The sequence below is a fragment of the Octopus sinensis genome, linkage group LG28 (assembly GCF_006345805.1).
Source record: "Octopus sinensis linkage group LG28, ASM634580v1, whole genome shotgun sequence".
Taxonomy (NCBI): Eukaryota; Metazoa; Mollusca; class Cephalopoda; order Octopoda; family Octopodidae; genus Octopus; species Octopus sinensis.
The window spans coordinates 15,260,550-15,325,549 of NC_043024.1; the positions used below are offsets into that span (position 1 = coordinate 15,260,550).

The window sequence follows — 65,000 nt, forward strand, 5'->3', positions numbered from 1 at the left end:
GTTTCTGTCTACCAAATCCACTCACAAGGCTTTGGTCAGTCTGAGATTATAGTAGAAGACACTTGCCCAAGGTGCTACTCAGTGGGTCTGAACCCAGAACCATGTGGGTTGGTAAACAAACAATTTACCACACAGCCACTCCTGTGCCTATATATATATGTGATTGATAATGTCTATTAAAGGTAGCACTGCTTTTACGAGGCGGTATCAAAAGGGTCCGGGACTAATTATGTTTAATATAAAATAACTTATTTACATAATTATTAACATCATCTCCTTTGAACTAGTCACCTTGCACAGCAATATATGGGTCCCAGCATTCCTGGAAGTCGTTTTCTATGAGCAGGTTGAGGACCTTCTGCGATTCACTCTGGATCCTTCACAATGGTGTTAAAACAGCAACCTTTGAGCCGCATTTTCATCTTGGGGAAAAGATGGAAGTCTTTTATTGGGCAGGTGCAAAAGCAATACCATGTTGTTTTTGGCAAAGAACTCACAAGTGAGGAGAGCTGAGGGAAGAATCCAATTCTTCGCGCTTCATCAATCCAGTTGCCTTCACCAAATGTCCTCCTTCAAATGCTTCAAAATGTCACAGAACATAGGGCATAGGAGTGGCTGTGTGGTAAGTAGCTATAGGCACAGGAGTGGCTGTGTGGTAATGATGTTAATAATTATGTAAAGGTGCAGGAGTGGCAGTGTGGTAAGTAGCTTGCTTACCAACCACATGGTTCTGGGTTCAGTCCCAGTGCGTGGCAATTTGGGCAAGTGTCTTCTACTATAGCCTTGGGTCGACCAAAGCCTTGTGAGTGGATTAGTTAAATGGAAACTGAAAGAAGCCTGTCGTATATATGTATATATATGTGTATGTGTGTGTGTATATGTTTGTGTGTCTGTTTGTCTCCCCAACATCGCTTGACAACAGATGCTGGTGTGTTTACATCCCCGTAACTTAGCGGTTCGGCAAAAGAGACTAGTAGAATAAGTACTAGGCTTACAAAGAATAAGTCCTGGGGTCGATTTGCTCGACTAAAGGTGGTGCTCCAGCATGGCCACAGTCAAATGACTGAAACAAGTAAAAGAGTAAAAGAGAGAGTAAAAGACTAGAACTCTCGATTGAGTCTGGCCCCGGGAGAAGAATTCTGGATGCACAATACCACATTTCCATGGGTGACCCTCACGGCAGGTCTTCCAGGTGGCTCACCATTTTTCAGAGACTTTTTTCCACTTTTGAATGACTTGTGCCACTTGAAACATTGCACACAGCTTATTGCTTCAGCACCATAAACCCACTGGGGGTGGGGGTGGGCATTTCTTTATTGCCCATAGGGGATAAACAAAGACAAGCAAATGGATAAAGTCAATTACATCGACCCCAGTGCACAACTGGTACTTATTCAATCAACCCCGACAAGATGAAAGGCAAAGTCGACCTCGGCGGAATTTGAACTCGGAATGTAACGACAGACAATATACCACTAAGCATTTCAGCCAGCGTGCTTACAATTCTGCCAGCTTGCCACCCTACCTACTACTAATATCACTGCAATCACCAGCACCAATGCTACTGCCCTACGAGTATTATCGCTACTACTACTACTACTACTACTGCTGCTTCTGCTGTTGCTGCTGCTGCTGCTGCTGCTACTACTACTGCTACTACTACTGCTACTACTACTACTACTGCGTCACTCCATTCTGGTAGAAATGTTGTTATATGTTTTCATTGTCTTTCATAAAGAGGACTTTCTGAAAAAGTATTTAAATTGATAATGGGAATTTTATGCAAATGAAATTTTATTCTTAGACATGAAGAAATTTAATTATTACTTTTAAACCGTTCTTCTGTTAAATTCTTCACTATATTATGTGTATATGTATATATATATATATATATGTATATATAATATATATATATATATATGTATATATATATATATATATGTATACACACACACACATATATATGTATGTATATATACATACTTATATATGTATGTGTATGTATGTTTATGTGGGTGTGTATATATATATGCACACACATACATGTATATACATATACATATATACACATATATATATATATATATATATACACAGGCATAGGTGTGTGTATATATACATATATAGGTGCAGGAGTGGCTGCATGGTAAGAAGCTTGCCACATGGTTCTGGGTTCAGTCCCGCTTCATGGCACCTTGGGTAAGTGTCTACAACTATAGCCACGGGCTGACCAAAGCCTTGTGAGTGGATTTGGTAGATGGAAACTGAAAGAAGCCCGTCATATATATGTATATATATATCTGTATGCATGTTTGTAATTTGTATTTGTGTTTGTCCTTCTACCATCGTCTGACAACTGATGTTGGTGTGTTTACATCCCTGTAACATAGCTGTTTGGCAAAAGAGACCAATAGAATAAGTACTATGCTTACAAAGAATAAGTCTTGGGGCCGATTTGTTTGACTAAAGGCAGTGCTCCAGCATGGCCACAGTCAAATGACTGAAACAAATAAAAGAAAAATGACACAGTGCTTCACCCGGCTCAGGAATCGAAACCTCAATCTTATAATCATGAGTCCAGCACCCTAACCACTGAGCCACATACCTCCACTATAGTCTCATAGGACCAGTTTCCCAGTTTCATGGTGTATATATTTTGCACCTGGATGGAAAACCAGTTCGTTGCAGGATTACTCATTTTTGCCAGCTGAGTGAACAGGAGCAACATGAAATGAAGTGTCTTGCTCAAGAACACACTGTATCACCCGGTCCAGGAATTGAACCAGAATCTTACTATCAGGAGTCCAACACCCTAACCACTATGCTATACACCTCCACTCAGTTTTGCACTGGAGGAGTGGGTGGTCCATGTAACCAACTAACAGACTTGTAGCTGTAGCAGAAAGGATTATAAAAGCAGGAACACTCTCAGGTGGGTTGGTATTAAAAGGGTTAACTCAATGTCAATAATTCTTAGATTTGTTTAAAGGTCGTTCTCCTTCCCAGAGCTCCATAAGTCAGAGAAAAGCAAGACCATTATGATTGAAAGATAGGCGTAGGAGTGGCTGTGTGGTAAGTAGCTTGCTTACGAACCACATGGTTCCGGGTTCAGTCCCACTGCGTGGCACCTTGGGCAAGTGTCTTTTACGATAGCCTCGGGCCGACCAAAACCTTGTGAGTGGATTTGGTAGGCGGAAACCGAAAGAAGCCCGTCGTATATATGTATATATGTGTGTTTGTGTGTTGTGTTTATCCCCCCCCAATATCGCTTGACAACCGATGCTGGTGTGTTTATGTCCCCGTAACATAGCGGTTTGGCAAAAGAGACCAATAGAATAAGAACTAGGCTTACAAAGAATAAGTTCTGGGTCGATTTGTTCGACTAAAGGCGGTGCTCCAGCATGGCCACAGTCAAATGACTGAAACAAGTAAAAGAGTAAAAGAGAGTAAATGAGTAACCAGATGCTGGGCTGACCAAGAGAGTCAGCAATGTTAAGCTTGAAAATTCTAATGGTTCCTTGATGGGTTTAGAGATTTGATGGTTGACTGTTGGCCCCTTGTTGGGTTCATCCACCCTCATTTACAAGGTATTGTATTTAGTACTGTCAGGGTGTCTATCCTCTGCCCCACTCCATGCACCAAGATTAGATCCTACTCTGGTGTCCCTGGTTTACATATTCACCAGTAGGGGTCTCGCTTATTCTTCCTGATCACACATTCTTTATTTTACCTTTTACTTGTTTCAGTCATTAAACTGTGACCATGCTGGGGCACTGCCTCATAGAATTTCTTGTTGGATGAATCGACCCCATTACTTACTTTCTTTATTCTGTCAATTTCTTTTGCTGAACCACTAAGTTATGGGGGATGTAAAAACAATAGAACCTGTTGTCAAACAATGATAGTGGGGGACAAACACAAACACATACACACACAAGTATATATAAATACAAGATGGGCTTCTTTCAATTTCCATCCACCAGATCCATTCACAAGGCTTTGGTCGGCCCGAGGCTATAGTAAAAGACAAGGTGCCACGCAGTTGAACCGAACCTGGAACTTAGTGGTTGGGAAGCAAGCTTCTTACCACACAGCCACACCTGTGCCTATTTACTCTTTAAAATAACTTCTCTTTCATTTTTTTCTCTCACTCTTTCTCTACTCCTTTCTTTATAGCCACCCCATTTAATATCATTATTTATTCTAAGAAATCCTTCCTTTCTTCGCATTTAGCCATTCCTTCTGAAGAGGACATACTTTGCTTGTTGCATGTAGGTATCTATGTGTCATGGTTCATGTATATTGATATTATATTTGTCTATTAAATACATTAAATACTAATGTCCTTATGAAGTTTACTCTAATTGCCTCATATGTATAACAATATCCACAATTCACAGGATACATCGAAACAGCTGTAAAGACATGATTATATCATGTACAAGTATGTAATGACTCATGTAAATATATTCCATACATGTATTCCAACTAGATGGTTTGTTAATCACTCTCTCTCTCTCCCTCTCTCTCTAATATATATATATTCTTTTACTTGTTCCAGTGATTTTGACTGTTGCCATGTTGAAGTACCACCTTCAGTCAAACAAAACAATCCCAGGACTTATTCTTTGTAAGCCTAGTACTTATTCTACCCTTTGGCTGAACTGCTTAGTTACAGGGATGTAAATACATCAACATCAGTTGTCAAACAATGGTGGGGGTAAAAACACGGACACACAAATACATATATATATATATATATATATCATGATCATCATCACCGTTTAACATCTGTTTTCCATGCTGGCATGGGTTAGATGCTTTGACTGAGGTCTGGAGAGCCAGCGACTGCACCAGGCTCCTATCTGATATGGCAATGTTTCTACAGCTGGATGCCCTTCTTAATGCAAACCACTCCGAGGGTGTAGTGAGTGTTTTTTATGTGCCACCAGTACAGGAGCCAGTCAGGTGGGCCTAGCATTGATTACGTTTGGATAGTGCTTTTTATGAGTCATTGGCACGGGGGCCAGTCAGAGGGTACTGGCATTGGCCATGTTTGGATGGTGCTTTTTATGTGCCACTGGCACAAGAGCCAATCAGTGGGTACTGGCATCATCTACGTTTCAATGGTGCTTTTTATGTGCCACTGGCACAGGAGCCAGTCGGGCAGGCCTGGTATCAACCACGTTCAGATGGTGCATTTTATGTGCCACTGGCATGGGAGCCAGTCAGGTAGTACTGGCCACAGCTACAAAATTGGTTTTACTTGACTCAACAGGTCTTTTCAAGCATATCATATTGCCCCACACATCAGCGGTACTCTTAACTGGGATAGACATGCATGGCTGCAATCTCACTTTAATTGCCAGGTCTTCTCAATCACAGCATATCTCTAAATGTCTTGGTCTCCTGGGCTTCTTTCAGTTTCCATCAACCAAGTCCACTCATAAGACTGGACAACCCGAGGCTATAGCAGAAGACACTTGCCCAAGGTGCCATGCAGTGGGACTGAACCCAGAACCATGTAGTTGGGAAGCAAGCTTCTTACCACACAGCCACTCCTGCACCTATATATATATATGTATACACACACACACATGCATACAGATGTGTATGTACAGACACACATACACTCAAAAAGAAACTTTAATTGAACAAACTGACCTGCTGAAGCACTAAGTTATGAGGATGTAAAGACACCAACACCGGTTCTCACGCAAGACACACAGACAGACACACACACACACGCATACATACACATATAGTAAGCATCTTCCAGTTTCTATTTGCCAATCCACTCACAAAGTCTTGATTGGCTTGAAGCTGGAGTAGAAAACACTTGCCAAAGGTTCCATGGAGTGGGACTGAACACAGAACCATGTGGTTGGAAAGCAAACGTCTTACGAAACAGCTATGCTTGTGCTTATATATATATATATATTTATAAATAAGGATAATATCGATATTTAAATATCGATATTATCAAGTGGCTAGCATGGGAATAAATACCATACAAAGGTAATCATTTTTTTACAACTATAAATAAGGGTGTCTGAGAGACACCACCGTGCTGAAATAGCAGTCAAATCCCTGACTCTAGAAACCACCTTAAATGTTCATATCGCACCATGAGATAAGACAGAGAGACAAAATAGACTAGCAAAAAAGATTTTACTGGATAATTCAAGATCCTGGATTTCTGGCTTTGCTTCAAATAAGCTCTGCCTTCGTCAGTTGAATATGCCAGATGGGTACATAAATACAAATATATATACAGAACATACGTTATACTTACATATATGAACGTCCATACATACATATATATGCACGTATGTACAAGGCTGTGGTTTCTAGAGTCAGGGATTTGACTGCTATTTCAGCATAGTGGTGTCTCTGAGACACCCTTATTTATAGTTATATATATATATATATATATATATATATATATGTATATACATACATTTATTTTATTTTATTCACTCTCAAACTCTCAAACAGATATAGCCTCTTTTGAAGTTGTCACCCTGTGGAATGTATGCAACACACACACACACACACACACATACACATACACATTACAACACACATACATACATGCTTACACACATATAATTATATATATATATATATTATATATATATATATATGTATATACATACATTTATTTTATTTTATTCACTCTCAAACTCTCAAACAGATATAGCCTCTTTTGAAGTTGTCACCCTGTGGAATGTATGCAACACACACACACACACACACACATACACATACACATTACAACACACATACATACATGCTTACACACATATAATTATATATATATATATATATATATGTAGTCAAATATATGTGTGTATGTGTGTGTATGTATGTATAGTCATATAGAAATCTATATATATGTTTGTGTTTGTGTATGTAGGTCTGTGTATATATGTGTGTATATATATCGGTGTGAAGTTAATCAACTATCTCATTTTGCAATCCAATCAAATCGTTTGAAGTTCAGAATCGGTAATGTCGACCTTAGCTACTTTGTCTCTTGAAAAAAAATGAAAGAAGGAAGCATAAAATACCAAAATACCATTCTAAAAGAACTGTAATCCTGGACTCCATTCACTAGTTTTAATTTAACACCTACTTCCCCACCTCTTCTATCACTTTAAATGTCTATAACAGCATCAATAACAACAACAACAACATAACTTCTTTGTTACCAACAAACACCTCCTGGGGTTACATCTGGGTCTATTCTAAAAACATCTATTTTTAAAATGTTCATATTGGAATGAATTTTTTTTTAATCATAATTTTAATTAAAACAAAATTCATTTTCAATCAGAAGTTTTTGGTGATTTATATATATTCTTCCTTTTAATTGTTGAAGGTGGCGTAGATGTGGCTGTGTGGTAAGTAGCTTGCTTACGAACCACTTGGTTCCGGGTTCAGTCTCACTGCGTGGCAAGTGTCTTCTACTATAGCCTGGGGCCAACCAAAGCCTTGTGAGTGAATTTGGTAGACAGAAACTGAAAGAAGCCCTTCGTGTATATATGTCTATACATATATATGAATGTGTGTGTATATGTTTGTGTATCTGTGTTTGTCCTCCCAACATCGCTTGACAACCGATGTAGGTGTGTTTATGTCCCCCGTATAAGTACTAGAATAAGTATTAGGCTTACAAAGAATAAGTCCTGGGGTCAATTTGCTTGACTAAAGGTGGTGCTCCGGTATGGCCACAGTCACATGACTGAAACAAGTATAGGAGTATATACTTTTTTCAATGCAAAATTTTTGTGCATTTTCCTTCTATATTTTTCTACAATTCACCATGTTGAATTTTTTCTCGAACCTTTTCACCATATATGATACTGGTGTCATGCAAATGGCACCCATGCTGATGGCATGTAAAAACACCCATTCTACTCTCAGAGGGATTGGTGTGAGGAAGGGCACCAGTTGTAGAAATCATACCAAATCAGTCTGGATTCTGGTGCAGCCTTCCAGCTTGCAGCCCTGGTCAAACCATCCAACCATGTCAGCGTGGACAACAGACATTAAATGATGATGATGATGATGATATATACATATACATATATATATATATATATATATATAATATATATATATATATATATACACATATATATATGATATTTAAATTTAAAATAAGGGTGAAAAATTGAATATTAATGTGATTAATATCAATTTAAAACCAGTGATCTAGCATATTGAAAAATCTAAAGTTTCAGAAAAAATTATATTACACACATATAAGAGGGATGATCTGTAAGTGAACAGCCATTATGCTAGAAAAAGATCCGCTATGGTCTTACCATAGCGGATCTTCTTCTAGCATAATGGATGTCCACTTAGAGGTCATCCCTCTTATATGTATATATATATATATATATATGATAAGTTAAAAAACAAAAAATGCACAAACAAATGGAAAACAGACACAGAAGCTCACCAAATCCTCATCAGTTATTGGCCAGAAGATCAAACACAATTTTGCACCTTCAACAATAATATTCCTCCCCTCTGATGGCACCAACAACAAGAAGCTGCCAGGAAATGGTGACTCAATGAACAAAGGACCAAACATGACAGAAAGGGAACATACAAACATGAAATAAATGTCATTCAAGAAGAGACAATATTTATTTATAATCCTCATCATCATTATCATTTAACATCCAATATCCATGGTGGCATGGGTCAGATGGTTTTTAATGAGATAGTAAGCCAGAGGACTAGTCAAGCTCAACTATCTGCTTTGGCTAGATAACCTTTCTGTGGTCAACCACTCTACAAAGTATACAAAACAATTAATCTGGAAAAATATAACCAACCACATGGTTCCGGGTTCAGTCCCACTGCGTGGCATCTTGGGCAAGTGTCTTCTGCTATAGCCCCGGGCCGACCAATGCCTTGTGAGTGGATTTGGTAGACGGAAACTGAAAGAAACTTGTCGTATATGTGTATGTATATGTATATATGTGTGTGTGTGTGTGTTTGTCCCCCTAGCATTGCTTGACAACCGATGCTGGTGTGTTTACGTCCCCGTCACTTAGCGGTTCAGCAAAAAGAGACCGATAGAATAAGTACTGGACTTACAAAGAGTAAGTCCCGGGGTCGATTTGCTCGACTAAAGGCGGTGCTCCAGCATAGCCACAGTCAAATGACTGAAACAAGTAAAAGAGTAAAGAGTAAATGAAAAACAACAAAATGCGTTTTCTTTTACTTGATCTATTTCTCAAACTGTGGCCATGCTGGAGCACCACCTTTAAGAATTTTTAATTGAATGAATCTATCCCAGTACTAATTCTTTTTTAAGTCTGTTACTTATTCTATCAGTCTCTTATTGCCAAACTGCTAAGTTATGGGGGAATGTAAACACACAAACACTAGTTGCTAAGTGTTGGTTTGGAACATATATACACACAACACACACACACATACTCACACATATACACTCACACACACACTCACACACACACACACACACACTCACACACACACTCACACACAAACACTCACACACACTTAACACATATACGAGGGCTTCTTTCAGTTTCCTTATTTCTTTATTGCCCACAAGGGGCTAAACATAGAGGGGACAAACAAGGACAAATAAAGGGATTAAGTCAATTACATTGACCCCAGTGTGTAACTGATAATTAATTTATTGACCCCGAATTGATGAAAGGCAAAGTTGACCTCGGCAGCATTAGAACTCAAAATGTAACTGCAGACGAAATACCGCTAAGCATTTCGCTCGGCCTGCTAATGTTTCTGCCAGCTCGGCGCCTTACAGATTCTTTCAGTTTCCATCTACTAAATCCACTCAAAAAGCTTCTGTTAACCTAAGGTTGTAGTAAAAGACACTTGTCCAAGGTGCCACACAGTGGAACTGAACCCAGAAACATGTGGTTGGGAAGCAAGCTTCTTACCACACAGCCATATCTGCACCTAGAAAATAGAAAAAATGCAAGATGAAAATTAGATTTTGTTTTAGGTTGTATTTTTGTTGGTTCTTGGTGGAATTTTTTGTTCATTTTTATTTCTTATAAAAGTCAACTTGAAACATTTTCAGAACTGCTGGAATTCTCTGAATTTTGAGTGAATGTGTATTCTTGGAACAAATGAAGATTGTCAGCAGCTTTTTGAAGACAATTTATTAAAATATAGTGGATTTTTCTGATTATAGTGTATGTATCTATGTATGTATGTATGTATGTATGTATGTATGTATGTATGTATGTATGTATGTATGTATGTGTATGTGTGTATGTATGTATGTATGTATGTGTATGTGTGTGTATGTATGTATGTATGTATGTATGTATGTATGTATGTATGAATGTATGTATGTATGTGTATGTGTGTGTATGTGTATGTGTGTGTATGTATGTATATATGTATGTATGTATGTATGTATGTATGTATGAATGTATGTATGTATGTATGTATGAATGTATGTATGTATGTATGTATGTATGTATGTATGAATGTATGTATGTATGTGTATGTGTGTATGTATGTGTATGTGTGTGTATGTATGTATATATGTATGTATGTATGTATGTATGTATGTATGTATGTGTATGTAAGTATGTATGTGTATATGTGTGTGTATAGAAGTATGTATGTATGCATGTATGTATGTATGTACGTATGTATTTAAGTATGTATGTATGCATGTATGTATGTGTATATGTATATGTATACATACATACATACATATGTACATATGTACATGTATGTATGTATATATATATATTTTTTACATATCACTAAACCCAGACAAGGTCATGTATGGCTGCTAGAGAAAATATAAACAACAAACAAAAGACAGATGTCCAATAAGTTATAAGTTATCACAATAGTTTAGATATTCCAGTAATAAGTTACATTTATAATATTCTCAGTTGGAGGTTTCAAGAATTAACAAGAACAGATTGAAAAATATGGAAAATAATGGCTGCATTAAGAATATCCACCAAGTAAATGCTGACGTTTTCATCTTGGAGGCAACCGAGGCTGGAGGTTAATCTGTGATTGGAAATCTATTTTAAAACAGTTATTATCTGGTGTGGCTGTGTGGTTAAGACGTTTGCTTCCCAATCACATGGATTCAGGTTCAGTTTCACGGTGTGGCACATTTTCTGCGATAGCCTTATACTGACCAATACCTTATCAGTGGATTTGGTTAATGGAAACTGAAAGAAGCCCATCATATATTATCGTCATCATTATGACCATCATTTAACATCTGCTTTCCATTCTGCCATGGGTCAGACGGCTTGACTGAAACTGGTAAGCCGGAGAACTGCCCCACTTCCACATCCACACAAAGAGACACAAACACATCACTACATGTACACACACAACATTACACGCAAAACACCATTAAGCATTTCATCCAGCGTGTTAACAACTCTGCCAGCTCACTACCTTAATAATAATAATAATAATAATAATAATAATAATAATAATAATAATAATAATAATAATAATAATATTCTGCTCAATACCACAGATTTGCTTGTCAGTTGTTTGACCTTAACCAGTTGAGCATGTCCCTTAGTGGCTGACGATATGTGCATCTCTGATCACGAGCAGAAGTAGTGGGGGAGCATCATAGCCATGTGTGAGAGGGATTCTTTGGGGTTTGAATAGTTCACCTCTGGAAATATGGGTGGTTCTTTCAACATCCTTAAACAACCCTTATTCAGGGACCGTTTGAGCGGGATGGGCTACTCAACCTGAAGAAAATTCTAACTGGGCCCCACCTGCAAGGTCATGTGCTGTTTATCTTGATATGAGATCACCATGTCGCGCACATATGGTTGTGATGCATGTGCCTGGTGTACCTTTATCAGACGGGTAGTCATGATGGGTATATTGGGCTTCGTATATTTTACCCCAGTGTCACTTTGATGGCATGAACTGCTCTCTCACTCAATAATAATAATAATAATAATAATAATAATAATAATAATAGTAATAAGCTTAAATCAATTCTTCTGTAATAATAATAATAATAATCATCGTTTAACATCTTTTTTTCCATGCTGGCATGGGTTGGACGGTTTGACTGAAAACTGGTATGCTTGGGGGCTGCACCAGGCTCCAGTCTGATTTGGCAAGGTTTCTATGGCTGGATGCCCTTCCTAACGCCAACCACTCCAAAAGTGTAGTGGGTGCTTTTTATGTGCCACTGGCATTGGTGCCACTGATCCGCCACTGGCATTGGTCATAATTATGGTTTCACTTGACTTGACAGGTCAACACATGCACAGTATATTGCCAAGGGTCTTGATCACTGTTACTGCCTCCACGAGGCCCTAGGCATGAATGGTGCTTTTTACATGCCACCAGCACAGATGCCAGTCAGACGGCACTGGCATTGGCCATAACTATGATTTCACTCGGTTCTACAGGTCTTCACATGCACAGTATATTGCCCAACAATTGAAGGGTGCTTTTAACGGGCCAGTTACACAACACTGGCATCCACCACGACTGCAATCTCACTTAGCTTGACGTCAGTGCCTCCCTGAGACCCAACGTATGAACGGTGCTTTTCATGTACCACAGGCACATGTGCCAGTCAGAAGGCACTGGCATTGGTCACAAGTACAATGAAGTAATATATATTATTTGCATAAATACACCTCTAGATATTTCTGTACATACACTGTTCTAGAATTAAGAATTTCAAGGCACATAAAGAACTTAGGATTAGAATGTAAATTTTGGCTAAAAAATCCCTTTGGATAGAAAAAGTTCAAGTCTGCCCTTCCACTTCTTTCATAAAGGGTCTTGAACCCTATACTTACACATTTTTGTTTATAGCTCAGTCTGTTTCGAAATTCATGTCTTCAAAAATAAAAAAAAATAAAAACAGAATTATTTCATCTTCTCTTGAAACTTATAAAAATATCTTGGCATCAAAAATATAACATCATCATCATCATCATCATCATCATCATCATCATCATCATCATCATCATCATCATCATCATCACCATCATCATCATCATCACCATCATCATCATCACCACCACCACCATCACCACAACCATCATCATCATCACCACCACTACCAGCATCATTATTACCATCATCATCATTACCACCAACACCATCATCATTATCACCATCATCACATCATCACCACCACCAACACCATCACCATCATCATCATCATCACTTAGCATCTGTTTGTCATGATGGCATGAATAAGATGGTCTGATTGGAGTTAGTAAGCTAGAGAGCTGCACCAGTCTCCAGTCTGTTTTAGCTTGCTCTCTATGGCTGGATGCCCTTCCTATTGCCAACCACTCCACCGAGTGTACTGGGTGTCATAACACATATCACCAGCCAGGGTGCCTTTTACATGGCACGAGTGTCTTTCATGTGTCACTGGCACAGGTGCCTTTCACATGTCACCAGCACAGGTGCCTTTCACATATCACAAGCACAGGTGCCTTTTACATGTCACCAGCACAGGTGCCTTTCACATATCACAAGCACAGGTGCCTTTTACATGTCACCAGCACAGGTGCCTCTCTCATGTCACCAGCACAGGTGCCTTTCACATGTCACCAGCACAGGTGCCTTTCACATATCACAAGCACAGGTGTCTTTTACATGTCACCAGCACAGGTGCCTCTCTCATGTCACCAGCACAGGTGCCTTTCATATGTCATCAGCACAGATGCCACTCACATGTCACCAACACAGGTGCCTTTCATATGTCACCAGCACAAGTGCCACTCATGTGTCACAAGCACAAGTGCCTTTCACATGTCGCTAGCATTTAATTATATATATACATATATAATTAAATAAATATGTTGAACAAGTAGAAAGATATATTTTTCAACTTGTAAATACTGAGAGAACAGCATATGTAGGATAAAATCCTTACAGTCCAGAAAAATTTGTCAGCAGCCAGCCATGAGGATTGAACTCACACCCCTCTAATTTCCAGTCAGAGTGCTCTACCTTTAAAAGCTAAACTTCTGACTGCCATATGTACATGTATGAAAACCTTCTTTCTGTCCATCTACCAGTTCCACTCAGAAAGCTTTTTGCCATTAGAGGCTATAGTAAAAGACCAACTCATGCCAGCATTAAATGATGATGCTGATGATGATGAAGGAACTCCACTAAAGCTTTGTTCAGCCCAGTGGTTCCCAAAGTGGGCGGTATTGCCTCTCTGGGGGGCGGTGGAAAGTTCCAAGGGGGCGTTGAAGAAAAGTGGGGCAATAAAGGGGTTGCGATACATGTAAAAACAAAAAAATAATGAGTTCATTAGGTTAAGTTTTATTTGTGAAATGCAGTTGCTCTGAATTTGCTTCAGAAAGGGCTCCATGTTTGTGATGGTTAGGGATGGAGGCGCTTGGAATGTGGCCTGGGTGTCAAGGGGGTAGCAGCCCGTAAAAGTTTGGGGGCCACAGGTTTAGGCTGAGGCTGTAATAGAAAACATTTTCCAAGTTGAACCGAGATACACATGATTGTAAAGCAAGGTTTTTTTAACCCCACAACCATGTCTACACCCTTTAGACGAATGACCATGACACCTTTCGTTATAGCCTTGTACAAAAATATTTCTCTAATGCCAATATTATGATGCCATAAAATATATCTAAATGGTTGTAGAGTCTTGGAACAGAAATATCAAAACTGAAATCTCTGGTAATCAAACTGAAACATTTAAATGATTTTAATTAATTTTCTCATCAATTTTACTTTCATTGAACTTGGTGTGTGCCTAGTTAATATCACATAAACAGGGTTATTAGCACCAATATTCAATATATGAGGATCATTACAGCAATGATCAATATATTCTGAGAAGTCTTTACATCATAAGCCCTTTGACCTCAACTTCATTTTGTACAAAAATAGAGAGAGTTGAAAATGCTGGCTGTGTTTTTACAGGTAACTGATATTCCATTGTCACTGACAAAGAGACTCAATGGTTCAATGGATCTAAATAAGATGAATAAGAGAAAGTTGTATAACATAGTAAACAAGGAAGTTTACATGCAGTCATGTGACTTGTTGGAATGCAAAGATGTTACAGTGATTAAAACTTGTTTTTAAAAATCAAAGTTTGTGTTTGAGAAAATGTAGGAAGAGCCAGGCCAGATTGAGTTTGACTGCAGTTACAGGAATAAAGAATATTTACAAAGATGAAAACTCCTATATTTGGCTAAGGGACACCTGTTTTACCACTTATGAATGATGACAAGAGACAGGGGAAAATTAACAACTGCATCCCTCCCATGGTACCCAGCTTACAAGTGGTTTTGTTTGACACTCAGATTAGCAAGGTGGTGGTTTAACTCTGCTCTCATATTTTCTGTCATAGTTTAACCCTTTTGATACCAACCCGGCTGAAACCGCCTCCGGCTCTGTAGTACAAATGTCTTGTTTTCATAAGTTTTGAATTAAAATTTTCCACCAAACCTTAGTTACAATTTATGTTCCTAACACTAGCTGAATGATAACTAAGTAATTTTACTAAATTCTTTGTTATATTTAAAATTAATTGAAAGAAACACAGAGCGTCTCAACAGAAATATGGTAACAAAAGGGTTAAAATATATAATAGAGAAACAATTCTTAACCATTTTGATACCAACCCGGCTGAAACTGGCTCTGGTTCTGAAGTACAAATGTCTTGTTTTCATAAGTTTTGAATTAAAATTTCCACCAAACCTTAGTCACAATTTATGTTCCTAACACTAGCTGAATGATAACTAAGTAATTTTACTAAATTCTTTGTTATATTTAAAATTAATTGAAAGAAACACAGAGCGTCTCAACAGAAATATGGTAACAAAAGGGTTAAAATATATAATAGAGAAACAATTCTTAACCATTTTGATACCAACCCGGCTGAAACTGGCTCTGGTTCTGAAGTACAAATGTCTTGTTTACATAAGTTTTGAATTAAAATTTTCCACCAAACCTTAGTCACAATGTTCCTAACATTAGCTGAATGATAACTAAGCTATTTTACTAAATTCTTTGTTATATTTAAAGTAATTAAAAGAAACACAGAGCATCTCAACAGAAATATGGTAACGAAAGGGTTAATTGTTGTGAGATTTAATACATTTTGCTCTTCCGCAGTCCCTCCCTCTGAGCTTTGCCTTCCCTCCAGAATTATGCTTGCCAGCACAGGTTTTACCATAGTTTGGGAATACCAACTTGATATTAAAGACTGTAATTCCAACAAAGCATTAAATAGACTCAACTTCAGCCATTTTCACTCCAACAATTTCTCGTCTTCAGAAATCAGTCACGTCACATATTTTAACTTCAACATTCAAATTATTCTGTCAAATGTAATCCTTATTAATTCACCACATTTTGAATTAATCATGCATTATCTTGAAGCTTCAAGATTATGGTGATGTGATTGTATATTTTTAGAATGACATTGTATGGTAGGTGTGAGAGGCCAGATATGGCCACAAAGCAATTTTAATATTTGGGCCAGATACAGCTGGTTTAAATACTAAGGATGTGTGTCCATGTGTTTGTAGTATATATCTGTGGTAATGGTGGTGTCCTTTTTAATTATCATTATATCTAGGAGTGGTAATTTGGGACTACTCATCTCCTTTGTGAATTGGAGAGACGGGTGTAGGTTGTTCAGGGGGATATTGAACTCTTCCAGAGTATTTAGAGATTCAGTTCAGATTATGAAGCAATCACCAAGGTGTCTCTTCCATGCCTTTTCAATATACTTTCTAAATTCAGTGCTATAGTTTTTTTCTACTTCTTGGTAGAGTTGTTGTTCTAAAAATGCCATTACAGAGTTTGCGTAAATGAGAACAAACCTTGTTCCCATCGCTGTGCCTTAAATTTGGTTGTAATTCTTTCCATTGAAGAAGAATGAGTTGTTTTCCAGAATAAGTCTGACTGTGTCTAATATAAATGAATCTGTTGGGGACCACTTCTGTTTTTCTACCCAGTATTTAATCGCCTTTATTCCTAAATCATGTGGAATATTGGTGTAAAGGCTTACCACATCAAAACTAAGTAGAAGTGATCTCGTTTTAGTTGGTTTGAGAAGATGGGACAGGAAGTCAATGTCATCCCAGATGAAACTGGGTATATAGGTGCATAGTGGTTTAAAACAATGTCAGTAAAATTGCTTAGACGGTGGGTAGGGCATGTTGGACCAGCTTTAATAGGTCTAAGTTTTAAGTGTTTTGGATATAGTAATTTTATTTACTCAATTTCTGGCTGAATATCTTTTGAATATCTTTTGATTTATGTATTTTCAGTAAGCCATAGAAGTTCCTGGGTTTTGGCTCGAAATTAGCGATGTAGTCTCTTTCATTATCGGTAAGTGAGTTGTGGTGTTTTGAAACTAGGTTGTTGATCTTCTTCATGATGTGGTGGTTTATATTTGAAGGTATTTCATAATAGAAGGTTGTGTCCTTCAGTTGGTCCTCAACCAAATCCTTTTAGTAATCTGCATCCATAATAACAATTGCACCCCCTTTATCTGCTTGCTTAATTATTATTGCTTAATTATTATTGCTTGATCATTTTGTATCCATTTAAGTGCAGACATTTCAGATTTGTTAATGTTTGACCTAACATTAGTATTGCGTCTAAGGGGAAATTTTGACATGATGTCAATGTATTGGTCAAGATAGTTATTTCTTCCTTTTGGTGCGGTGAAATTTGATTTATTCTTTACTAGGGATTCATCACTCTCATTACTTTTATTAGTGAAAAATTCTACAAGTCGTAACTTACGACAGAATTTTTGGATATCCTCCTTTAATTCTTGGTGGTTGGCTGTTGGTGTAGGTGTGAATTTCTGTCCTTTTGACAGAAGTTGGATTTCATCATCGTCAAGATCACTTTTGGATAAAATAATTATTTTTGGATCTATACATTCAGTTGTTTTGAGTATGTTTCCTCTTGGATTTTTTTTCTTTCTCCGGTATTTGTTGTCCTGACAGTAAAAAGTAGAATTTTCTCTGTTTATGACTTATGTTCCTGTTGATGTCTGCTTGGTGGACTTTGTGCTTTGGTTGTGGTATTTTAATTGGTTTTGTTATGTTTTCTGTCCTATTTTTAGTATTATGTATATTATTTTTCAATTTTTTGTTAGTATTGTTTTTAACAACCCGGGGTAATGATCTAGGTTTACTTCAAGATCTAGATCGGTTTTTGCCCAGTTTCTTATAGGTAATCTCTGTTGAGGTTTTGAAAAATGATCTCCTGTTATTTCTACTCCTAATGGTCTGATCAAAGGAATATCTATCATGTTTGTGCTTTTTGTTCATATTGTGTGCATTAAGTTATTTTCATCAAAAAGGGAAGAGACCAGCAAGGTCCTGAAGGGTAGCAGCATCACAAATGACAGAGAAATATTTTGATGAATTTTTATTTAACAATAAAAAAAATACTAAAATCATGACAAATTGTTTTGTAATTCAAAAACATGCAAAAAATTTATATCATCATATTTAATAAATGATAACTTACTTACATGTCTGCCTTAACCCTTTCAGTACTGTATTTATTTTGAGATGCTCTGGGTTTCTTTTAATTAATTTAAAATAAAACAAAGAATTTAGTAAAATAACTTAGTTATCATTTAGCTAGTGTTAGGAAAATAAATTGTGACTAAGGTTTGGTGGAAGATTTTAATTCAAAACTTATGAAAACAAAACATTTAGTACTCAGAGCCAGAGCTGGTTTCAGCCGGGTTGATAACGAAAGGGTTAATGCAAAATGCAAAAAAAAATCTTTCAAAAATGACTTTATACACCCATCCTTTTCTCTTGTGTATTACTATATATTCTATATAGTTTGTACAATGATATGTTAAGGAGCTTATTTTATGAGTACTACCAGATAGCTTGAATCTATATATTGTGACTTAAATATAAGTTTATATATATATATATAAACTAATGATATATATTATGTGCATTACAAACATTTGCTATGGACAATAAATAGGCCAGACTCATCGTATTCTTCTTTGGTAATCCACAGATCTGTGAACTGAGGACTATAGGTCAGTTTAGAACCCCCGATCCATGAGGAGTATTTACGTTCTGGTAGAGCAATGACATTAACCTCTGTGTCAGGTGGTGCCAGGGCACTGATTTCCTTTTTCATACGTTCAGCAAAACCTGGGAACATTGTTGAACCACCAGACAACACAATGTTGGCAAACAGATCTCTCCTAATTTCTTCATCACAGTTCATGATTGAGTTATAAGTTATTTCATGAACACCAGCTTCCATACCAAGGCAACCTGGTTGGAACATAGCTTCTGGGACTCGGAATTGTTCATTTCCAATGGTAATGAATTGTCCATCAGGTAGTTCATAACTCATTTCCAAAGATGAAGAAGAGGCTGTTGTCTCCATTTCCTGTTCAAAGTCTAGCGCAACATAGCAGAACTTTTCTTTGATGTCACGGACAATTTCCCTCTGAGAAGCTGTGTCGAAGGAATAGCCGCATTCCATCAAGATCCTTGCAAGGTAATCTGTCAAGTCGAGACCCGCAAGGTCCTGATGGATAGCAGCATATGGCATTGTTGAAGCTTCATAGACAGGAACAGCTTGGGAAAAACCAAGACCCACATTCACAGAAATACCAGTATCACAACCAGAATCAAAAATGCTCAATGCAGATTGATTAGCAACCATTACTGCACGAGAGTTAAACTTTTCAAACATAATTTCAGCCATCTTTTCTCTGTTGACCTTAGAATTACCAACAGGCTCAGTCAGTAAGACAGAGTATTCTTTAGGTTCAACATCCAACTCATTAAACGTATAATGCCAGATCTTCTCCATATCATCCCAGTTGGAAATAATACCACGTCGAATGGGGTACTTCAAATTAAGATCACTTCTCAGGCATTCAGCATTAACTCCAATATAGTAGACTTCGAGTTCATTTTCAACCATTCCACCCTGAAACACAATATGTAACAGTAAGAATTCTTGCAATACTGGGTTTGTAACATTTTTGACATGCTAGGTATTACAGCAAAAAAAATTACATGATTTATGGAATTTTTATTAAAAATCCTATAATTTTTTCTTTATTTTATCATTTTTTTCTTATACTTGTTTTAGTCATTAGACTGTGGCCATGCTGGGGCATTCTCTTGAAGAGATTTTGTTAAACAAATCAACCCCAATACTAATGTTTTTTCTTTAAGGCAGGTACTAATTCTATTGGTCTCTTATTGCCAAACCACTAAGTTATGGGGATATAAACAAAGCAGCACTGGTTGGCAGTGTTGGATGACAAATACAGTGATACACACACACACACACACGCACACACACACACACACACACACACACACACACACACTCACACGCAAATGCACTCACACACACAGATAGATATACAAAAGGCAACATTCAGTTTCCACATACCAAATCCACTCCCAAAGATTTGGTTGGCCTGGGCCTATAATAGACGACATTTTCCCAAGCTGCCATGCAGTGGAACTGAACCTGGAGCCATGTGGTTGGGAAGCAAGCTTCTTACCACACAGCCATGCATGTTAAACATTTGAAATTAGAGTGAAATGTGTTTTCCCTGTTTCTTGAGTAATTGAAACCGTATTGAAAACACGGCCTTATTGAACAGTATCAGTCAAAATGATATTTAATAATGAACCTATATGTTCTGAGTTCAAATTCCATCAAAGAGCTCCAGTCTTAGGAATGAAGAGGAAGTCCAGTGTTCAGAATGAAGAAAGGGGCCAGACCTAAGCATGAAGAGAAGGGCCAGTCTTTGTAATGAAGGCAAGGGACAGTCTTAAGAGTAAAGTGGAAGCCACATCTTAAGAATGAAGAAGTGGGTCAGTCTTTAGGATGGAGATGTGAGGCATTCTTAGGGGAAAAAAAAGAGGGTCTGTCTTAGAAAGGAAGAAGAGGGCCAGTGTTCAGAAATGAAGAAATGAGCCAGTCTTAAGAATGATGTGAACAGTCAACCTCAGGTGTGAAGAGGGAAGGACAGTCTCTGGAATGGAGCAGAAGGACACTCTTATGAAGGGGAGGTAACTGCTAGGAATGAAGGGGAAGTGCATTCTAAGGGATCAATAGAAGGATCCATCTGAGGAATGAATAAATGGGGTAGTCTTAAGAACGAAGGTGAGGGCCAGTGTTAGAGATGAAGAGGTGTGCCAGTCTTAAGACTGAAGAAGTGGATTCATCTTAGGAATGAAAATGTGGTTAGTCTTGAGGTTGAAGAGGTGTATATATATACAGAGGGAGGATTCTGCAAAGAGAGAGAGGCTTGGAGGCACTACTATGAAAGGTTGCTAAATGAAAAGAAGGAATAGGAGAAAGAGAGTCTGCCAAATGTCAACCCAACAGAAGGACCAGCTGTTTGAATTGATAGTACCTTGGTAGATAAGCAATTAGGAGTATGAAAACAGGGAAAGCCCCTGGCCTGTCAAGAATCACTGCAGAGATGCTTAAAAGATCTGGCAGTGTAGGCTATAGTCTGACCACCCATATAATCAACCAGGTGATATATGAAGGAGTCATACCCAATGACTGGTGTAGCAGTACCATAGTCAACTGCTACAAAAGTAAAGGTGATGCATTGGCTAGGAGTAATTATAGGGGCATCAAATTGTTGGATCAGGTGATGAAAGTCATGGAGAGGGTCATAGCCCAAATAATTAGGGAGAGAGTTAGTTTAGATGAGATGCAGTTTGGGCTTGTGCCAGGGAGAAGCACCACTGATGCTATATTTCTGGTAAGAGAGCTGCTTGAGAAATTCCTATCCAAAAGTAAACCACTGTACCTGGTTTTTATTGACATGGAGAAAGACTTTGACAGGGTCCCCTGATCCCTTATCTGGTGGTCAATGCAAAAACTTGGAATAGATGAGTGGTTAGTGAGAGCTGTACAAACCATATACAGGGATGCTGTCAGTAAGGTGAGGGTTGGCAATTAGTAGAGTGAAGAGTTTCGGGTTGAAGTAGGAGTTCACCAAGGATCAGTGCTCAGCACCTTCCTATTCATCATAGACCTCCAGGCAATAACAGAGGAATTCAAGACAGGCTGCCCTGGGAAATTCCTCTACGCTGATGACCTTGCTCTAATAGCTGAGTCACTACCAGAGTTAGAGGAGAAGCTTCAGATGTGGAAGCGAAGTCTTGAATGAAAGGGCCTTAGAATCAATCTATTAAAAACCAAAGAAGTAGGAAGGCGGACAAATCACAAATCCCTTCAGGTAGATGGCCCTGCTTGATCTGTAGAAAAAGTGTAGGTAGAAACTCCATAAGATGTACCACATATGGATGCATAAGCAGTGCAGCAATATCAAAGGAAAGTTAACTAGGAAGATAGTTTTTGTGTGTGAAAGATGCACAGGTACAATTAACACTGATAATGTGCAAAAAACTGACTTTGTGATATACCAGGAGGAAAAACTAGAAATAGTTGATAGCTTTCGTTACCAAGGTGACCAAGTCAGTTGTAGGGGTGGGTGCTCTGAGAGCATAGCTGCTGGAATAAGAATAGGCTGGGCAAAGTTCAGAGAGCTCCTACCTCTACTGGTTACAAAAGGCCTCCTGATCATAGTGAAAGGTAAACTGTATTATGCATATGTGTGAACAGCCATGCTACATGGTAGTGAAACATGAGCTGTGACTGCTGAGGACATGCGTAAGCTTGAAAGAAACACAGCCAGTATGCTACACTGGATGTGTAATGTCAGTGTGTATACATGATAGAGTGCAAGCGCCCTGAGAGAAAAGTTGGACATAAGAAGCATTAGATGCAGTGTACAAGAGAGATCTGCACTGGTATGGCCATGTGTTGCATATAGATGTGGACAGCTGTGTAAAGAAGTGTCACACCCTAACAGTGGAGGGAACCTGTTGAAGAGGTAGACCAAAGAAGACCTGGGATGAGGTGGTGAAGCATGACCTTCAAACATTGGGACTCACAGAGGCAATGACAAGTGACCGAGACCTTTGGAGATATGCTGTGCTTGAGAAGACCATAGGGAGGCCAATGGGGTTAGGGTCTGAAGAAATGTTGTAAAGCTAAGTGCTTTATGGATATGAAACCCATGGTAACCCTATAGGCCAGCTGTGGAAATATGCTGTGATTGAGAAGACCTGGCAAACCAAGTGAGACCATAACTTGTGGCCTGTGCCAGGGGTGTAACCAGCCCACTTATGCGTGCCTTTCCTTCATTGGACACTAAACTCTGCTTGCAAAGACCTGTTGAGGCAAGTGGAGTTGAAATCAAATTCAATGACAGCACCACATGACTGGTATCCATGCCAGTGGAGTGCTAAGAGCACTACCTGAGCATGATCATTGCAAGGGCCACTGACTGGGTCCTGTGCCGGTGGCACGTAAAAAGCATCATTCGAGCATGATCGTTAACAGCGTCGCCTTACTGGCACTTGTGCCAGTGACACATGGAAAACAACATTCAAGCAAGGTCATTGCCAGCTTGAGCGAGATTGTTGCCAGTGCCACTGGACTGGCACCTGTGCAGGTGGCATGTAAAAAACACCATTTAAGCATGGCCATTGCCAGTACCACCTGGCTGGCCCTCATGCTGGTGGCACCTAAAAGCACCCACTACACTCTCAGAGTGGTTGATGTTAGGAAGGGCATCCAGCTGTAGAAACTCTGCCAGATCAGATCGGAACTTGGTGCAGCCATCTGGCTCGCCAGTCCCCAGTCAAACTGTCCAACCCATGCTAGCATGGAAAGCAGACGTTAAACGAAGATGATGATGATGATGATGATGATATATATATATATATATATATAATTAATCAATATAGGGTGGCAAAAAAAATTTTGTAGAATTTTTTTGCCACCAGCGGCCTAGTGGGAAAAAATTAAATAGTCATAGACCATTTTTAAGTTCAACATCAACAATCAAGGAACGGCCATAATAGGCCATTCACCCACTAGAAATAACAGCCAAAGCTTCAACCGCAAATAAAAGTCAATTCCGTAAACAGGAGAAAATTTAAAAAACATTTACCCTGTAATTTCTTATACGATGCACCGTTTCGTCTGTTGTTTAATGGTAAACTAACCTGATTAAATTAAATCAAGCCAATCTTCCATAGGCCACCCTATATTGATTAATTATGAATTTTCTGGTTAATTCCGTAATGGAATCGACGGCTTATATTTATTTGCTGCCGATAAATTTGGCGCGAGTGCGATGATTTGAAAATTTTAGGTCAGATATTACCTTGGCAGGGTCGGAGATGCCTCGTGAAAATATCTGTTCCGACTTGTGGCTATTTCTTACTGAAGAATCTGAGGGCCTATGGAAGATTGGCTTGATTTAATTTAATCAGGTTAGTTTACCATTAAACAACAGACGAAACGGTGCATCGTATAAGAAATTACAGGGTAAATGTTTTTTAAATTTTCTCCTGTTTACGGAATTGACTTTTATTTGCGGTTGAAGATTTGGCTGTTATTTCTAGTGGGTGAATGGCCTATTATGGCCGTTCCTTGATTGTTGATGTTGAACTTAAAAATGGTCTATGACTATTTAATTTTTTCCCACTAGGCCGCTGGTGGCAAAAAAATTCTACAAAATTTTTTTTGCCACCCTATATTGATTAATTATGAATTTTCTGGTTAATTCCGTAATGGAATCGACGGCTTATATTTATTTGCTGCCGATAAATTTGGCGCGAGTGCGATGATTTGAAAATTTTAGGTCAGATATTACCTTGGCAGGGTCGGAGATGCCTCGTGAAAATATCTGTTCCGACTTGTGGCTATTTCTTACTGAAGAATCTGAGGGCCTATGGAAGATTGGCTTGATTTAATTTAATCAGGTTAGTTTACCATTAAACAACAGACGAAACGGTGCATCGTATAAGAAATTACAGGGTAAATGTTTTTTAAATTTTCTCCTGTTTACGGAATTGACTTTTATTTGCGGTTGAAGCTTTGGCTGTTATTTCTAGTGGGTGAATGGCCTATTATGGCCGTTCCTTGATTGTTGATGTTGAACTTAAAAATGGTCTATGACTATTTAATTTTTTCCCACTAGGCCGCTGGTGGCAAAAAAATTCTACAAAATTTTTTTTTTTGCCACCCTATATTGATTAATTATGAATTTTCTGGTTAATTCCGTAATGGAATCGACGGCTTATATTTATTTGCTGCCGATAAATTTGGCGCGAGTGCGATGATTTGAAAATTTTAGGTCAGATATTACCTTGGCAGGGTCGGAGATGCCTCGTGAAAATATCTGTTCCGACTTGTGGCTATTTCTTACTGAAGAATCTGAGGGCCTATGGAAGATTGGCTTGATTTAATTTAATCAGGTTAGTTTACCATTAAACAACAGACGAAACGGTGCATCGTATAAGAAATTACAGGGTAAATGTTTTTTAAATTTTCTCCTGTTTACGGAATTGACTTTTATTTGCGGTTGAAGCTTTGGCTGTTATTTCTAGTGGGTGAATGGCCTATTATGGCCGTTCCTTGATTGTTGATATATATATATATATATATATATATATATATATGCACACACATACATATCTACCCATAGGAAAGTAGTATCTTTCTTGAAACAAAAAGAACTGGTAGAAAAAGTATTTGATTGTAGAATATTTGTAGAATATTCAGCATGAAGAATTCCTTTTGGCCCTTGAGAACATGGAAATGTGAATATTGAAAGAATGATCATTGGGATTATGATGTGTGTGTCTGTGTGTGTATGTTTACAGTTACATATATAGAATAGACATACCTGGTATCTGGGATAACCAACAACCGAAGGAAAGACAACTTTTGGTGCATCTTCACCTCCCAAACCAGCTTTACATGTATAGGATCCATTATCAATGACAACAGAGGCAACTTCATCATCCATGTTTGTGATTTTAAGTCGGATAATATACTCCTGGCTAGAATATAGCCATGTAAATGTTAATATTGTTGTTTATGAAATGTGTGCTTGTCCTGGATTTAGCTCCTGCTGTTTCATAAAATTTTAATTTTCTTGGTAAACAGGCGTGGTTGACATTAGTCTTAAATTTCTATTTATATGACCAATAAATATATTTTTATGAAACAAGGAAGCTTTTTATAAAGAAACTGGGCATATCCAGGTGCAGACGTGGCTGTGTGGTTAAGAAGCATCTTGGGTTCAGTTCTGCAGCTCAGCAGTTTAGACAAGTATCTTCTACTGTGACTCTGGGCTAATCAAAGCCTTGTAAGTGGATTTCATTAATGGAAACTGAAAGAAGCCCATTGTGCATGTGTTTATCTCTTATATAAAATCCGTTCTGTCTGTCTGTGTGTGTGTCTTCTCGGATCTCGGGCATCCTCCATCTGATTGCGTTCAAATTTGATATGTAGATACCGACGGTATCAGGACGTGTATAAGTCTTGAAAAAATTACAAAAATCAATTCCAGGTGAGAATGCGATCGATAAAGCCATTTTTGTCCTGCTTTTCTTCCGTCAACCTGTACATAACTGCACCTTCCAGTTTTTGTTGTTTTTGTACTGCTTAAAGGCACATTTCTTTCCTGCCAAGCTTACTGTTTAAGCCATGTTTGTGTTCTCCCAGTCAACAGCCTTATCATTACTGGTACTTTAAACTCTTCGGTTGCATATTTGTGTGAATAAAATCGTTTTTCTTTGGAATAGAAAAAAGTCTGTCTATATTTCTTCTTTTGCTGGTGTCTCAAATTTAGGTTAAATCAGTGTTTCTCAAAGGGGAGGCCTATGGGACAGTCAGACAAGTTGTTTTGAGAAAATTTGGTTTAAATATTTGACAACTCAGCACCGTCCATTGGATAGAGGGCTTTTATATATATATACAATACAGTGTACATTTAAACACATTAGGAGGTTTCCATCATAGGAATCCTTTATGCTAGAAAGAACAGCTAAAGTCCAAACCACTAATTAGGGATAAATTGGTTTGGATAAAGTCCAAACCAATTTATCCCTAATTTCTAACAGAAAGGATTCCTATGATGAAAACCTCTTAATGTATTTAAATGTACACCTTATTTTATATGAATAATATATAGTCTATTGACTAATTTTTCTATATGCTAGGCCACTGGTAGTAAAAATTTCTAAAATCTTTATTACCCTGATAGTATTAATTATATATATATATATATATATATATATATATCATTTGTAGAAAGCATAAATCCAGAGAAGAAGCACATTCTATGATGTAGAGCAGTGTACATGTTTAATAGAGAAGGCCAGTTTATGGGGTTACCTTGGGTTTCCCATCCATAAAGGGTTTAACTTTATGGTGTATCATCAGACCCCAATACCTGTTGGTCTAAGACTCTGCTTGCAAAGACCTGTTGAGGCAAGTGAAATCAAAATCAAATTCAATGACAGCACCACATGACTGGTATCCATGCCAGTGGAGTGCTAAGAGCACTACCTGAGCATGATCATTGCAAGGGCCACTGACTGGGTCCTGTGCCGGTGGCACGTAAAAAGCATCATTTGAGCGTGATCATTAACATTGTCGCCTTACTGGCACTTGTGCTGGTGACACATGGAAAACAACATTCGAGCGAGATCGTTGCCAGTTCGAGCGAGATTGTTGCCAATGCCACTGGACTGACACCTGTGCAGGTGGCACGTAAAAAACACCATTTAAGCATGGCCATTGCCAGTACCGCCTGACTGGCCTTCATGCCGGTGGCACCTAAAAGCACCCACTACACTCTCAGAGTGGTTGATGTTAGGAAGGGCATCCAGCTGTAGAAACTCTGCCAGATCAAATTGGAGCTTGGTGCAGCCATCTGGCTCGCCAGTCCCCAGTCAAACCGTCAAACCCATGCTAGCATAGAAAGCAGACGTAAATGAAGATGATGATGATGATGATGATGATATATATATATATATATATACACACACATACATATCTACCCATAGGAAAGTAGTATCTTTCTTGAAACAAAGAGAACTGGTAGAAAAAGTATTTGATTGTAGAATATTTGTAGAATATTCAGCATGAAGAATTCCTTTTGGCCCATGAGAACATGGAAATGTGAATATTAAGAGAAGGATCATTGGGATAATGATGTGTGTGTCTGTGTGTGTATGTTTACAGTTACATATATAGAATAGACATACCTGGTATCTGGGATAACCAACAACCGAAGGAAAGACAACTTTTGGTGCATCTTCACCTCCCAAACCAGCTTTACATGTATAGGATCCATTATCAATGACAACAGAGGCAACTTCATCATCCATGTTTGTGATTTTAAGTCGGATAATATACTCCTGGCTAGAATATAGCCATGTAAATGTTAATATTGTTGTTTATGAAATGTGTGCTTGTCCTGGATTTAGCTCCTGCTGTTTCATAAAATTTTAATTTTCTTGGTAAACAGGCGTAGTTGACATTAGTCTTAAATTTCTATTTATATGACCAATAAATATATTTTTATGAAACAAGGAAGCTTTTTATAAAGAAACTGGGCATATCCAGGTGCAGACGTGGCTGTGTGGTTAAGAAGCATCTTGGGTTCAGTTCTGCAGCTCAGCAGTTTAGACAAGTATCTTCTACTGTGACTCTGGGCTAATCAAAGCCTTGTAAGTGGATTTCATTAATGGAAACTGAAAGAAGCCCATTGTGCATGTGTTTATCTCTTATATAAAATCCGTTCTGTCTGTCTGTGTGTGTGTCTTCTTGGATCTCGGGCATCCTCCATCCGATTGCGTTCAAATTTGATATGTAGATACCGACGGTATCAGGACGTGTATAAGTCTTGAAAAAATTACAAAAATCAATTCCAGGTGAGAATGCGATCGATAAAGCCATTTTTGTCCTGCTTTTCTTCCGTCAACCTGTACATAACTGCACCTTCCATTTTTTGTTGTTTTTGTACTGCTTAAAGGCACGTTTCTTTCCTGCCAAGCTTACTGTTTAAGCCATGTTTGTGTTCTCCCAGTCAATAGCCTTATCATTACTGGTACTTTAAACTCTTCGGTTGCATATTTGTGCGAATAAAATCGTTTTTCTTTGGAATAGAAAAAAAGTCTATCTTTATTTCTTCTTTTGCTGGTGTCTCAAATTTAGGTTAAATCAGTGTTTCTCAAAGGGGAGGCCTATGGGACAGTCAGACAAGTTGTTTTGAGAAAATTTGGTTTAAATATTTGACAACTCAGCACCGTCCATAGGATAGAGGGCTTTTATATATATATACAATACAGTGTACATTTAAACACATTAAGAGGTTTCCATCATAGGAATCCTTTATGCTAGAAAGAACAGCTAAAGTCCAAGCCACTAATTAGGGATAAATTGATTTGGACTTTAGCTGTTCTTTCTAACATAAAAGATTCCTATGATGGAAAACTCTTAATGTGTTTAAATGTACACCTTATTTTATATGAATAATATATAATCTATTGACTAATTTTTCTATATGCTAGGCCACTGGTAGTAAAAATTTCTAAAATCTTTATTACCCTTATATTATTAATTATATATATATGTGTGTGTGTGTGTGTGTGTGTATCATTTGTAGAAAGCATAAATCCAGAGAAGAAGCACATTCTATGATGTAGAGCAGTGTACATGTTTAATGGAGAAGGCCAGTTTATGGGGTTACCTTGGGTTTCCCATCCATAAAGGGTTTAACTTTATCGTGTATCATCAGACCCCAGTACCTGTTGGTCTAAGACCTCTTCAAAATATCTTGAAGATATTTTGAAGATGTCTTAGACCAACAGGTACTGGGGTCTGATGATGCACCATAAGGTTACACCCCTTATGGATTGGAAACCCCGGGTAGTCCCATAAACCAGCCTTCCCCATTAAACACATATATACATATATATGTATGTATACGCGTTGTGTCCTTGAGCAAGATACTTTATTTCACGTTGCTCCAGTTCACTCAGCTGGTAAAAATTAGTAGTACCTGTATTTTGAAGTGCCAGCCTTGCCACACTCTTGGGTCTCATATCTGTTGTTCAAATTTCTTTGAAATTGGGAATATATGTATATTCACTGGGTTTATAAAAGAGATCAAAGCTACAGGAAACCAAAAGACGAATGATCACAATAAGTAGTCAGCTACCCTACCCTAGTCGTTACCATTCCCAATGTAGGATTACTTACCATACAGGTGATGGACACAGCCGTAAGATGCAGTACAGATCCATAGCAATTGGAAGGGCATGACCCAACTCAAATAAACATGAACAGCTGTGTCACATGAGGGCTAAGGGGTAATGAAAGTGTCACCTCTGGAGTTTGCAAATGACCACTATACCGATAGGTAACTGGACAAAATAAATTTACAATCTATAATGTCTTTGAATAACCAGTCCCTCATCTGGGAAGGCCTTGAAATCAATGTTACCATCTGGGGACTATCTCAGACCCAGTGATAATAAAAAGACATAAAAGGAGGTTTGCAACCAAATAACTTGACTCAACACTTTGCAACTGAATCAGTGGAGACAAAGATGCCTCTCCTTTACTTGCAGAAATCACAATCTAAGTATATCTCAAAACAAAAGTCTTACACTGTTGTACCATTGAATTACAAATAATGCTCATCTTTTATGCTCGGGTGACCCTACCACTTCCAAGAGTACAAATTGTATTCATCTTGGCTTAGGAAAAATGACTAAATTGTGGGTGTTAAGCCCCCATTAAGGGGTCTTATTACCTTCTAAGAAGTTAAAACTTTAGAAATATTACTTTATTTGTGTCTAATATCTATGATAAAAATTTCATCAACAGCAAAAATATATGAATTTTCATGGGGGTTATGGCCTCATTTATGCCCCCTCACTTTCAAACATATACCGCATTTCATCTGTCCCTATGCTTAGAATAATATTTTCAAATTTCATAAAGATCCATTCAGTACTTTTGAGTTAGTTTTGGATCATAAAAAATAGCAAAAATTTGGGAGTTAAGGCTCCCATTATGGGGTTTTAGAATCCTCATGAGAAGTGGAAAGTTTAGGAATAATTCTTGTTGTGTGTCAGTTACCTATAGTTGAAATTTAAAAAAACATAAGAAATTTATAAAGTTTCATGGGGGGTTCTGCCCCCTTTAAGTCACCTCAAAATCAAACCAAACATACTGCATTATACCCACTCGTTTAATGTCCGTTGCCCATGCTGGCATCAGTTAGATGGTTTGACTGGGGCTGGCAAGCTGGAAGGCTGCACCAGACCCCAGTCTGATTTGGTGGCATGGTTTTCTATGGCTGGATGTGCTTCCTAATGCCAACTACTTTACAGAGTGTACCGGGTGCTTTTTTTACGGAGTGGTTGGTGTTAGGAAGGGCATCCAGTTGCAGAAACACTGCCAAATCTGATTGGAAACCCATGCAGCTCCTTGGTTTACCAGTTTTCAGTGAAATCGTCCCACCCATGCCAGCACAGAAAACAGACACTAAATGATGATGAGGAGGAGGATAAAACCAAAAGCCAAAGATTTATAAAGAAGTTAAACTCTTTAACAATTGCATAGCAAGTGACTTGCTCTAAGATTGTGTGCTGAAACAAAAACAATTGCAGCATGGAAAATGTTTGTAAGCCATTTAAGAACATGCAAAATCCGTTAGATTCACTTCAACATTTAAATTTAATTTGTGTCAAAATATTCTCATCACTTTGAAATCGCAACCTGTTCTCCGACAAACTTTGAGATGCAGCACAAAGGTTTTATTAAAGTTTTACTAAACTTTCCGCATTGTTAGAAGCTGTCTATTTTCTCTCTTTTCATATTCCTCAATCAATCTATCTATCTATCTGTCTGTCTGTCTGTCTATTTGTCTGCCTGTCTATCTATCTATAAATACACACAAACACACACACACAAATATATATATATATATATATATATATATATATATATATATATATATATATATAAACGGCAGTTTGTCTGTGCGTGTTTCTGTGTGTCTGTTTGCTTGTACCCTCACCCTGACCACGGCTTTCAACCGATTCTGATGAAACTTGACACACACATAGCCCAATGTCATAATTCAAAACTAACGCAGCAAAAATTTTGAAAAGTTCCCCCAGTTCTGAAAAAAATCGATAAATTCGACATGGGGTCGAGAATCAGAAACACGAACCACAAACTGTCTAGGGGACGCAACTCAACCTTTTTTAAATCTCCAAAAAAAAATTACCATCATTTTTTTCCAATTTTTTGCTATTTTTTGGCTATAACTCTCTACAAATGCTTTATAGTTATTTCCCTTACAAACCTGAGCAACGCCGGGCGATACTGCTAGTATATATATATATATATATGAGCGGGTAACCGGCTTCCATGCTGGTGGCATGTAAAAAGCACCATTCGAGCGTGATTGTTACCAGTGTCACCTTACTGGCACTTGTACCAGTGGCATGTGAAAAAAAATTTGAGCGAGGTTGTTGCTGGTGCCGCTGGACTGGCCCACGTGCCGGTGGCACATAAGAAAAGCCATTTGAGCATGGAAAGCGGATGTTAAATGATGATGATGATGATGATGATATATATATATACATATATATATATATATATATATACACGCACATACATATTCTTTGCTAATATGCTGAAAATAAGCAATAAATTGTCTAACCACATTAAATATTTTCACGATTATTATTAATAATAATAGTGAAAATATTTAATGTGGTTAGACTATTTAGCGTTTATTTTCAGCATATTGGCAAAGAAAATTTTTTTCTTTTGCCTGTATTTATAAGTGTGTTTATAATTTCACGATGAAAGGTACTTTTTATACGCTGGCCACTGGTAAAATTTAAAAAATTAATTAATTTTCTCATCAATTCTACTTTCATTGAACTTGGTTATTACATAAACAGGGTTATTAGCACCAATATTCAATATATGAGGATCATTACAGCAATGATCAATATACTCTGAGACGTCTTTATGTTATAAACCCTTTGACCTCTACTTAATTTCCTACTAAAAATAGAGAGAGTTGAAAATGCTGGCTGTGTTTTTACAGGTAACTGATATTCTATTGTCACTGACAAAGCGACTCAATGGCTCAATGGATCTAAGTAACATGAATAAGAGAAAGTTATATAACACTCACAGTCAACAAGGACATAAAGCCAACAAGGAAGCTTAAATGCAGTCACATGACCTGCTGGAATACAGAGTCAATGTTACCGAGATTTAAACTTACCCCATTTTTAAATACCAAACTTTATAAAACTGTAAGTAGACCATGTCAAAAACAAAACGCTGCATGGTCATGGCTGGATTGAGTTTGAATGTAGTTACAGGTGGAAAGAATATTTACAAAGAAAAATATCCTATATTTAGCTAAAGGAGAAATTTATGAGAAAAATGTCACATGTTTCTCAATAACATACTTGTTCAGAGATTTATTAATGCTTCCATAAATATTACAGTTCTATATTTAAGAGATGAGGAATTATGTACAGTATTTACATTTAACGGATACTTCCTTACCTGTATCTTACATATATATATATAAAGATATATATATATATATATATGTATATATAAAGATACAAAAGATATGCGACCCATATGACATCAGGACAGTATTCAAGAGTAACACAACACTTCACTAATATCTCCTTCAAGTAAAACCACCAATAGAAAAGAATATGACCAAAGACTGTGTGTACTCCATCCCATGCAGCTGCAGTAGGTTATACAAAGGTGAAACATGCCGCCTCCTCAAAATAAGGGTAGATGAACATCGCAAAGCTGTGACACAAGGAGATATTGATAAATTGGTTATAGCTGATCATGGATGGAAAAATGGAGACCACCTCCCCCTGTGGGATGAAGTTAAAGCAATAGACAGAGAACACTATTGGAAAATGTGAAAACTAAAAGAAGCAGCACATATGCTAGGACACAAAAACCTCCTAAGCAGACTGAGTGCAGACATGAGCAGCATATGGGAACCGGTATTAAGGAAGGATAGAAAAATATTAGATTTATAAGCCCTAAAATTCACTCCATAATTGCCCATGGCATATGGCATAGTGGTTAAGAGCGCAGGCTACTAACCCCAAGATTCTGAGTTTGATTCCAAGCAGTGACCTGAACACTAACAATAATAATAATATCGACAAATACCTTAGGAGTGAGAACCCAGGTTCGAAATTTCCCCAAGACACCTGACGAAGGCTGGATGGTATATCAGCCAAAACGTTGTGTTAACAACAAACAAGATGAAGACAAATATCTGTCGAATGTAAATAATGTAAATAATGAACATAAAAATTATTAAAGTTTAGCTTATATATGAAGAGGTGGATTGGGATCAGTTCACAGATGTCCACAGATATAATTAGGAGCAGGAGTTTTATGGTTGCATTCTAAAGAAGGACATTTAGGGTGCTAAGCAAACACCCATTGTCCATGATGGGTGTTTAAGGAGCTAGACAACCACCCAATATAGACGATGTATTTAGGGAGCTACACAAACACCTAATATAGACAATTGTATTTAGGGAGCTACACAAACGCCCATTATAGACAAAAGTTTTTAGGGAGCTAGACAATCATCCAATATAGACAATGTATTTAGGGAGCTTGACAAACACCCATTATAGACAATAGCTGCTTCACTGCTACTTAGCCCTTGTGCACATGATTGCAGTTGGCTGTGGCAAACAGACAGACCAAATCACATGACCTGCAGTTGAGAGAGAACAGTGATCGTTTTATTTTGTTCGATCAAGCGAAAGAAACGAACGTTGGCTGTTGCATGATGGGTATTTACTGCTACGCTAGCCACACACCTTACTTGGCACCTGGTGTGTGCTGTTGATCATGTGTGTTCCCACGAGGAAATCATTCTTTAAGTAATGAATGACTTATTATTAACCGGTGATAGCATGCACCCTTAAAACGTGAACACTGGCTGTTGTATAATAGTTATTCTTTAATGAATGACTGTTAAACACCACTAAGCGAATTGAAATACTTACCGTTAGGAGATGTTGAGTTGTGAAAATACGCAAAAAAGGTACATGAATTCCAACTAACAAAACTGAACACTGGCTGCTTTACGATAATGGCCATTCTTATATGAATGGCTGTTAAACACTGCACTGTTAAGTGAATTGAAGGACTTAGATTTTGAGTCGTAACAATACACTAAACAGGTACACGAACTCCAATGGACTGATAAGGTCCCCAAAAGTATTTTTGATTATAACTCATCAATTTTAGGTCTGTTATTCCGATTTGAATTTTTGCACCTCCTCTACCAAATTGTGCATTTCAGTTCCTTATACAGTTTTAGATGGTTGGTTGGATGTGTTGGAACTGAGGTTGGCACTGGATGGGTGCCCCACAATTCCTTACATAGTCGTGGAAAATAAAATAGCGAGAACAAGAATCTCCGAACAAATAACAATAATAATTTATTTTGCCGAAATAAGCATTTCATGTCTGGACATTGGTAGCCTGGACGCCAGGGTGGGTGGAAACAGCAGAGTCGGTTTAATCACAATTGTAAAGGCATTTTTCACAGATTCACCGAAGTCGTGGAGTGCCTTCAGTTGTGTCTGGCTCGGTTGGCAGCAGTGGGTGAAGAGAGAGAATAGCAGTCAAGCCTAGCTGCTGCTGATGACTGCGCATAAGGGGCTACTGGCAGGCCTTCCAGAAGAGTCTAATCCCTGCGCATGCATCATCATCATCATCATTGTTTAACGTCCACTTTCCATGCTAGCATGGGTTGGACGATTTGACTGAGGTCTGGCGAACCAGATGTCTGCACCAGACTCCAATCTGATCTGGCAGAGTTTCTACAGCTGGATGCCCTTCCTAACGTCAACCACTCCGAGAGTGTAGTGGGTGCTTTTACGTGCCACCAGCATGAGGGCCAGCCAGGTGGTAGTGGCAGTAGCCACGCTCAAATGGTGCTTTTTAAGTGCCACCTGCACAGGAGCCAGTCCAGCAGCACTGGCAACGACCTCACTCCTTTTTTTTTCCATGTGCCACGTGCCAGTAGGGTGATGCAGGATGAAAATCCCAAAATGGCATCTGGAACCAGGCGTCACTACAGATGAATAGATGAATGAATTTCCTATTATAATATAGATGGTATTTTAGGAGCTAGACAAACACTCATTTTAGATAATAGTATTTATGGTGCTAGACAAGCATCCAATTTAGATAATGGTGTTTAGGGAGTTAGACAAACACCTCTTCTAGAGTCAGATGCTTTAGGGAACTAGATCTATAATTGTCAAAGACATTGGTGTTTAGGTAGATAGACAAATCATTTATAGACAATTATGTTTAGGGAGCTTGGCTAACACCTAATATAGACAATGGTGATTAGGGAACTTGGAAAAATACTTATTTTAGATAGTGGCATTTAGGGAGATAGTCAGAGAATTATTATAGAAAATGGTGCTCCAGAAGCTAGTAAGACACATATTATTATATATAATGGTTAAAAGGTGGTGAGCTGGCAGGATTGTTAGAATGGGGGATGAAATGTTTAGTGGTATTTCACCTGTTGCTACGTTCTGAGTTCAAGTTCTGCCAAGGATGACTTTGCCTTTCATCTTTTCAGGGACACTAAAATAAATACCAGTTGAACACTGGGGTCCATGTAATTGAATCATCCCCACCTCACCCAAGCTACTCTTGTCACAAAATTTGAAATAGGTGCAGGAGTGGCTGTGTGGTAAGTAGCTTGCTTACCAACCACATGATGCTGGGTTCAGTCCCACTGCGTAGCACTTTGGGTAAGTGTCTTCTACTATAGCCTTGGGCCAACCAAAGCTTTGTGAGTGGATTTGGTAGATGGAAACTGAAAGAAGCCTGTCATATATATGTATATATATGTGTATGTGTGTGTATATGTTTGTGTGTCTGTGTTTGTCCCCCCAACATTGCTTGACAACCGATGCTGGTGTGTTTACGTCCCCGTAACTTAGCAGTTTGGTAAAAGAGACCAATAGAATAAGTACTAGGCTTACAAAGAATGAGTCCTGCAGTTGATTTGCTTGACTAAAGGCTGTGCTCCAGCATGGTCACAGTCAAATAACTGAAATATTTATATGCATGTGTATATTTATATACATGTATATATATATATATATATATATATATATATATATATATATTATATATATATATATATATATATATATATATATATACATATACATATACATATATATATGTATACATATATATATATATATGTATACATATGTATGTATATATATATATGTATAATGTGATACATACATATGTAAGTATGTACATATATGTATGTATATATGCATATATATATATATATATATTATTTATATATTATATGATTGAATGCCACACATCCATTTCATGTAAGTTTATCATAATTTTGATGTGACTTTGGCCCTGTACTGCTCTCTCTCTCCCCACCCTTTCATTTTCTCTCCCTTCCTTTCTCTAAATTTTTTTTCTCCTCTTCACTGTTTTCTCTCTGTTCTTCTCTCTCTCCCTCTTCCTTCTTTACTCTCTCACTGCTCACACTTGACCATCATCCATCTTTCTTTTCCTCACATGATCATCTTTCTTTTCTTTTGGTCTGATGCACAGACCAGCCACATTCTTGTCTGTCTCCTCTCCTATCTTTTCTCCTGTCACAGAATGTCCCTCCAGCATTCGCCACCTTACCTCATATGGCTTAGCAGCCCTCATTGTTTGTTTTCACTGTCCTGTTTTCCACAAATCCCAAATTTTATTTGGGTTCATGGGAGCAACTGTTTTCTTGAAGGCACATATTATCGTGACTTGCTCGAAATGTGGAGTAGATAAACAGCCAAGAACTGATGAAGGGCCGTTCTTTATGTTACTTATCTTGTTTTTCATTCGTTTCTTTCATTGTTCTCATACAAAATTTTGTCGTATTTCATGTTTTCGTATTTCGTATTTCATGTTGTTTACATTTTGTGACTTCCTGTACCCATATATGCTTATATATACACTCACTCACTCACCCACCCACCCGCTCACTCACTCACTCACTCACTCACTCAATCACTCAATCACTTACTCACTCTCTCACTAACTCACTCACTCACTCACTCACCCACCCACTTGCTCACTCACTCACCCACCCACTCACTCACTCACTCACTCTCTCACTCACTCACTCACTCACTCACTAACCCACTCACTCACTCTCTCACTCACTCACTCTCTCACTCACTCACCCACCCACTCACTCACTCACTCACCCACCCACTCACTCACTTACTCATTCTCTCACTCACTCACTCACCCACTCACTCACTCACTCACCCACTCACTCACTCACCTACTCACTCACTCACTCACTCACTCACCCACTCACTCACTCACTCACTCACTCTCTCACTCACTCACTCACTCACTCACTCACTCACTCACTCACTCACTCACCCACCCACTCACTCACTCACTCACTCACCCACCCACTCACTCACTCCTCACTCACTCACTCACTCACTCACTCACCCACCCACTCACTCACTCTCTCACTCACTCACTCACTCACTCACCCACCCACTCACTCACTCACTCACTCACCCACCCACTCACTCACTCACTCACTCACTCTCTCACTCACTCACTCACTCACTCACCCACCCACTCACTCACTCACTCACTCACTCACCCACTCACTCACTCACTCACTCACTCACTCACCCACCCACTCACTCACTCTCTCACTCACTCACTCACTCACTCACTCACTCACCCACCCACTCACTCACTCACTCACCCACCCACCCGCTCACTCACTCACTCACTCACTCACTCAATCACTCAATCACTTACTCACTCTCTCACTAACTCACTCACTCACTCACTCACCCACCCACTTGCTCACTCACTCACCCACCCACTCACTCACTCACTCACTCTCTCACTCACTCACTCACTCACTCACTAACCCACTCACTCACTCTCTCACTCACTCATTCTCTCACTCACTCACCCACCACTCACTCACTCACTCACCCACCCACTCACTCACTCATTCTCTCACTCACTCACTCACCACTCACTCACTCACTCACCACTCACTCACTCACCTACTCACTCACTCACTCACACTCACTCACCCACTCACTCACTCACTCACTCACTCTCTCTCACTCACTCACACTCACCCACCCACTCACTCACTCACTCACTCACTCACCCCCCACTCACTCACTCACTCACCCACCCACTCACTCACTCACTCACTCACTCACTCACTCCTCACTCACTCACTCACCCACCCCTCACTCACCCACTCACTCTCACTCACTCACTCACTCACCACTCACCCACCCACTCACTCACTCACTCACTCACCCACCCCTCACTCACTCACTCACTCACTCTCTCACTCACTCACTCACTCACTCACCCACCCACTCACTCACTCACTCACGCACCCACTCACTCACTCACTCACTCACTCACCCACCCACTCACTCACTCTCTCACTCACTCACTCACTCACTCACTCACCCACCCACTCACTCACTCACTCACCCACCCACTCACTCACTCACTCACTCACTCACTCACCCACCCACCCACTCACTCACTCACTCATTCACTCCCTCACTCATTCTCTAACTCACCCTTCAGCCTGTTATGAAAACAACCTTCTCCAAAATTCATTAAAGACAACAGACCAGTATTTTTAAAAAAATTCTTTATTAAAGTTCAGATCCCACAAAAAGTCATTTTTAGCCAAATTTTATGGTTACATGGCAGTTTAGGGCAACATCACAACACTATTAATAGGAAACTTATATCGGGTTGGTACATAATTATTGCGGCTTGTTTTCAACGAATTTTATTTAACAAAATCAATAACAATATTTAACAAAAGCATCTTTAAATGATGGTCTGACCGTCTGCCAAGCAAATGGGAAGCAGTAATTGAAGTAGATGGTGACTATGCTCCAGGATAATTATTTAAAGATGTTTTTGTTACATGTTATTGCTTTTGTTGAAAAAAGCCGCAATAATTATGCACCAACCCAATAATAATGTGAATAGATTCCAAATTGGAATATTGCAGACAGAATATGTGAACCATTTGCTAACATACAAAAATAACGAAGAATTTTGTAAAATAACTTTGTCATTATTAGCAGTTTTGTTATCATACTTCTATTGAAATACCTCAACTTTCTTTCTCTTAATTAAGAAAATAGGGAAGAATTTAATAAATTTTATTTAGTAAAATAAAATGGTTTCGTTAAAATTAAGTTTCAAAATAAGAATTTAGTATAAAATAACTTTGTCGTTATGATGCTGGTGTTTTGAACATATATTAACATGGAACTTTTTAATGGAACTCACTTTAAAATAGAAAGATTTTAACATAGAAGCAGGTGGTTGTCTCAAGTGGGTTGATATTGAAAGGGCTAGTAGGTGTTCCTTAATATCCCCTGGTGATTGTCAAGGACGGTCTGAATGTTAAACAGTTAACTGACCTATGACACTTGCCATATATGTAAGTATGTATGTATGTATGTATGTATGTATGTATATATGTCCTGTCAGGTCACTTTCGAGTGCCTTGTTCATCATATTCTTCTTTGCTAATTGATAAGTCATTAGAGGTAAGCAGAGAAGTCAATTCTGCATCTCCAGGCCACCATCCTGTTGGACGAACGACCTTAATCCTTGTGGAATCTGGTGTGATAGAACTGATTTCCTTCTTCATACGCTCTTCAAAACCTCTGAACATTATTGAACCACCAGACAATACAATGTTGGCAAACATGTCTTTCTTAATATCCCTATCACATTTTATGATTGAGTTATAAATCAGTTTATGAATGCCATCAGAGCCCTTATCAATTAAACCTGGCTGGAACAGAAGTTCTGGGGTTTGGAATCGTTCATTGCCAATGGTAATGGCTTGCTTGTCAGGTAATTTATATTTCTCAGAGGCTGCAGTCTGCATTTCCTGTTCAAAGTCTAGAGCAACATAACAACACTTCTCTTTGATGTTACGGACAGTTTCCGTCTGAGAAGGACTGTCAAAGGAATAGCCACGTTCAGTCAACATACTCGTAAGGTAATCTGTCATGTCCACACCACCAAAATCCCACTGGACAGCAGCATCTCGTTTAATTGACCCGTCATAGACAGGGACAATTTGGGTGATGCCATGACCTACATTCACAGACATACCTGTGTTACGACCAGAAGCAAAAAGGGACAGTGAAGCCTGATTAGTAATACATAATGTGTGAGCATTAAACTTTTCAAACATAATTTCGGCCATCTTTTCTCTGTTGACCTTAGAATTATGAACAGCCTCAGTCAACAAGATAGAGTTTTCCTCAGGTGCAACTTCCAACTTGTGGAATATATACTGCCAAATCTTCTCCATCTCATCCCAGTTGGTAATAACACCACGTTCAATAGAATGCTTCAAATCAAGAACAATCTTGTAATCAAAGTCCTTTTTGTTGTAGTAATCTTTGAGTTCATTTCCAATCATTTCACCCTGAAATACAATAAGAATTCTTGAAAGTTGGTTAATTCAATTGTTGAGATGTTAGGAATTATAGAAAGAATTACATGAATTATGGAAGAGGCCCTGTGTTGCTAGCAGAAGTAGGAGCTCTCTGAAGTTTACCCAGCATATTCTTATTCTCACAGCTACACTCAGCTACTAACTTGGTCACCTAGATAACAGAAGCCATCTACGACCTCTAGCTTACCCCCCTGGCAATTGATGGAGTCTATTTTCTGTACATTTTCGGTGCTTATTGTACTTCTGCACCTTCCACACACAAAAGTTATTTTTCCTGTTAACCTTCCTCTGATATTGCTGCACCTCCTATGTGTCCAAAGCTTACACTGGGTACATCTCATGGATTTTCTACCTATGCCTTTTCTAGAGATTGAGCAGGGCCATCTACCTGAAGGAGTTTGTGATTTGTCTGCCTACCTACTAACTATGACTTTTGTTTTTGCCAGGTTAACCAGTTGTACAGTATCTCACCCACAAGGGATCAAGGCAGGTTGGGTCAACACAATCGTTGTGAGCAATAAAATTTCTCATATATTCTAGTTTCCATTTCTATATTTTTTGCTGTATACTCAATGTTACATATTCATATCTGTGTGTTTGCGAATGCCAAACTACTCCCTACTCTTGGCACTATTTTGTAGTGAATAGTACGAACTGTGTGAAAAGTAAACAATGTATCACTACGCTAATGTCGTCCGTGTAATCAAGCAACGTTAATAAACACGTTAAATAATAACAAAGGTCTTCAACTGGTTGTCTTTCCCATTAGAACCCAAACTACACGCATAACACTCAAGGAACATTCAGGAATTTCTGAGGTAGATCCAGCAACAATTGTGTAAGTACTGTTGATGACATCAGGTAGCCATAGGCAGTGAATGTGTTTCATCGGCTAATTAGGTACATACACAATACTTAGATAATTACTTATATATCTATCTATCTGTCTATCTGTATGTATATATATATATACATATACACATATATATATACACAGTCGTTTCATTCACAAATTGAATTCGGTGATACCAGTTGCGGATTCTAGCTCGCTCTGATACTGAGTTGAGTTGGTGCCTTCTGGTATCTCAAAATTCAATATATAATCATTTATGATTATAGTATTCTACGCTGAAGAGAAAAGAAGTTTCGGTAAGATAGAATTATTTAATATTTAATATTTAATTCTTATGCTTTCCTAAAAACTTGATTTCGAAACGTACGTCCGTGGATAACTAAAAAAATGTATGATAGATTGCAGTCAATTCATTCTCTCTTACCTGTTTGTGTCTGCCTTCCAAATGCTGTTTTTACTGAGATCTCCCTTTTTAGTAGAAGAAATAGCTATAACCCTTTGACTGCTATTTCTAAATTCGGTATGTGGTAAGGCAACTCGTTGCTAAACCCTTATTGCTTAGTATTACTTAAATTTTCCTCGAATGAGGCTTTTACATGCCGAAGACTACTTGGTGTAATTGATAATTTTTCCAAATTAATTAATTTCACCCTTCATTATTACGGATAACCATATTTTATCTCAGTAGATGACCACAGCATCTTGTTTTGGCTACACGCGGGTGGGAAGGGGCTGTTGACACAGTCGTTTCATTCACAAATTGAATTCGGTGATACCAGTTGCGGATTCTAGCTCGCTCTGATACTGAGTTGAGTTGGTGCCTTCTGGTATCTCAAAATTCAATATATAATCATTTATGATTATAGTATTCTACGCTGAAGAGAAAAGAAGTTTCGGTAAGATAGAATTATTTAATATTTAATATTTAATTCTTATGCTTTCCTAAAAACTTGATTTCGAAACGTACGTCCGTGGATAACTAAAAAAATGTATGATAGATTGCAGTCAATTCATTCTCTCTTACCTGTTTGTGTCTGCCTTCCAAATGCTGTTTTTACTGAGATCTCCCTTTTTAGTAGAAGAAATAGCTATAACCCTTTGACTGCTATTTCTAAATTCGGTATGTGGTAAGGCAACTCGTTGCTAAACCCTTATTGCTTAGTATTACTTATATATATATATATATATCATCATCATCATCGTTCAACGTCCGTTTTCCATGCTAGTATGGGTTGGACGGTTCAACTGGGGTCTGGGAAGCCAGAAGGCTGCACCAGGCCCAGTCTGATCTGGCAGTGTTTCAACAGCTGGATGCCCTTCCTAACGCCAACCACTCCGTGAGTGTAGTGGGTGCTTTTTACATGCCACCCACACAGGTGCCAGACGAGGCTGGCAAACAGCCATGATCAGATGGTGCTTTTTATGTGCCACCGGCACAGGGGCCAGACGAGTCTGGCAACGGCCACGATCAGATGGTGCTTTTTACGTGCCACCGACACGGAGGCCAGTCCGGGCGGCGCTGGCAACGGCCACATTTGGATGGTTCTTTTACATACCACCGGCACTGGTATCACACACATATATATATATATATTATATATATATATATAATATATATATATATATATTTTAAATATAGGGAAAAAATTATTAATTTAATAATTAACAAATTTTACCAAGTAGCTTTGATATGGATAAAAGCCATTATCGGTAAAAACTTATATAAAAAGTTCTTTTTATAATTATAAATATAATTTAGGTTACTAGCAGAAAGTTGCTTCACCACATACCGAAAATTTAGAAATAGCAGTCAAGACTGACTAATTCCTTTAAATAGTGGAGTTATATTTGTAGTTAAAGGAATTAGTCAGTTTTGACTGCTATTTCTAAAATTTTGGTATGTGGTGATGCAACTTTTTGCTAAACCCTTAATTATAATTATATATATATAAAGATGAGAATGTGTGTGTGTGTGTGTGTATCTGTCTGTCTGTCTGTGTGAATCCCTAAAACTTCAGAACTACAGAACCAATTTCATTCAAATTTTACACGTGCTTTTACTTACAGTCCATGTAGTGTCATAGGCCCAAAAACTTTTCAGCTTCTTACCTAGTGCAAACCCACAGCAATATCATATCTCCTCCACTAATTCAGTATTACGTGTCAAAAGTGAAACAATAACATCTTTCTATTGTAATGTCAGATATTTTCACTTTAATAGTTTCACTTTAATACTGAAACTATTAAAGTGAAACTATTATCTCACATATATACAGGCATACATATATATATATACATACATACATACATACATACATACATATAATATATATATATATATATATATATATATCAATATAAGGGTAACAAAAAATTCAAGAAAAATTTTCTGCAACCAGCGGTCAAGTGAGAAAATAGAGATAGTCACAGACTATATATTATATTCAACAAATAATTGAAGAATGACCCTCAGAAGGTCGTTCGACTCACTTGAAAAGAGCAGCTAAACTCGAAAACTGCAAAAATAGTAGTAATTCTGAAATTAGAGGAGAAATAAAAACATTTATCCCCTTCAAACTTTGTACCCTGCAAGGTTTCAACATCTTTCACGCAATCAAATTTAATTAAATCTGTTTACGCTTGGCTTGTCTCGTCAGCAAAGTCGCCAAAAGAGGGGGAAGATATATATATACACGAGGCTACACCATCCAAGCCTCGGGTCTATATATCCTAAATTTTCGAAAACAAAGTTTGAAGGGGATAAATGTTTTTATTTCTCCCCTACTTTCAGAATTACTACTATTTTTGTGGTTTTGAGTTTAGCTGCTCTTTTCAAGTGAGTCGTACGACCTTCTCAGGGTCATTCCTTAATTATTTGTTGTATATATATATATATATATATATATATATACAACTTATAAATAAGGGCAAATGAAAAAATTTCTAATGCCAAATATGCTGAAAAATTGGACGTAAAACCATATAATTATTCACAATACGCACGCTACTTGAAAAAAAGTCGACAGAAATTTCTAAAAAATTCCATTAATACCATATCGGACCGATTTCAGGGTTAGTTTGTAAGAACCCTCCCTTCGTTAGTGATAAATGTGGCAAAGAAATAAATGAGATACTTACTGATACCCATGGAAGAAGCAAAATACTAAGTCATGAGCACAATTAAGTACCCCAACTTAGTCCAATTTTTCGGCATATTTGGCATTAGAAATTTTTTCGTTTGCCCTTATTTATAAGTTGTTTATATTTTTAACCGCTAAAGATATTTTTTAATAAGCTGGCCATTGATAAAATTTTTTTCTTTCGAAAACATTTTATCCTACATTAAATAAATATATATATATATATATATATATTAGCGCGGAAAACGGACGTTAAATGATGATGATGATACATCTGCACAAATGTATATATATATATAGATGTATTGCATACATGTATATGTATAGATGTATATATATATATAGATATAGTTGTATATGTATGCATGTATATGTGTAAATGTATATATAGAGAAATACATGAAATATGTACACATATATACATGCATGCATATATATACACCCACAGACACACATATGCATAAGTGCAGGTGTGGTTGTGTGGTAAGAAGCTTCATTCCAAAACACATGGTCCTGGGTTCAGTCCCACTGTGTGGTGACTTGGCATGTGTCTTCTGCTATAGCCTCAGACCAACCAAAGCCTTGTGAGTGGATTTCGTAGAGAAAAAATGAAAGAAATCAATTGTATATATGTAGGTGTATGTGTGTGTCTTTGTGTTTCTCCCTCATCACTGCTTCACAACTGCTGTTTGTTTATTTACTTTCCCATAACTTACTGGTTTGACAAGAAGAAACTGATAGAATAAGTACCAGGTTTTAGAAGTTACAAAGACCCCTTCATGGGGATTTAACACCCACAATTTAGTCATTTTCTCTAAGCAAAGACGAATATAGTTGTACTCATGGGAGCTATAGGGTCACCGGAGCATAAAAGATGAACGTTATTTGTAATTGAATGGTACAACAGTGTAAGAGTTTGCTTTGAGATATATTTAGATTGTGATTTCTGCAATGTGGTGCATAAATTGTCAAGTAAAGGAGAGGCATCATGCGAAATAACCTGGAAAAGAAAAGACCCACGAAATAAAACCCTGTTGCTGGGAAACTGAGTCTCCAGGTGACCCAATGGGTCATGGGTAGTCTAGTATATTTTAAAATCAAGGACGCTGGACAGTGGGAAAATAAGAAAAAAAAACGTGGAAAAATACATGATAAAAGTGATGCAAAAAATGGAATAAGAAAAATGAAATGAAGTCAAAAAAACTAATATCATCATCCTTCCCTGATTGCAGAAAGCTCATTAATTACAACTGGTTTAGAATGAAATAAAATAAAATATGTCAAAGCCTGGAAGACAGCAACTCAATGTGGAGTAGGTGGAACCCTCCAATTCAGTAAAAGAAACTTGGCCATGTGTCTACTTCTGCTCAAAATTTCAGATCTGCATTTCTTAGATCCATGAACATATGGCTTGAATTTCTCCACAATTCTCCACTTAATTGTGTGTGATGTGGAGCTGCTCCTCAAATTCCATACATGGCTAACCAATTTAGTTGTATTACTTTTATCAATGTACCTGAAAGAAAATAGGTGGTTTGCACAACGTTTGTTGAATTCACCCCTCACATAACCCAATGTAATTCTTCTGTAATACCTCAGTGTTTATTGTACGTGCCTCATATATTACAGAGCTCGTTGTACATGCCTGGTCAAGTGGGTAGGCTTCAGGGTCTCAGCTGTTACAACTGGGTGTTGTCTCTTGCAGATTTTTAACAAGTTATAATGTTCTTCATATTAGAGAAGCAGCTGTATGATATTTGGAAAACGGTGAAGGATTACGTGATATTAAAGGTATCAGTAGTGGACATAAAAGCCAGGATCATTATTATCATTTTGTGTGTGTGTGTGTGTGTGTGTGTGTGTACAATTAGAGATATAAGTTGTTATCAACTTACCGGCACATTAGGATAACCAACTTCTGAAGGAATGACAATTCTTGGTTCAGGATCACCTCCAAAGCCAGCTTTACATGTATGTGATCCATTATCAATGATGACAGGATGAACTACATCAGCCATGTTAGATAAAAGGTTCCTGGCTAAACTATAAAAATGTAAATGTTTTGTTGATATTGTTGTTGATGGAACATGAACTTGTGTTCGATTTAACTGCTGGTTGTTTAATGAAAATAAAAACGTACGAGGAAGAAGGTTAAACTATTGTTACAGTTGGCTAAGTGCATTTCTTGGTGACCCACTTTGGGTGTGACGCCGGACTGATATATTGTTACATGCATGTTGTTAAATGCTTTGATCTGTGGTATACCCGTATGATGTATTGATTTGTTGTTTGCCTTAAATGCTTTGATGTTGTAACCATTGATTGTCATATAAACTGTTGTTAAATGTAAGCCAGTGTTGCCAGTGTTGCCTTGCCTCTGTGCCTCTGTATCTCTCTGTGCTGCTGCGGTTGTTGTTGTTGTGTCTCTCCTCTCCTCTCTCCGACGAGTTTCCGTGGCGGGAATATTCGCTGATCGAGTCGGGGCTGTCTGAGGGATTCCGTACAGTTTTCGGAGGTCCCCTCGTAACACTATTTTGGTTGGATGAAATTTCAGTCTGGCAGATGAAATTTCAGATAACATTCAGATTTGAAACACCCCAATTGAGAAAGGAATGCAAAGACCAAGGGAACTGTCTCTAATTTCAGGCCCAGGAAGTAGAAAGTAAAAAATAAACACCTCACAAATTGTTAATGATTAATTCTGGATGAATAACTCAATTTTGGGCCCAAAATATGGTTGTTTGGTCAAGGATATATATGAAATGTATATAATAGGAGTGGCTGTGTGGTAAGTAGCTTGCTTACCAACCACATGGTTCCGGGTTCAATCCCACTGCATGGCACCTTGAGCAAGTATCTTCTATTATAGCCTCAGGCCAACCAAGCCTTGTGGGTAGATTTGTGAAACGGAAACTGAAAGAAGACCGTTATATATATGTATATGTATATATATATGTATGTGTGTGTATATGTTTGTGTGTCTGTGTTTGTCCTCCAACAATGCTTGACAACCAATGGTGGTGTGTTTCCGTCCCCGTCACTTAGCGGTTTGGCAAAAGGGACCGGTAGAATAAGTACTAGGCTTACAAAGAATAAGTCCTGGGGTCGATTTGCTCAACTAAAGGTGGTGCTCCAGCATGGCCACAGTCAAATGACTGAAACAAGTAAAAGAGTAAAGAGTAAAATATTTTCTTTTTCATATATACAAGGTCTGATCAATAAGCATTTGGACTTTTGCCATAGTAATGAAGCTAAAGTACGCTGACCAAAAAGTACACACAGCAAAGTTGAAGGTCAGTCTGTGCCAAGCGGCTTTATTCTGTGTGGTTTAAGTTCATTAATATAGCAACAGTCCGGATACTTATTGATCAGACCATGTAAGTGCAGACGTGGATTTTTTATTAAGATTTCATGTGGTCAACAATTGCAGCGTGGAAGGTGTTTGTAAGCCATTTAAGAAACACACAAAAGCCATTCGATTCACTTCAACATTTAAGTGAATCGAACAGCTTTTGTGTGTTTCTTAAATGGCTTACAAACACCTTCCACGCTGCAATTGTTTTCGTTCCAGCACACGATCTCAGATAAAATCACTTGCTATGCAAGTACATCTCCGTAAATCATGTGGTTTTAGATTGAATCCCACTGTGTAGTGCTTTGGACAAATACCCACAAGAGGCTAAAAACAGAGGAGACAAACAAGGACAGACAAACGGATTAAGTCGATTACATCGACCCCAGTGCGTAACTGGTACTTAATTTATCGACCCCGAAAGGATGAACGGCAAAGTCGAACTCAGTGGAAAGAGATTGACAGAAATGTTTCTATGATTGAGTTCTAATCCATAGAATACCTATATGTTTCCTACCCACAAGGGGCTAAACACAGAGGGGACAAACAAAGACAGACAAAGGGATTAAGACAATTATATCGACCCCAGTGCGTAACTGGTACTTATTTAATCGACTCCGAAAGGAAGAAAGGCAAAGTCGACCTCGGCGGAATTTGAACTCAGAACGTAATGGCAGACGAAATATGGCTACGCATTTTGCCAGGCATGCTAACGTTTCTGCCAGCTTGCCACCTTGGACAAATACCATCTACTATAGCACCAGACAAACTAAAAGCACATCTGATATAGAAAAATAAGATTGTCTCAACTAGAAGTTTCTGATCATAGATCCACTCATTCATGGCACTCAACAACGACACTCAAACACACACACACACACACACACACACACACACACACAGACACCACACACACACACACACACACATATATATTAAATCTGAAAAGAAAACGCAAACAGTTTGACAAGACTTGACAAGGACATTTATAATAAAAGGTTTAGATAGTCTGTGACAGCTGTTTCTAGGACATTCCAAATATTGGAACATCGTGTTGAGCGAAGATTCCAAATGTTGATATTCCATCATCGGAGAAAGATAAGTTAATCATAGTTATTTTGATTAGAATCTCTGGTCTATCCACAACCGAGGTAATACTCCATAACCATGCCACCTATTACATTCGAACGCTTGCAGCTAGCGGCTTCTTGCAAAAATAATGTTCCTATCTAACACTAGGCTTAAGAACTACCCAGCTCCATTACATTCCAAGGCAACATACCCTAAAAGAATGGAGGCAACATCCCTCACAGTTGAGAGGGATACTCAACCCTTTACTAGGAACTGTAAAATGTGTAAAAGGCAGCATATTCTGCCACCTCTCATACACCCCTATAATACCCGTGTAAAAGTTAACCCTATACATCATCATTATCGCTTAACGTCTGCTTTCCATGCTGGCATGGGTTGGATGGTTTGACTGAGCACTGGCAAGCCAGATGGCTACACTAGGTTTCTACAGCTGGATGCCCTTCCTAACACCAACCACTCCGAGAGTGTAGTGGGTGCTTATATGCGTCCCCGGCACGTGGACCAGTCTGGTTGTACTGGCAACAGTCAAGCTCAAATGGTGTTTTTTACATGTCACCTGCACAGGTGTCAGTCCAGTGGCACTGGCAATGACCTTGCTCGAATGTTTTATTCACTGCCACTGGCACAAGTGCCAGTAAGGCGACGCTGGTAACAATCATGCTCAAACAGTGCTTTTTATGTGCCACCGGCATGGAAGCCAGACAGCTGCTCTGGCAGTGAACCTGCTCAGATGGAGCTGTTAGTTCTCCACTGGCACGAGTGCCAGTCATCGATTTGGTTCAATTTCGATTTGAACCAAATTCAATACATAGAACAGAATTCTCAGTACCAACTAGGAAACATGAACCCCGCCAGATTACCTAATAGAAGCTGGGGGAGAACCCTACTTTAGTACTACCCCTTTCTCCTTAAATGTTAAGAGCTTATCCAGGACCTTTTTTAATGTCATTGATTCCAACTTCGCTCCTCACCATAAGTACCCCTCTATCTTTTATCGATGTACCCTGAAATTATCCTACCCTTTCCTGCCTAATAGTGAATCCACTATAGACTTCATATTGTCTAATAACAATAACGATGATAATAATAACGATAATATTACTTTCTATTATAGGCACAAGGCCTGAAATTTGGGGAAGAAGGATAGCTGATTACATCAACCTCAGTAATTAACCAGTACTTAATTGATCAACCACAAAAGGATTAAAGGCAAAGTTGACCTTGGTAGAATTTGAACTCAGAATGTTGCGGCAGACAGAATACCACTAAGCATTTTGCCCAGCGTGCTAACAATTCTGTCTGCTCACCACCTTAATAATGATAGTAATGATAATAATAATAATAATAATAATAATATAATAATAATAATAATAATAATAAAAATAATAATCTTTTCTACTCTAGGCACAAGGCACAAAATTTTGTGGGAGGAGGTGGTCGATTAGATCGATCCCAGTACACAACTGGTACTTAAATTATTGACCCTGAAAAGATGAAAGGCAAAGTTGACCTCAGCAGTATTTGAACTCAGAACGTAATGACAGATGAAATACTGCTAAGCATTTCGTCCGGCAAGCTAACGTTTCTGCCATTTCGCCGCCTTAATCATAATAATAATAATAATAATGATAATAATAATAATAATAATAACAATAATAAACAGACGGAATAAGATCAAAGCTATCAACACCAGGGCGGTTTCACTCCTTAGATATGGAGCAGGGGTAATTACATGGACAGCAGTCGAACTAAACAGCTTAGACAGAAAGACAAGGAAGTTGCTAACAAGATATGGGTCCCTCCACCCAAAAAGTGATACAGACAGACTGTATGTACCAAGAAAAAGAGGACTTATTGGATACGGACACAGCATTAGAGCAGAAGAAAACAACATAGCAATGTATGTAAAAACTGCCACAGAACCGCTATTATTAGAAGTAAGAAGGTCAGGCTTGTGTAGGATGAAAGTTTGCAAAGATAAAGCACTGTACAAGAAATTGAAATCGAATGAAACTGAAAATAGGTGAGTAAAGAAAAGAATGCATGGTCAATTTCATAGGGATGTTGAAGATAAGACAGGCAGAGAAAAAAGATGGCTGTGGGTGACTAAAAGTGATTTAAAACTAGAAACGGAGGCCCTAATCTGTGCTGCCCAAGAGCAAGCACTAATTCTTTTTTTTCCTCTTCACTGTTTTCTCTCTGTTCTTCTCTCTCTCCCTCTTCCTCCTTTACCCTGTCACTGCTCACACTTGACCATCATCCATCTTTCTTTTCCTCACATGATCATCTTTCTTTTCTTTTGGTCTGATGCACAGACCAGCCACATTCTTGTCTGTCTCCTCTCCTATCTTTTCTCCTGTCACAGAATGTCCCTCCAGCATTCACCACCTTACCTCATATGGCTTAGCGGCCCTCATTGTTTGTTTTCACTGTCCTGTTTTTCTTACCAAGTTTGACCCTCCACAAATCCCAAATCTTATTTGGGTTCACGGGTGCAACTGTTTTCTCGAAGGCACACATTATCATTCAATGCTCGAAATGTGGAGTAGATAAACAGCCAAGAACTGATGAAGGGCCGTTCTTTATGTTACTTATCTTGTTTTCCATTTGTTTCTTTCATTATTCGCATACAAAATTTTGTCGTATTTCATGTTGTTTACGTTTTGTGACTTCCTGTACACATATATGCTTATATATCATCATCATCATCATCATCGTTTAACGTCCGCTTTCCATGCTAGCATGGGTTAGACGGTTCAACTGGGGTCTGGCAAGCCCGAAGGCTGCACCAGGCCAGTCAGATCTGGCAGTGTTTCTACAGCTGGATGCCCTTCCTAACGCCAACCACTCCGAGAGTGTAGTGGGTGATTTTATGTGCCACCGACACAGGTGCCAGACGAGGCTGGCAGACGGTCATGCTCGGATAGTGTTTTTTATGTGCCACCGACACATGTGCCAGACAAGGCTGGCGAACGGCTACGATCGGATGGTGTTTGTTACGTGCCCACAGCACAGAGGCCAGTCAATGCGGTACTGGCTACGGTCCCGTTCGGATGGTTTTCTTATGTGCCACCGGCACTGGTACCACAAGGATACAAATTCCATTGATGTTCATCTATTTTGATTTGATTCGATTTGACTTTCACTTGCCTCAACAGGTCTTCACAAGTATCACAAGCAGGAAGGTATGCACAGGTGGACTGACTACGTCCCAGGTAGGGGCCATGGGTTATGGCTTCACTAGTCTTGCCGGGTCTTCTCACGCACAGCATACTTCCATAGGTCTCGTTCTCTAGTCATTTCCATGGTGAGACCTAACGTTCGAAGGTCGTGCTTCACCACCTCGTCCCAGGTTTTCCTGGGTCTACCTCTTCCACGGGTTCCCTCAACTGCTAGGGATTGGCACTTTCTCACACACCTATCTTCATCCATTCTTGCCACATGACCATACCAGCGCAATCGTCTCTCTTGCACACAACAACTGATGCTTCTTAGGTACAACATTTCTCTCAAGGAACTAACTCTCTGTCGAGTAAGTACACTGACATTACACATCCATCGGAGCATACTAGCTTCATTCCTCATGAGCTTACGCATGTCCTCAGCAGTCACGGCCCATGTTTCACTGCCATGTAGCATGGCAGTTCGTACACATGCATCATACAGTCTGCCCTTTACTCTGAGTGAGAGGCCTTTAGTCACCAGCAGAGGTAAGAGCTCCCTAAACTTTGCCCAGGCTATTCTTATTCTAGCAGTTACTCTCTCAGCGCACCCACCCCCACTACTGACTTGGTCACCTAGATAACGGAAGCTATCAACTACTTCTAATTTTTCCCCTTGGAAAGTGATGGAAGTTGTTTTCTGCAGATCTTCGGAGGTCAATGCTCCCGAGCATCTGCCACATACAAAATCTATCTTCCCAGTTAGCCTACCTTTGACATTGCTGCACCTCTTATGTGTCCATAGCTTACACTGGGTACATCTTATAGAGTTTCTACCTACACCTTTTCTACAGATCGAGCAGGGCCATCTTCCTGAGGACATTTGTGGATTGTCTACCTTTCTACTTATTAGTACTTTGGTTTTAGCTAGGTTGATCTAAGTGTTTTTTATTCTAAACCCTCCTTCCACACCTCGAACTTCACCTCCAGTTCTGATAGTGACTCAGCAATTAGAGCGAGGTCGTCAGCATAGAGGAGCTCCCAGGGGCATCCTGTCTTGAATTCCTCCACAATTGCCTGGAGGACTATGATAAATAGGAGGGGGCTGAGTACTGAACCCTGGTGGACCCCAACCTCTACTTTGAATTCTTCTCTGTACATGTTGCCAACCCTAACCTTACTTACGGCATCTCTGTACATGGCTTGCACAGCCCTAACCAGCCATTCATCTATCTCTAGTTTCCTCATTGACCACCAGATGAGGGATTGGGGGACCCTATCAAAGGCTTTCTCCATGTCAACGAAAGCCAGGTACAGGGGCTTATCTTTGGCTAGGTATTTCTCCTGCAGCTGCCTTACCAGGAATATAGCATCAGTGGTGCTTTTCCCTGGCATGAACCCAAACTGCATCTCATCTAAACTAACTCTCTCTCTAATTAGTTGGGCTATGACCCTCTCCGTAACCTTCATTACCTGATCCAACAGCTTGATACCTCTGTAATTATTTGTATCTAGGGCATCACCTTTACCCTTGTAGCAGTTGACTAGTATGCTGCTACACCAGTCATTGGGTATGACTCCTTCGTGTATCACCTGGTTGACTATACGGGTGACTAGGTTATAGCCGACACTGCCAGATATTTTGAGCATCTCTGCAGTAATTCCTGATGGGCCTGGGGCTTTCCCTGTCTTCACGCTTCTAATTGCCTTAGCTACCACGGAACTATCAACTCGGATAGCTGGTCCCTCTGTTGGGTCGACATTCGGCAGACTCTCTTTATCCCATTCATTTTCTTTATTCAGCAACCTTTCATAGTGGCATCTCCAAACCTCTCTCTTTGCATCCTCATTTAGCGCAAGTGAACCATCATCCATGCGAATACACTTCTCTCCTACCACATCACGATTCTCTCTCACACACTGTCTTGCAACACGAAATACCTCAAGTCTTTCATCCTCACGGCGCAGAACATTGGCAAATTTTTTCTTATCCGCTTCCCCTCTGGCTAAATAAACCTGTCTCCTAGCTTCCCTTCTGGCTGTCTGATACAATTCCCTGCTACCACCGTTCTTCCAGTCCTTCCAAGCCTGTCTCTTTTGTCTAATAGCCCTGTCAACCACAGTGTTCCACCACCATGTTACTCTGGGTTGAGATGGTACTTTTCTCCATCCACAGATCTGGTCAGTGGCTGTCAGCAGATTGTCCCGTAGAAATCTCCAGTTGTCTTCCACATTAAGTGAAGCTATATCCCCTTCTATTTCGTCAAAGGCTTCGAGTAGTATGTCTCTAAATCTCTGTCCATTTGCAGGATCTTTAAGCTTCCAGACCCTTCTCCTCCAAGCTGGTCTTCTTCTGGGCAACCATTTAGCTCTGATCCTGAAGTCGCTAACTACTAATCTATGTTGAGGAGTACATTCTTCGCCTGGAAAGGTTTTGGCATTTATAATCAGCCCTCTTTCCCTTTTTCTGGCAAGGATGTAGTCAATCTGGCTGGTGTGTCTGCCAGAACGGTAGGTGACTAGGTGAGAGGTGGGTTTCCTGAAGTTGGTATTGCAGACCATAAGGTCATTTGCATCGCAGAACTCCAGCAGCCTGGTTCCCTCCTCATTACGAGAGCCAAAACCGTAGCCTCCATGGACGCCATGGAAGTCCCCGACATGCCGTCCGACATGTCCATTGAAATCACCTGCCACGAGGTAGTCCGCAATAGGGTGTCATAGAATTGGTCTTTTTGTCCTTCCGGTAGTCCTGGTTGAGGGGCATATGCCGAGATGATGGTAGCTGTCCTGTGGTGAAGGACTAATCTAATTTTAATTACTCTGTCACTTACTCTGACTACCTCGATTACCTTACCTACCCATTTCTCAGCAAGAAGTATACCCACGCCCCTGACCCCGTCAGTGTTCCCTGCCCAGAAAATCTTGTACCTGTGTTCCTTGCCTGTGAGGAGACTAGCGGAACCTCCTCTCCACCTTACTTCCTGGATACAACATACATCCACATGTCTCCGTTCAAGCAGCTCTACAATCTCTCCAGACCTACCTTTCAATGTGCCAACATTGAGTGTGCCAACTCTGAGGGTGTGGGAGGTGTAGGCTTCTGAGACCCTGGGATGAGGGACAGTCGTGTCATGTACCTGAAAAGAAAGCTTGCAGTTGGCAGATTTCATACTGAAACACTTTCTTTAAAGCCCACAAGGTGCTAAACATAGAGAGTACAAACAAGGACAGACAAAGGGATTAAGTCGATTACATCGACCCAGTATATCGACCCCGAAATGATGAAAGGCAAAGTCGACCTCAGCGGAATTTGAACTCAGAACGTATTGGCAGACGAAATACGGTTATGCATTTCGCCTGGCGTGCTAACGTTTCTGCCAGCTCACTCACTCACTCACTCTCTCACTCACTCTCTCACTCACTCACTCACTCACTCACCCACCCACATCCTCACTTACCGACCCACTCACTCACTCACTCACTCACGCACCCACTCAATCACTCACTCACTCACTCACTCACTCACCCACCCACTCACTCACTCTCTCACTCACTCACTCACTCACTCACTCACTCACTCACTCACTCCTCACTCACTCACTCACTCACTCACTCACCCACCACTCACTCACTCACTCACCCACCCACATACTCACTTACCGACCCACTCACTCACTCACTCACTCACGCACCCACTCAATCACTCACTCACTCACTCACTCACTCACCCACCCACTCACTCACTCTCTCACTCACTCACTCACTCACTCACTCACTCACCCACCCACTCACTCACTCACTCACCCACCCACTCACTCATTCACTCACTCACTCACTCACTCACTCACTCACCCACCCACTCACTCACTCACTCACTCACTCAATCACTCCCTCACTCATTCTCTAACTCACCCTTCAGCCTGTTATGAAAACAACCTTCTCCAAAATTCATTAAAGACAACAGACCAGTATTTTTTAAAAAAATTCTTTATTAAAGTTCAGATCCCACAAAAAGTAATTTTTAGCCAAATTTTATGGTTACATGGCAGTTTAGGGCAACATCACAACACTATTAATAAGAAACTTATATCGGGTTGGTACATAATTATTGCGGCTTTTTTTCAACGAATTTTATTTAACAAAATCAATAACAATATTTAACAAAAGCATCTTTAAATGATGGTCTGACCGTCTGCCAAGCAAATGGGAAGCAGTAATTGAAGTAGATGGTGACTATGCTCCAGGATAATTATTTAAAAATGTTTTTATTACATGTTATTGCTTTTGTTGAAAAAAGCCGCAATAATTATGCACCAACCCAATAATAATGTGAATAGATTCCAAATTGGAATATTGCAGACAGAATATGTGAACCATTTGCTAACATACAAAAATAACGAAGAATTTTGTAAAATAACTCTGTCATTATTAGCAGTTTTGTTATCATACTTCTATTGAAATACCTCAACTTTCTTTCTGTTAATTAAGAAAATAGGGAAGAATTTAATAAATTTTATTTAGTAAAATAAAATGGTTTTGTTAAAATTAAGTTTCAAAATAAGAATTTAGTAAAATAACTTTGTCGTTATGATGCTGGTGTTTTGAACATATATTAACATGGAACTTTTTAATGGAACTCACTTTAAAATAGAAAGATTTTAACATAGAAGCAGGTGGTTGTCTCAAGTGGGTTGATATTGAAAGGGCTAGTAGGTGTTCCTTAATATCCCCTGGTGATTGTCAAGGACGGTCTGAATGTTAAACAGTTAACTGGCCTATGACACTTGCCATATATGTAAGTATGTATGTATGTATGTATGTATGTATGTATGTATGTATGTATGTATGTATGTATGTATGTATGTATGTATATATGTCCTGTCAGGTCACTTTTGAGTGCCTTGTTCATAATATTCTTCTTTGCTAATTGATAAGTCATTAGAGGTAAGCAGAGAAGTCAATTCTGCATCTCCAGGCCACCATCCTCTTGGATGAACGACCTCAATCCTTGTGGAATCTGCTGTGATAGAACTGATTTCCTTCTTCATACGCTCTTCAAAACCTTTGAATGTTGTCGAACCACCAGACAATACAATGTTGGCAAACATGCCTTTCCTAATATCCCTATCACATTTTATGATTGAGTTATAAATCAGTTTATGAATGCCATCAGATTCCTTACCAATTAAACTTGGCTGGAACATAACTTCTGGCGTTCGGAATCGTTCATTGCCAATGGTAATGGCTTGCTTGTCAGGTAATCTATATTTCTCAGAGGCTGCAGTCTGCATTTCCTGTTCAAAGTCTAGAGCAACATAACAGCACTTCTCTTTGATGTTACGGACAGTTTCCGTCTGAGAATGACTGTCAAAGGAATTGCCAGGTAAAGTCAACATACTCGTAAGGTAATCTGTCATGTCCACACCACCAAAATCCCACTGGACAGCAGCATCTCGTTTAATTGACCCGTCATAGACAGGGACAATTTGGGTGATGCCATGACCTACATCCACAGACATACCTGTGCTATGACCAGAAGCAAAAATGGACAGTAAAGCCTGATTAGTAATACGTAATGTGTGAGCATTAAACTTTTCAAACATAATTTCGGCCATCTTTTCTCTGTTGACCTTAGAATTATGAACAGCCTCAGTCAACAAGATAGAGTTTTCCTCAGGTGCAACTTCCAACTTGTGGAATATATACTGCCAAATCTTCTCCATCTCATCCCAGTTGGTAATAACACCACGTTCAATAGAATGCTTCAAATCAAGAACAAACTTGTAATCAAAGTCCTTTTTGTTGTAGTAATCTTTGAGTTCATTTCCAATCATTTCATCCTGAAATACAATAAGAATTCTTGAAAGTTGGTTAATTCAATTGTTGAGATGTTAGGAATTATAGAAAGAATTACATGAATTATGGAAGAGGCCCTGTGTTGCTAGCAGAAGTAGGAGCTCTCTGAAGTTTACCCAGCATATTCTTATTCTCACAGCTACACTCAGCTACTAACTTGGTCACCTAGATAACAGAAGCCATCTACGACCTCTAGCTTACCCCCCTGGCAATTGATGGAGTCTATTTTCTGTACATTTTCGGTGCTTATTGTACCTCTGCACCTTCCACACACAAAAGTTATTTTTCTTGTTAACCTTCCTCTGATATTGCTGCACCTCCTATGTGTCCAAAGCTTACACTGGTTACATCTCATGGATTTTCTACCTATGCCTTTTCTAGAGATTGAGCAGGGCCATCTACCTGAAGGAGTTTGTGATTTGTTTGCCTACCTACTATCTATGACTTTTGTTTTTGCCAGGTTAACCAGTTGTACAGTAACTCACCCACAAGGGATCGAGGCAGGTTGGGTCAACACAATCGTTGTGAGCAATAAAATTTCTCATATATTCTAGTTTCCATTTCTATATTTTTTGCTGTATACTCAAGGAACATTCAGGAATTCCTGAGGTAGATCCAGTGACAATTGTGTAAGTACTGTTGATGACATCAGGTAGCCATAGGCAGTGAATGTGTTTCATCGGCTAATTAGGTACATACACAATACTTAGATAATTACTTATATATCTATCTATCTGTCTATCTGTATGTATATATATATATATATATATATATATATATCATCATCATCATCGTTCAACGTCCGTTTTCCATGCGAGTCTGGCAACGGCCACGATCAGATGGTGCTTTTTACGTGCCACCGACACGGAGGCCAGTCCGGGCGGCGCTGGCAACGGCCACGTTCAGATGGTTCTTTTACATACCACAGGCACTGGTATCACATATATATATATATATATTTTAAATATAGGGAAAAAATTATTAATTTAATAATTAACAAATTTTACCAAGTAGCTTTGATATGGAAAAAAGCCATTATCGGTAAAAACTTATATAAAAAGTTCTTTTTATAATTATAAATATAATTTAGGTTACTAGCAGAAAGTTGCTTCACCACATACCGAAAATTTAGAAATAGCAGTCAAGACTGACTAATTCCTTTAACTAGTGGAGTTATATTTGTAGTTAAAGGAATTAATCAGTTCTGACTGCTATTTCTAAAATTTTGGTATGTGGTGATGCAACTTTTTGCTAAACCCTTAATTATAATTATATATATATAAAGATGAGAATGTGTGTGTCTGTGTGTGTATCTGTCTGTCTGTCTGTCTGTGTGAATCCCTAAAACTTCAGAACTACAGAACCAATTTCATTCAAATTTTACACGTGCTTTTACTTACAGTCCATGTAGTGTCATAGGCCCAAAAACTTTTCAGCTTCTTACCTAGTGCAAACCCACAGCAATATCATATCTCCTCCACTAATTCAGTATTACGTGTCAAAAGTGAAACAATAACATCTTTCTATTGTAATGTCAGATATTTTCACTTTAATAGTTTCACTTTAATACTGAAACTATTAAAGTGAAACTATTATCTCACATATATACAGGCATACATATATATATATACATACATACATACATACATACATACATATAATATATATATATATATATCATCATCATCATCATCATCGTCGTTTAACGTCCGTTCTCCATGCTAGCATGGGTCGGACGGTTCGACCGGGGTTCTGGGAAGCCAGAAGGCTGCACCAGGCTCCAGTCTAATCTGGCAATGTTTCTACAGCTGGATGCCCTTCCTAACGCCAACCACTCCGTGATATATATATATATATATATATCAATCAATATAAGGGTAACAAAAAATTCAAGAAAAATTTTCTGCAACCAGCGGTCAAGTGAGAAAATAGAGATAGTCACAGACTATATAGACTCACTTGAAAAGAGCAGCTAAACTCAAAACCGCAAAAATAGTAGTAATTCTGAAACTAGAGGAGAAATAAAAACATTTATCCCCTTCAAACTTTGTACCCTGCAAGGTTTCAACATCTTTCACGCAATCAAATTTAATTAAATTAAATTAAATCTGTTTACGCTTGGCTTGTCTCGTCAGCAAAGTCGCCAAAAGAGGGGGAAGATATATATACACGAGGCTACACCATCCAAGCCTCGGGTCTATATATCCTAAATTTTTGAAAGCAAAGTTTGAAGGGGATAAATGTTTTTATTTCTCCTCTAGTTTCAGAATTACTACTATTTTTGCAGTTTTGAGTTTAGCTGCTCTTTTCAAGTGAGTCGAACGACCTTCTCAGGGTCATTCCTTAATTATTTGTTGTATATATATACAACTTATAAATAAGGGCAAACGAAAAAATTTCTAATGCCAAATATGCTGAAAAATTGGACGTAAAACCATATAATTATTCACAATACGCACGCTACTTGAAAAAAAGTCGACAGAAATTTCTAAAAAATTCCATTAATACCATATCGGACCGATTTCAGGGTTAGTTTGTAAGAACCCTCCCTTTGTCAGTGATAAATGTGGCAAAGAAATAAATGAGATACTTACTGATACCCATGGAAGAAGCAAAATACTAAGTCATGAGCACAATTAAGTACCCCAACTTAGTCCAATTTTTAGGCATATTTGGTATTAGAAATTTTTTCGTTTGCCCTTATTTATAAGTTGTTTATATTTTTAACCGCTAAAGATATTTTTTAATAAGCTGGCCATTGATAAAATTTTTTTCTTTTGAAAACATTTTATCCTACATTAAATATATATATATATATATATATATTAGCGCAGAAAACGGACGTTAAACGATGATGATGATACATCTGCACAAATGTATATATATATATAGATGTATTGCATACATGTATATGTATAGATGTACATATATATAGATATAGTTGTATATGTATGCATGTATATGTGTAAATGTATATATAGAGAAATACATGAAATATGTACACATATATACATGCATGCATATATATACACCCACACACACACATATGCATAAGTGCAGGTGTGGTTGTGTGGTAAGAAGCTTCATTCCAAAACACATGGTCCTGGGTTCAGTCCCACTGTGTGGTGACTTGGCATGTGTCTTCTGCCATAGCCTCAGATCAACCAAAGCCTTGTGAGTGGATTTCGTAGAGAAAAAATGAAAGAAATCAATTGTATATATGTAAGTGTATGTGTGTGTCTTTGTGTTTCTCCCTCATCACTGCTTCACAACTGCTGTTTGTTTATTTACTTTCCCATAACTTACTGGTTTGACAAGAAGAAACTGATAGAATAAGTACCAGGTTTATCAAAATAAAAAAAAAGCACTAGGCAGTGTCTCATATTTTTGTTTGCCCAACCTGTTGTATCTATTAATCTATCCTTTTGTGTGTGTGTGTGTGCATATATATATATATATATAATACACAAACACACACACGCATACATCATCATCATCATCATCATCATCGTCATCATCATCGTTTAACGTCCGCTTTCCATGCTAGCATGGGTTGGACGGTTCAACTGGGGTCTGGGAACCCCGAAGGCTGCACCAGGCATATGCATATTCATTATTTTATATAAAAGTCAATTTCCTTATGTGTGTTCGTGTGTTACTTATACATTCGAAAACTACTGCACCAATCCTAATGAAGTTTGGAACACAAAATCAAGCCTAGGGAGAAGAGTAATGCTGTGTGTTTCCTACAATTTCATGGACGAAAATTACTGAATGGATGCTTATGATATTTGAAACTTAGATTCAATGCATAAGGGCGGGTATAATGCAATTTGTTTGGTTTGAACTTGAGATGGCTTAAAGTGGTGAACTTTTAACCATAGATATTAGACACAGATGAAGTAATATTTCTAAACTTTCATTTTAGAAGTTACAAAGACCCCTTCATGGGGATTTAACACCCACAATTTAGTCATTTTCTCTAAGCAAAGACGAATATAGTTGTACTCATGGGAGCTATAGGGTCACCGGAGCATAAAAGATGAACGTTATTTGTAATTGAATGGTACAACAGTGTAAGAGTTTGCTTTGAGATATATTTAGATTGTGATTTCTGCAATGTGGTGCATAAATTGTCAAGTAAAGGAGAGGCATCATGCGAAATAACCTGGAAAAGAAAAGACCCACGAAATAAAACCCTGTTGCTGGGAAACTGAGTCTCCAGGTGACCCAATGGGTCATGGGTAGTCTAGTATATTTTAAAATCAAGGACGCTGGACAGTGGGAAAATAAGAAAAGTAAACGTGGAAAAATACATGAAAAAGTGGTGCAAAAAATGGAATAAGAAAAATGAAATGAAGTCAAAAAAACTAATATCATCATCTTCCCTGATTGCAGAAAGCTCATTAATTACAACTGGTTTAGAATAAAATAAAATAAAATATGTCAAAGCCTGGAAGACAGCAACTCAATGTGGAGTAGGTGGAACCCTCCAATTCAGTAAAAGAAACTTGGCCATGTGTCTACTTCTGCTCAAAATTTCAGATCTGCATTTCTTAGATCCATGAACATATGGCTTGAATTTCTCCACAATTCTCCACTTAATTGTGTGTGATGTGGAGCTGCTCCTCAAATTCCATACATGGCTAATCAATTTAGTTGTATTACTTTTATCAATGTACCTGAAAGAAAATAGGTGGTTTGCACAACGTTTGTTGAATTCACCCCTCACATAACCCAATGTAATTCTTCTGTAATACCTCAGTGTTTATTGTACGTGCCTCATATATTACAGAGTTCATTGTACATGCCTGGTCAAGTGGGTAGGCTTCAGGGTCTCAGCTGTTACAACTGGGTGTTGTCTCTTGCAGATTTTTAACAAGTTATAATGTTCTTCATATTAGAGCAGCTGTATGATATTTGGAAAACGGTGAAGGATTACCTGATATTAAAGTGGACATAAAAGCCAGGATCATTATTATCATTTTGTGTGTGTGTGTGTGTACAATTAGAGATATAAGTTGTTATCAACTTACCGGCACATTAGGATAACCAACTTCTGAAGGAATGACAATTCTTGGTTCAGGATCACCTCCAAAGCCAGCTTTACATGTATGTGATCCATTATCAATGATGACAGGATGAACTACATCAGCCATGTTAGATAAAAGGTTCCTGGCTAAACTATAAAAATGTAAATGTTTTGTTGATATTGTTGTTGATGGAACGTGAACTTGTGTTCGATTTAACTGCTGGTTGTTTAATGAAAATAAAAATGTACAAGGAAGAAAGCTAAACTGTATCAATTGAATGAAATTTCACACTAATGGTAAAATGTAGAAAAGACAAGTATTAGTTTGTATTGGATTTCATGTTCTATTTTCTGACCAATATCTTTTCTTCATTACAAAACCAGGAAGATTTCTATAAAGAAACTGCGTGCATACATTTAATTAATTATATTCAATGTTATTTCAGAAATGTGGTGAACCATACATTTGTTCATGTGATATTGTATAAAAGTTTTAAAGCAAACAATTCTTCCTTGTAAGAGTTTTGATTCTCCGGAATTCTCTTCCTGGTCCTATCTTTTCCTAAAACATTGTGACTTCAAGAGGAACATACATAGCATGAATCTTGGCTAAAATATAGAAATATAAATGTCTGTTTTCTTAATATTGTTGTTTATGGAACGTGGAATTGTGTTGGATTTGACTGTTGGTGTTTAATGAAATTAAAAATGTTTGAGGAAGAAAGTTAAACTATTTTGGTTGGATGAAATTTCAATCTGGCGGATGAAATTTCAGATAACATTCAGATTTGAAACACCCCAATTGAGAAAGGAATGCAAAGACCAAGGGAACTGTCTCTAATTTCAGGCCCAGGAAGTAGAAAGTAAAAAATAAACACCTCACAAATTGTTAATGACTAATTCTGGATGAATAACTCAATTCTGGGCCCAAAATATGGT

General features: G+C 38.4%; 2 protein-coding genes across 2 annotated transcripts; both read right to left on the reverse strand.

Annotated features, from left to right (window-relative positions):
• Positions 1 to 18,987: 18,987 nt before the first annotated feature.
• Positions 18,988 to 47,904, reverse strand: LOC115225825 (actin, cytoplasmic-like). Its single transcript, XM_029796794.2, has 4 exons — positions 47,464 to 47,904; positions 40,593 to 41,545; positions 28,173 to 28,329; positions 18,988 to 19,986 (listed from the first exon to the last, which is right to left on the reverse strand). Exons 1-4 carry the CDS (start codon positions 47,584 to 47,586, stop codon positions 18,988 to 18,990), a joined length of 2,232 nt encoding a protein of 743 aa, XP_029652654.2. The 5' UTR covers positions 47,587 to 47,904.
• A 9,240-nt stretch (positions 47,905 to 57,144) lies between these two features.
• Positions 57,145 to 64,809, reverse strand: LOC115225777 (actin-like). Its single transcript, XM_029796730.1, has 2 exons — positions 64,066 to 64,809; positions 57,145 to 59,013 (listed from the first exon to the last, which is right to left on the reverse strand). The coding sequence occupies exons 1-2, from the start codon at positions 64,186 to 64,188 to the stop codon at positions 58,060 to 58,062; spliced, it is 1,077 nt and encodes a 358-aa protein (XP_029652590.1). The 5' UTR covers positions 64,189 to 64,809; the 3' UTR covers positions 57,145 to 58,059.
• Between the last annotated feature and the right edge of the window lie 191 nt (positions 64,810 to 65,000).

What these genes read in the sequence shown, in the direction of transcription:
- LOC115225825 (XM_029796794.2), bottom strand. Translation starts at nt 47,586, where the DNA reads ATGGCTGATGTAGTTCATCCTGTCATCATTGATAATGGATCACATACA. An exon ending in TTGGTTATCCTAATGTGCCG is followed by an intron (nt 41,546 to 47,463) that starts GTAAGTTGATAA and finishes ATTGTATTTCAG; the next exon opens with GGTGAAATGATTGGAAATGA. An exon ending in GAACAAGGCACTCGAAAGTG is followed by an intron (nt 28,330 to 40,592) that starts ACCTGACAGGAC and finishes GCTATATTCTAG; the next exon opens with CCAGGAGTATATTATCCGAC.
- LOC115225777 (XM_029796730.1), bottom strand. Translation starts at nt 64,188, where the DNA reads ATGGCTGATGTAGTTCATCCTGTCATCATTGATAATGGATCACATACA. An exon ending in TTGGTTATCCTAATGTGCCG is followed by an intron (nt 59,014 to 64,065) that starts GTAAGTTGATAA and finishes ATTGTATTTCAG; the next exon opens with GATGAAATGATTGGAAATGA.